The following is a 72,089-nucleotide window of genomic DNA, read 5'->3' on the forward strand; positions in this document are numbered from 1 at the left end:
ATATCTCCCCAAATCCTGGTCTTCCTCACCACATTCCCACAGTCATTTCTACCTCCCATCCACGCTCTATCACAACCTTCCGTAACCTCTCCAACCTTATACCCATTCACCCAGCCCCCGCTTCCCCAGTCCCACTAACAGGAGCTCTGTGGAACGCTCGCTCTGTCTGCAACAAGCTTTCCTACATCCATGATCTTTTTGTTACTACCAAACTTTCCTTCCTCGCCATCACCGAAACCTGGCTCACCCCTTCTGACACAGCCTCTCCTGCTGCACTTTCATATGGTGGCTTCCACCTTTCTCACACCCCCCGCCCCAGCAGCAAACATGGCGGAGGAGTTGGTTTTCTCCAGTCAGATACCTGCTCCTTCACCCCAATCCCACTGCCACCCTCTGTTACCCTCCCTTCCTTTGAGGTGCACTCTGTGCGCATCTACTCCCCCTCCAACCTCCAACTGGCTGTCATCTACCGCCCCCCAGGGCCAGCCACCACCTTCTTTGACCACTTCACCACCTGGTTACTTCATTTCCTTTCTGCGGACATCCCTACTATCATCATGGGCGACTTCAACATCCCCATTGACACTTCCCTCTCAGCTGCCACTAAACTCCTATCTCTCACTTCCTCCTTCGGCCTCACTCAATGGTCTTCTACAGCCACCCACAAAGATGGCCACACACTGGACCTCATCTTCACCCGCCTCTGCTCCCTATCTAACCTCTCTAACTCACCTCTTCCTCTCTCTGACCACAACCTTCTCACATTCTCTTCCCTCTTCACTCCATGTCTACAATCCCCACCCCACAAACTCTCACACCCTCGCAGAAATCTTAAACACCTTGACCTACACTCATTCTCTGAATCCCTTCTCCCTCTCACAGATATAAGTTCCTTACACAATGCGGATGATGCTGCCGCTCTATATAACACCACAATAGCTGTAGCTTTGGAATCCGCTGCCCCACTTACACATACCAAAGCTCGCAAAATCAACAAACAGCCCTGGCACACCAGCCTGACCAAAGAGCTGAGGCGAGCTTCCAGGGCTGCTGAGCGCAGATGGAAATGATCCCACTCCAATGAGCACTTCATCGCATTCAATCAGTCCCTCACTACTTTCAAGACCACACTCGCCACAGCTAAACAAACCTACTTCTCATCTCTCATATCCTCCCTGTCTCACAACCCTAAACAGTTATTCAACACCTTCAATTCTCTTCTCCGCCCCCCTGCACCTCCTCCCTCCCCACTCATCTCAGCTGAAGACTTTGCCTCATTTTTCAAGCAGAAGATTGATAACATCAGAGAAAGTTTTGGTCAACAACCCCCAGAACCCTTCCTCCCGACTTCCCAGCCCTCCACCTTCAAAACCAACTTCTCCACCATTACAGAAGATCAACTCTCCACTCTACTCTCAAGATCACATCTCACCACCTGTGCACTCGACCCGATCCCATCCCACTTCATACCAAACCTCACCACAGTCTTCATCCCAACCCTAACCCATCTCTTCAACCTATCACTAACAACTGGTGTTTTCCCCTCAAGCTTTAAACATGCCTCCATCACACCTATCCTCAAAAAGCCCTCTCTTGACCCATCCTCTGTATCTAGCTATCGCCCTATATCACTTCTCCCCTACGCCTCCAAGCTACTGGAACAACACGTCTACCTTGAACTGTCCTCCCATCTCTCTTCTTGCTCCCTCTTCGACCGCTTACAATCTGGCTTCCGGTCACACCACTCCACTGAAACTGCCCTTACTAAGGTCACCAATGACCTCTTAACCGCCAAGAGCAAGCGACACTACTCTGTCCTCCTCCTCCTGGACCTGTCGGCTGCCTTTGACACAGTGGACCATTCCCTATTATTACAGACCCTCTCATCCCTCGGCATCACAGACTTGGCCCTATCCTGGATCTCATCATACCTAACAGACCGGACATTCAGCGTCTCCCACTCACACACCACCTCCTCACCTCGCCCCCTATCTGTCGGAGTCCCACAAGGTTCAGTCCTTGGGCCACTGCTGTTCTCTATTTACACCTTTGGCCTGGGACAGCTCATAGAATCTCATGGCTTTCAGTATCATCTCTACGCTGATGACACACAGATCTACATCTCTGGACCAGATATCACCTCCCTACTAACCAGAATCCCTCAATGTCTGTCCACTATTTCATCCTTCTTCTCCGCTAGATTTCTGAAACTCAACATGGACAAAACAGAATTCATCATCTTTCCCCCATCTCACGTGACCCCCCCTACGAACCTATCAATTACAGTAAATGACTGCCCACTCTCCCCAGTCCCACAAGCTCGCTGCCTCGGAGTAATCCTTGATGCTAATCTCTCCCTCAAACCACATATCCAAGCCCTTTCCACTTCCTGCCGACTTCAACTCAAAAATATTTCACGAATCCGTTCATTCCTCACCCAAGAATCTGCAAAAACCCTAGTCCATGCCCTCATCATCTCTCGCCTTGACTACTGCAACCTCCTGCTCTGTGGCCTCCCCTCAAACACTCTCGCACCCCTCCAATCTATTCTAAACTCTGCTGCCCGACTAATCCACCTGTCCCCCCGCTATTCCCCAGCATCTCCCCTCTGTCAATCCCTTCACTGGCTCCCAATTGCCCAGAGACTCCATTACAAAACCCTAACCATGACATACAAAGCCATCCACAACCTGTCTCCTCCATACATCTGTGACCTCGTCTCCCGGTACTTTCCTGCACGCAACCTCCGATCCTCACAAAATCTCCTTCTCTACTCCCCTCTTATCTCCTCTTCCCACAATTGCATACAAGATTTCTCTCGCGCATCACCCCTACTCTGGAACTCTCTACCACAACATATCAGACTCTCACCTACCATCGAAACCTTCAAAAAGAGCCTGAAGACCCACCTCTTCCGACAAGCCTACAACCTGCAGTAACCACTGATCGACCAAACCGCTGCACGACCAGCTCTACCCTCGCCTACTGTATTATCACCCATCCCTTGTAGACTGTGAGCCCTCGCAGGCAGGGTCCTCTCTCCTCCTGTACCAGATATGATTTGTATTGTTTAAAATTATTGTACTTGTTTTTATGTATACCCCTCCTTACCTGTAAAGCGCCATGGAAAATGGCGCTATAACAATAAATAATAATAATAATAATAATAATGGAGGCCGCTGTGCTCTTAGGAACCTTGAATACTGCAGAAATTCTTTTGTAACCTTAGCCAGATCTGTGCCTTGCAACAATTCTGTCTCTGAGCTCCTTGGCCAGTTCCTTTGACCTCATGATTCTCATTTGGTCTGACATGCATAGTAAGCTGTGAGGTATTATATAGACTGGTGTGTGCCTTTACAAATCAAGTCTTATCACTTTTTATTATTTGTCCAGTTTCCTGATCAGGTTCACTAGTCTAATAAAATTTGTTGAAAGTCTGCAGTGCAGCCAAATAACAAGCTTTTAGATTGTGGGCACTTCCAGAGTCATCACAGCCATGCCAAGTATTTTCTGGACTTTTGTTTTCCTCACTTGAAAAAGACATTGATTCAGTGTTAAAACACATTGTGAAAAAAAAAGGAAGAGGAAGTTCCAGCTCCATAAAATATACTTTCTTTATTTCATCTTGTTAAAATCGTAGCATTTTCTCATGTGGACAAGTAACATGGCATGGTAAGGCAATGCGTTTCGATCAAACGATCTTTCTCAAGCCATATCAACATCTATGCATGGTTCATTAAATAAATTAAATGCACCAATAGAAATGTCCATAGAAATCACATGATAAATCCAAAAATCCTGTTATCAAAAAAAAAACATTAAAACAAAAGCAAACACATACACACATAAATAAAGCATTTAATAATGTAGCATGAGATCATGCCGTTTGTTTAAACCCGCTGGATAACGAATATTTAATCGATGAATCCAATATGCCTCCCCGGTAAGGAGACGCCGTTTGGAGTCTCCACCTCGTTTAGGCATAGTAACCTGTTCAATTCCTGACACCTGAAAATGTGTAACACTGCGAGCATGTTTTTCTATGAAGTGTTTAGACGCGGCAGAAACCCCCAGATTCTGACTAGTGATATCATATAAGTGTTCTCTAACTCTATTTTTAAGCTCCTGGAAGTACATCCAACATAAGTTTGCACAGCCCACAATCTATTTTATCTATGCGCCCCATGCTACATTATTAAATGTTTTATTTATGTGTGTATGTGTTTGCTTTTGTTTTAATGTTTTTTTTTTTGATAACAGGATTTTTGGATTTATCATGTGATTTCTATGGACATTTCTATTGGTGCATTTAATTTATTTAATGAACCATGCATAGATGTTGATATGGCTTGAGAAAGATCGTTTGATCGAAACGCGTTGCCTTACCATGCCATGTTACTTGTCCACATGAGAACATGCTACGATTTTAACAAGATGAAATAAAGAAAGCATATTTTATGGAGCTGGAACTTCCTCTTCCTTCTTTGAATTTTCCGGTGTCTTCACAGCTGTTCCGAGCACCTGGGCATACTCTGGTGAGCTGGCTATATTTTCATTTGGTGAATAAAAAACCCTTTCTCTCATCATTTCTGAAGAATTGATTCACGCCAGCAGCGTAGCTCTCCTATGTGTTTATCCAACTGGATCCAAAATGTTGAAAAGGTGTTAGACTGGATGACTGAGAGTACAGTAGTTCCAGTTCCTTCCCATTATCTTCCACCTGGTCCAGTACCGAAAGCATACAGTTGGCAACAAAGAACCAAGTCAGTCAAGCAGGCTAAGCACCAAGTCATAGAACAATTTCCACTGATACATATTAATGCATAACAATAGAAAAATGCATGTTCCACGGACAAAAAAAGGTCACAAAGGACACTCCAACAACTATAGATCTTACACTAGAAAAAGGAGTAATTACGTCCAAAGATTGTAAAATATCAAAAAATATTTTATTCAAATAAATATCCACATAAATGACAAATTACTGTAATATACAGACTCAGAAATACAAAGAATACTACCAAAAGCTCATGTGTGAAGGACACAAAAACACTGTTATAACAGCATGGGCACAGAAAAACAGACATCAATGGGATTTAAATATGAATGAAGAGACTGATACCCTTACAAATAAATCACAAAAAGTGCATAGTGCATATAAAGAGCTTAAGAAGGGATTTCAAGTGAAATGCTATTACCCTTTAGATGATTGTCACTCCCACATGAATTTCCATTATAAAGACTCCATTGGAGAAATCTGTGTCTTACCCATAAATTACTGCCAGTGTATGCGTCCAAATACTGCCCCGATGTGCGTTTTGCGTGGGCTTCCTCAGGGGCTCTGTCTGTGTGTGTTTGTTAAAGGAGCGTTTTATATCCATGCAGCAGCTGTTTGTAATAGTCAGCGCCATTACCGATGCATGCATGATGACTCACAGGCCCATATAATGGATCTCCTCCAGCCGCTCCCGTGACCACGGGAGGAAAAGGGAAGTCCCTCGTGACGTCAGTACCTCACCGCGTCACTGTCGGCAGCCAGGATGTGATGCATCATGGGTCCCGCCGCACCAGGCATGTGCAACGCTGAAAACGGGTGAAAATCTTGAATGTGGGCACAAATAAGGGAAAATATAATGCGGCTAAAAATATGTGTAGATAAAGTGCAAATACACTAAGTATGATACCACAAGGGTAATATAAAGTACCTAAGAGATATGACAATATTATAAAACATAATATATGAAATATTGATGATAATATTAAATTATGCAAATATATATGTGCAAAGTGAAAAAAGTATAATATTCCACAATATACAATATAATACACACTAAAAATAAAAAAGAAGAAAGAATAAATAAAAAATAAATAATATAAACAAATGTGAAAAAATGTGAAAAACAAAAATGTATAAAGATATACAAAAAGCCGCAAATAAAAGAAGTATATTCAAAACAAGATCCACCACATCCATCCGTCGTACTGCAGAAAAAGACTTTTCGGATGGTGAACCCACATTTTAAATCTTCTTTAATGCTGTATTTCATCCAGATTTTGCGGATAACAAAAATACGCTCTAAACATCAGACAATGGTGGAAAATGAAATGAGCTGAAATAGCTAATAAGAAACAAAACATAACACACAGAATTAAAATCCAAGACCAGGGAAAATACAAAGACTCCAACAAAAAAGACGCAAAACTTAATTGTTCGTTTAACCCAGATGGGCTCATGGTTCCCAATATCGTAATCCAACGACACTCTAATTGTGCCAAAATACGTTTCATGTCGCCACCTCTAATGCCGCATCTCACACGATCAATTCCAAATACTTGCAGGTCTTTTGGGTTACATTTATGGTGCAGCCTAAAATGACATGGAACAGTCTTTAAGGTAGAAATATCCTCTGCTTCATTTGCCGCCTGAATATCTCTCACGTGTTCATGGGTACATACCCGTAATTCACGTGAACTTAGTCCCACATAAAATAAATTACATGTACATTTCGCCAAAAACACCACAAAAGTAGTGCTACATGAAATGTACTTTGATACAACAAGAGAACACAGAATGACAGATTTGCAAAAATTCTCTGCAGCCAAAAATATGGCAGTGATCAGCAAGTGCTGGATAACAAACACAGGGTATTTCGTCGATACTTTTTTTGCAAAAAAAGTATCGACTAAATACCCTGTGTTTGTTATCCAGCACTTGCTGATCACTGCCATATTTTTGGCTGCAGAGAATTTTTGCAAATCTGTCATTCTGTGTTCTCTAGTTGTATCTTAGTTAATGGGTGGTGTGAGCATTGTCTGACCGACGTGTTCACATTTGTGCATGTCACATGTGTTTTTAATCCGTTTTTTCCTTGCTTAGCATGGTTTGGGACACACCACCCCTCTCCTGTGTGATGTGCACAAAAGAGCTGTCTCAGACCATAAGCCCATACTGTGGAGCGGCCTGTCTGAATCTTGTTCATATTAGACACTGTTCACATGTTCAGGTTTTAAATACATTAGATAGGGACTGCTTCAATACGAGTTACCTTGAAGTTGGTGAGGCAGCTTGGTATACATTTTTTTGCAAAAAAAGTATCGACTAAATACCCTGTTTGTTATCCAGCACTTGCTGATCACTGCCATATTTTTGGCTGCAGAGAATTTTTGCAAATCTGTCATTCTGTGTTCTCTTCTTGTATCTTACTTAATAGGTGGTGTGAGCGTTGTCTGACCGACGTGTTCACATTTGTGCATGTCACATGTGTTTTTTAGTGAAATGTACTCTGTAATTCTGAAATCTTTGAGACTGTCCGCGGAAGTGAAAGACAGAGTCCGTTCATGATTCTGGCATGCTAAGCAATCACCGCAGGGATAGAAGCCCCATTTTCCTTTTCCAGACCCAAAATGGTCTGGTGTCTTGGTCACATAATGACTTTGAACTAAGAGATCTCTAACATTCTTGCTCCTCCTAGCCGTCATAAGGGGAATATCAGAGAGGTATCTTGACAAAGTAGGCTCAGTTTTTAAAATGGACCATTGACGACTCAATATCTGTCTCATCACTTCCCATTGGTGATTGAAGGTAGAAATGAAGCGGTTTATAGAATCTTCCTTCCTGTTAATTTTCTGGTTAGTGAGCAAATCACATCTTTTAGAATTCCTGGCACGAGTATAACCCCGCTTTATGCTTCTTTTACTATTGCCACGTGCCAGGAATCTTTCCCTGAGGTTCACAGATTGTTTCTCGAATGTCTCCTACATATTACAAATCCTCCTCATCTGTAAAATTTGTCCAATCGGAATTGCTCCGATTGTAGAGTTAGTATGGGATGATGAGGCATGGAGGAGCGCATTCACGGAGGTTTCCTTTCTGAATACATCAGTATGTACGGAACCATCACTTTGGACCAGCAATTTGATGTCAAGAAAAGGAATTGTTTGGTGCTGGTAATTGTATGTTAGCCTAATGTTGAGGCTGTTATGATTCAAACCCTGCATGAATTCATAAAGATGTTCAACTAAACCCTGCCAAATAAACAAAATGTCATCAATATATCGATACCACCCCAGAATCTGGGGAGCGGCCTGCGCACCATCCTGGAAAAGACCCCTCTCCCAAAATCCTAGGAAGAGGTTAGCATAAGACGGTGCACAGGCCGCCCCCATGGTAGTCCCATGACTCTGGAGGTAGTATTGATCTGTAAACTTAAAAAAATTATGTGTAAGGATGAATCGCAAGAGCCTCAACACCAGGCCCCTAATTTCCACATCAATATTGCTGGAAACCAAAAAGAAGGCAACAGCCTTCAATCCATCATCATGGCGGAAGGAGGTATACAGTGCCTCAACATCCGCCGTGACTAGGAGCATATCTGCTTCCAAAATTAAACCATCCAAACGCCTCAGAACGTCCGTAGTGTCTCTGACATAGGAGGGCAACGTCTCAGCCTGTGACCTAAGATAGTAATCAATGAATTTGCATACATTTTGGTAGTATGCTTTGTATTTCTGAGTCTGTATATTACAATAATTTGTCATTTATGTGGATATTTATTTGAATAAAATATTTTTTGATATTTTTACATTCTTTGGACGTAATTACTCCTTTTTCTAGTGTAAGATCTAAGCACCAAGTCATGCGGCAGTTTCTTTTGCTTTTGGTGACTCTGCTGGCTCGGGTTTCATGACTTAACCTGTCCCTGCTCCCGAAGTGGAAACAATTGAGTGCACTGATGTTTAGTGGACAACCGCAGCACATAGTAGATGAAGACTAAATGCAGTGTGCAGACCGCTAAGGAGGGCAGGGTTATGGGGTCCGTGGAAGATGATGCGGCACATGCTGAGGTCCTAGATCCCACATGGAGTGGAGGCTATCCTAGTAATGTGTGAAGTTCGGAGAAAGAAAATGTGGCCATGCTGCCACTAGAACACAGCAAAAGAGGGAGCAGAGTGCAAAGGCACAGCAAGTAGCCCCAAGCCAGTTCATGTGTAAAGGGAGACAAGGAGTATAGTCGTGGCCAGAAACACTGAAGCATCTGTGTCCAGTCCTTCCCTCACAGAAAACTGCAATACACTATTCAGTGTACCTGCGTCTCCAGGCTCGGGTCCCCCTGGGCACTTCCCAAGCGGCAATGACCCTTCTTCGAAGTGATTCCCAGTGATTGAGACACAATCCAGAGTAAATTGAATGGCTTCTTTACTGATAACTTCACACAATATATCCACAGTTTGCACATCATAGGTTACACATAAATCTTTACTTGCTTCCTCAGCTCTCCCTACTTTGCTGATGCTTCTATACGACACATGTCCTGATCGGACCGTCCTAGACTGCTTCCCAGCTTCTTCCTGGCCTAACCTTGCCATGATGGCAAATCCTTCTGCCTGTTTTGCACCAGACTTGAAATCATCCGCCACCCGGTTTCGCTGCCTCTGGAAAAGCATCCGACCCATCTGTACTGCTTCCTGCAAAGCTCCTGCATTTTTCTGTTCCTCACTCCATCCGATTCCCAACCTAAATGCATCTGCCCTGGCTATGAGATGCCACATCTTCTCTCTACTGTACTGGCCCAACTTATTGATGTCTAGTGGCTGTGGATAATTTGGGCAGTCACTGCTTAACGTTGCGTGGCTGCCGAGCCGTCCTGGGCCTATAGCTCATGTGGACACTTTGGGCACCCTGGCCCCATCTGAACTATCTTCCCTTCTACTCTAACCTTAACTCCTGGCAGCCCCTCCTACACTTAACCCTATCCCCACTAACTGTTCTGTCTACTAGAGTGCCCCCCTCCAGTGTCCAACCAAGACCATTATGCTTTCCCTATACTATCAATGACAAATATGAAATGCAGTAAACGTTATCACAACTATGTGCAAGTAAACGCAATAATACAGTAAACGTAAAGACAAAACGATGGTAATACCCAGAAGGGGTAGCAGTACCATTTCATATGTGCGGTAATACAAGTAAACATTTAGCAGTACCAGTTAGCAAAGAGTAACTAATACAACAAGGAACATTTTTACCTAACCCCTTTACACTCGCACACCACTCCACTGATATAAGCGCACCAAAGACAGCTCAAAAGAGCTCCCTCTTGGAATTTCTTTAGGGAATGTGCTGCCGTTAAGCGACAGGTGGTTTGCACTCTGTGACGTCAGACCCTGAAGCAAGGCAAAAATGTTCTGATCCTGAGCACTGTCTGTATGACGAATCACGAGGTGCAGAGGCGCACACACCTTAAAATGCCTGACAGATCAGAGCCCCCTCCTGCTCGCTCTTCTGCTGCGGTCTCAGCCTCTTCCTGCAGCTGATGATCAACAGAGCAACCTGCCTCCTTGCAAAGAGAGGATGTGACAGCATCACAACCACCACCAGTGTCACTGAGTATCTCCACTCACCCATGGAAGTGTTTAGCTTTCCATTCCCCAAACCCTCAATAGAAAGCGGAAATGCCAACTTAGCCACATTCCTGAATGTCAGCATTTCCAAATTACTGTCCTTTGAAATGCTAACATTACGGCTGGTGGAGACAGACAGTTTTAAAAAACTGATGTCAGTGGCTGTTCCACAGTTCATTGTTCCCAGCCGCCACTACTTTTCCCGGCTGGCCATCCCTGCCCTACACAAGCATGTTGCAGACCAAATCAAGAGTGCACTGCACAGTACCATAAGTGGCAAGGTCCAAAACCACCCATATGGCCAAGGACATTACATCTACTTAACTGCCCACTGGGTTAATGTAGTGGTGGCTGGGGCAAAGGCGGAAAGCGTTCTAGCAAATGTTCTACCACCACCTAGTATTTATGGATGTTTGTCCAGGTTGCCTCCTCCTCCTAATCTTCTTCCTCCATCACCTCCTCACAGGAAGATCTGCACCACCAACTTGAGCACAGTCAAAGGGAAATGATAGAAGGCTGTTCTTAAACTTCTCAGTTTGAGGGACAAATTTCACAATTTGCAGGACCTGTGGTATGGGATCAAACAGCAGGCAGATAAGCGGTTGGTGGCGTTGATCTTCAAGCTCGGTCTGGTGGTGTGCGATAACAGGCAAAAACTCATAGCAGCTCTTTGCCTAGAAGGCTTAATAAACATCCCTTGCCTGGCACATGTGCTAAAACTTGGTGGTGCAGAGTTTCCTGAAAAACTACCCACTCATGTTGGAGCTGTAGCTGAAAGTGCAGGCACTATGTGCACACTTTCGATGTTCTCACCCTGCTGCTGTTCGTCTCTCTGCACTGCAGCATCACTTCTGCCTTCCCACTCACCAGCTGAAACTCAACTTAACTACAAGGTGGATCTCCACCCTGCGTATGCTGGAGAAACTGTGCGAGCAGGAGCAGGAAAAAGTGGAGTTTCAGCTGCAGCACACACAGCTGAGTCACACTGCAGAACACCAATTCACTAAATCAAAATCAAATACCAACGAAAGCTCAGAAATCAATTGTAAAATTTGGGAGGAGACTTACTTATACAAATATACAGATTATTAGATACAACCTTTATTCAAAGAAGCTATAAACAAGACAAGCACACAGTGTGTGGTTGTCTCACTTTTAGCTTCTCTGAATAAAGGTTGTATCTAATAATCTGTATATTTGTATAATTAAGTCTCCTCCCAAATTTTAGAACACCACTTTACGACCAAGGACTGGGCGTGTGTACTATGTTGCGCTGCTTTGAATATTCCACCAATATGGCACTGATGATGCCATGATCAGTGTTACTATACCACTTACATGCCTGCTTAAAGAAACAATTAAGGCCATGATGGATGAGGGAGTGGCACAGGAGTAAGAGGAGCTGAGCCAATTCACACCATTACCAGGCCTGTCATCCACACGTGGCTTGGAGTGTGGGTTACTGTCCCAACATTGGCCAAGTACTTAACTGTACAGTCAGGGGACAGTTTGGGAGGATGATGAGGAGGAGGAGGATGAGGAACAACCATGTTCACAGCTTGGTGGCACTCAGATCAGCTCACAGGTATCATTGGAGCATGGCTGGGGGATACAGAGTACCTAGACAATATACCTCCCACTGAGGACAACTTCTCGTTGTCTCTGGAAAGCCTGACACACATAAGCCAACACATGTTGCATTGTATGTGGAATGAGTAGCACGAGTTACCCGTATTGTTACCAGTGCAGGTTACTGTGTGGCCACCCTGATGGGACAGCGTATCAACATTACTTCTGTCAGGAACACCGCACTGTGCTTGCTCACTGAGCCAGTGCGCATGTCCTGAGTGTCAGGATCCTGTCAGCGCCGGCGTGCAGCCTCCGCTGAGCAGGGACTTACCCGCACTGTAGGGGTATCGGGGTCAGGTACAGCCAGAAAGTACCGATGCACAGGACCAGTGGATGCTGAAGTTTAGCAAGCAGACACGGGACCTACGGTCATGTGACTGCAAGGGGGCGGGGCTTAGTGTCCTGCTTAGTGAGATGGAAAGACACTATACAGAATTACTCAGAGTCAGGCAAAACGGGGTTCATACACAGAGATAGCCGTAACGTACCAAGGATGAGACAGAGCGGATAGTCAGGGCCAAGCAGCAGTCAAAACCAAACAGACATAGAAGGTACCAAGCAGAATCCAAAGCAATATCAAGAGAACAGACCGAGTCGTACACAGAGAATCAAGCAACCAGAACACAGCAAAAACACACTTAGGGGTCACCACACTATGCCAAGGGCAAGAGTATAACTGACAGGGATGGGAGCATCCTGAGGCTATAAGAAGCCTCTCCCAGAACCAGGGAGAGGCCACAATCATAGCCCCAGGTGTGCAGGTAAACCTGCACAGGGATCACAACTTTTAACCCCAGAAATGCCAGTCATCAGCACTGGTTCCAGACATTAACCCCACGTGTGCGAGTCAAACCCGCACTGAGATCATGACAACTTCCATCAATGGAATGCAATTCCAAAATGCATGAATACAAGTACAAGCTGGTAGAAAAACTACTAGTGTCTTTCCTACCTGACAGCGGGGGCTCAGTGGAACAACAAGGTGGAGGAGGAAGTCATCGACACAGCTGGGGCACCGCCAGCCTTTCGGAAGGCAGAATTAGCATGGCTGAAATGTGGCAAAATGTTATGAGCCTGCCACAACATATGACACCACCTTCTGATATGGTCCTTATTAGCAGAAGTCAGCATTACAATAACATTATGGTAGAGCATGTGTCCACACATCTCCACATGCTAACAATTGGATCTGTCCCATTTAACTTCTTGGTCTCCAAATTGAACACATGGGCTGAGTTTTCCCTTTATCCCTTGGAGGTGCTGACCTGCTCTGCGGAAGTGTGCTGTCGGAACGTGTGTTTAGCATGCCAGGGGGTGTCATAACAGACAGGTGCATCCGTCTGTCCAAATCTAATGTGGGGAATCTAACATTTCTTAAAATGAACCAGGCGTCTATCCCACAGGACTTGACCATACCCTTGGATGACTAGACAACTATAACAGCCACACCCAGCCAGTCTTCATTTGAGGGCCTCCTCCCCAAATAAAAAAAAATGAAAAAAAACATGCTGGCTGCCTCTTCCTCCACCTCTTCCACCTATACTGCCGTCTCCACCTCCTCCTCCACTTGGACCTTTTCCTCCTGGCTCTAGATTTTTATTTTTTATTTCTACTCTGCTTAGCATAAGGACAGGACGCAGCAGTAGTGAGGCACATTATTGGGTTTTGGGTTTGCGCAGTTTTACAAAAACACTCTATGTGTACTCTGCACCCGTGCCTGTGATAGTACCATGCGTAACCAAAAATTTTTATTATCTTCAACTGGGTCAGTGGGAGTGATGTGTCTGTAAATACAATTTTCTACTCTTAGGCAACCATGTCTGTGATAGTACTGTGCCAAAATCCACTTAGTGTATTCTTTAACCAATATCTCTGATAGTACTGTGACAAAATCCTCTGTGTATATTCCTTATCCCATATCTCTGGGTGTACTTTGCCAAAAGCCTCTGTGTGTATACTTTAATCCATATCTTTTGGAGTGCTTTGCCAAAAGCTGCTATGTGTATTCTTTAACCCATATCTGTTGGAGTAATGTGCTTTCAAACTGCTGTGTGTACTCTGCAACCCTACCTGTGGGGGTACTGTGGGACTTTTTCTGTGTGTGAAATTTATTAACAGCTTCTGTTGGGGAAATGTGGCAACATACTCTGTGGGTGAAATGTTTAACTGGACTGCTGATAGCAAGCCTTGCTGTGGACCACCAGCTCCATCTAAGATCATACTACAAGCTTTTTGTTGCGGTTACAACATGGTTGAGCATACTGGTAGGCCCAGTTGTTTCTCACGTGGATTTGTGGACCCACTGTGCCACACTAGAGGGTCTACCCATGAAGTGGAGTAACTAAGTTGCTGTCTTGGTGTTCAATGGCGCCTCTAGTGGTGAGGTCAGGCTTGTGAGGCAGGTTGCTACAAAGTACCACTCCTGAGCAGAACCTGATACTACAGATGCTGACCTCGGGGATCAGGTATGATGACACTGATCTGGAGCTAGTTCAGACATGACTGTCTAGGATTCAAGATCAGGGTTAGGCCACTCATGGAGCAGGGAATAGTGTTCATGCACTGGCTGCACTGGAATCAGGGGTCTTTGGGAACAGGATTGGCCGTTCTGGGACCAGGGGGCAGATTACAGGCGCTGGCCGCTCAAGGACAAGGGGACAAGGTTCTCTATAGAAATGGACCGGGTCAGTAACATCCCCAGCCATACATCTGGCAGTGCTTCTCTCAACAATCTCCCTGGTAATACATCCAACAGTGCTTCTCTCGATTCGGGGCCAGAACTACTGGAGCTGTCACCCTTGTTGCCAGGAGGGAGACTTTCTGACCGGGACAGGTCTGGACACCTGACTCCAGAGGGCGGGTCAGGGATAAAAAGCTCCGAGTGCAGGAAGACTGAGTTTTTGGCAGAAAGGCAACGTACACAGCAGGGGAAGGTTTGCTCACTTCCCACAGCACCATCCCAGAAGGCCAGGCCGTTTTGCTGCGATCCCAGATGCCAACAGAACGCGAGCAGCCTAGCATTGAGGGCCCACTCACCTCCGAGACTGAAGTGATGTCCCGTACTACACTACTGACTGTATACGGAGTGGACTGCAGGCTTGGCCAGTGGGATCACGTGGAGTCAGACAGTGTACTCCCGATCTCGCCTGTTGAACTTTGTCCATCAAAAGAGGCCCCGCAGGCTACTTCTCCATCGACACCTTGTTACGGGACTATGAAACCACGTGCAGGAGAGTCAGGATACATCGTGGCTGTCAAGAGACAGTGCCTCCCGTTTCTCCAAGACCAAGCAAGAGACTTCACGCGTCATCTGTGATGCCACTGTGGGATCTTCAAGCCTCCACCCTCTGAAAACATCAGACTGCTAAGTTTACGTTTTTGATCAATATTTACCTCTGTGTTAAATCCCAAACACCCTCTTTCACCTATCTATCTCCCTGCATGGAGTCATACCTGTATTAAATACCCGTTAACCCTTGATTTGCCTCCTGCTTGTCACTGCATCCCTCTTTTCTGCTGTTTGCTCACAGTTCAGGCACTGGCCACTCCAGGAACAGGGGACGAGGTTCAGGCACTTCCTGCTCCAGCTGAGAGGATTTAGCTTAATACGCGGGCTGTGCCTTTAATAACGGGGAAGAAAGGGCTCACGCATACCAAGCACACAGACAGCAGGAAACGGCAGGAGGGATCCACCGGGAGTCACCGTCGCAGGGCTGAGGCAGTGAGTAAGACAGAGTTCTTTGCTTGAAGGGGGAAGGGGACACCATGCAGGTGTAAGGGGGTGAGATATAATGTCTTTCTTGCCTCCCTTCCTCGGATTACAAAGGAGGAAACTTTGCAACTACAGGCAGATTTGAGTAAATTGGAGAATTGGGCTGAAAATGGCAAATGAGGTTTAACACAGATAAGTGTAAGGTTATGCACATGGGAAGGAGAAACAGATGCTATAATTACTTACTAAATGGGAAACTGCTGGGGAAATCAGACATGGAAAAAGACTTAGGCATCTTAGTCAATAAGAAGCTAAATTGGAGTGCCCAGTGTCAGGCAGCTGCCACCAAAGCAAATAGGGTCATGGAATGCATTAGAAGAGGTCTGGGGACACGTGATGAAAACATAATTCTCCCTCTGTACAAATCACTCGTCAGACCACACTTGGAGTATTGTGTGCAATTTTGGACGCCGGTGCTCAAGAAAGACATTACTGAACTTGAAAGGGTTCAAAGGCGGGCTACTAAAATGATAAATGGAGTTGGTTCACTACAATACCAAGAAAGGTTATCAAAATTAGGTCTATTTACTCTAGAAAAGAGAAGACTTAGGGGAGACATAATATATATGTACAAGTATATCAGAGGGCAATACAGAGATCTCTCCAATGAACTGTTTGTACCAAGGACTGTGACAAGAACAAGGGGGCATTCTCTTCGTTTGGAGGAAAGACAATTTCTGCACCAGCATAGAAGAGGGTTCTTCACGGTAAGAGCAGTGAGGCTCTGGAATTCTCTTCCTGAGGAAGTGGTGATGGCCAACTCACTGAATGAATTTAAGAAAGGAATGGATGCTTTTCTTGTGAGTAACAGTAGAGAAGGTTACGAATAACAGAATATTATAGGTAGATGGTTGACCCAGCTTAAGGGAAGGAATTTTTTTCCCTATGGAGAAAATTGGCTTCTACTCTGTGGGTTTTTTGCCTTCCCCAGGATCAACAATGCAGAACAGCTGCACTAAAAATAGGCTGAACTAGATGGACATAAGGTCTTCCTTCAGCCTTCAAAACTATGTTACTATGTTACCCTTCGAATGTTAATATGTACATACTGTCTATGAAAAATGCCTGCGGTAATGCTACATAGAAATATGTATTATCGCTCCTCTTTTATGATATTGCCACAAGTGTATCTGTGTTACCATTCTGTAGAGGACTGTTTTATATTGCCTTGTGTTCTTTTAAGATAATATTGTATAATATGTGTGACCAATGTTCATGTGCAGTTATGATAAGCCAGTGCATCCTTTTTGGGGGACATTAGAGGAGGGCACTTTAGTATATAGTTTCTATAGGTATGGGTAAGTGTAGTTCTGTTGCGGGCCACTAGATCGGGGGCATACTAGTAGTGGGCATAGGTATAGCTGATAGGATGTTTATAGAGGGTTAATTGTAGGAGGGGCTGCGGGGTAGTAAAGGGGGTTTTACACTAAGCGATATAGCTAGCAATATCGCTAAAACGTCACTGGTTTTGTGACGTTATAGCGATATTGCTAGCGATATCGATATGTGTGATACTTACCAGCGACCGGCTCCCCCGCTGTCCATCGCTGATCGCGCGAGAATGTCCGGCTCCATTTCTCGTCGGGCGCTTCCTGCTGAGACTTCCTGCTGTGACGTCCAGCGACGCGTGGAGGCGGGCGGGAGGACGCAGGATCGCTGTGTGTGAATGGTAAGTATCGTGCGCTGCGTCGCTGCTGAATCGCTGTGAGATCTTTCTGTATGAAAGCTCACTAGCGATCATTTAGCGATGCACCAGCGATCCTGACCGGTTCGGATCGCTGGTTGGATCGCTGGTGCATCGCTAAATGTAAAAGGGCCTTAAGGGTGAAGCTTTTAGGAAGTTAGGTCAGATGGGGCCAGTGTGCCCTAGTGTCCACATGAGCTATAGGCCCGGACAGTTTGGCAGCCACGCAACTTTCAAGCGCTGCAGTCCACGTTACCCACGACCACTGCATGTCATAGTAGTGGGCCAGTACAGAAACGGAAAGATGTGGTGACTTGTCGCCTGGGCCGATGCTTTTAGGGCAGGAGTCAGCTGGACATCTGAAGTGAAGGAAGTTGGGGCTTCGATGAGTTCGGTACAGACAGGCCGGATGCTTTGCCAGAGGCAACCAAACCTGGTGACTGATAATTTCGAGTCTGGCGCAAAACAGGCAAAAATAATGGCAAGGTTAGGCCAGGAAGGAATAAGGGAGCAGTCTAGGATCGTCCGATTCGGGCGTGTACTGCACAGAAGTGACAGCCAGAAAGGGAAAGATGAGGAAACAAGCAAATGTCACAATGTACCAACTGTGGATGCAAAGTGTGAAATACTCAGTAAAGAAAGTGTTAAAGTTGACTCAGACTGTTTCTCCATTGCTGGGGGTCGCCTGGAAGAAGGACTGTTATAGCCTGGGAAGTACCCAGAGGAAGCTGATTCTGGAGATGCAGGTATGCAGAAGAGAAGAGTACATTTTTCTGTAGGGGAAGGACTGGACATGGATATGGCAATTATTCAGGTCACGAGCGACTACAGTCCTGTCACTCCCTTACATTTGTCATAGTCGGCAGGATGCGACTACCTCGCAATGGGAAGAACCCACAAAAAGAAGTGATGAAGATGTGTGTGCAACTGCTGTGCCCCTGGAAGATGACCGGGAGAAAGAGCCGGCAGCTGTTATCATTGAAGAAATTGTGCAAGAAACCTTGGATTTGCCTAACACCAACTGTTAGGAACGGCAGAATGCACTAAATAAAAATAATAATAAAGTTTGTTCGCCGCTCGGGGTCCACCGTGCAGTAGATGATATGACTGCTGCTAAGTGGTGGCAGGCAAGCAATATGGCGGAAATGCGCACGTGGGTTAAACGTCACCCAGGTGCACAGAGCAATCTCTGTTAAGTCACAGAGGTGCCAACAAAGACAAATACAATAAGGCTGAGCCTGTTGGAGTCACAGTACTCAGAGTAAATGCACACACGGTATCTGGTCACAGGAGCAGAGCCAAAGACAGTGGAACTGCGTCCATCTAGACCTACCGTGCGTGCGACGTCGCAACTGCGGACGCCAAGGAGGGCTGCAACTGCAGCGCGGCGTAGGACACTGCCGCTAGACAACAAAGCTAGTACGCAAGCGCAATGTCTGACGCTAGCAACTGTGGATGATGTAGTAGTGGCGCGCTGGCGCTGACTCTAAGCTTAGTCCCTGTCCACATAAGTAATATCAGAGGGAAGGGGTTTCAAATGAGTCATTCACCAGAATCATATGCGGCGCCCCTGATGTTTCAGTCGCCACAGAGGTACTGCACCTCCTCCTGGGGTGTGGTGCCCCACCATCCTGGTAAGGTGGAGACACCTGACCACACTCCAACACCTGCACGCCACACCACAAAGTAGTGTAGCAAAGCACCTTCGGCGGCTCCCTGCTTGGAGTGTAGCATAGCACCTCTTGGTGGCTCCCTGCTTGGAACACGAAATGTGCTGGGAGGTGGGTGGAGTTTAGTTCAAATAAAAGAGCGGGAAGAGTTGAGTCAGTCAGTCAGTCATGCATTCAGTCAGTGAGTGAGGATGTAGTAGGACAGAGTGTGAGACAGAGAAGATCCACGGAAGAGGGATGGAAGAGGGAAGTTCTGCAGCAGGCCACAGTGATCTGGGTCCGCTGGCACAGGAAAGAGACAGAGAAAGGAAGCTTGATTCTCCATTGGGAAGAAGGATTAGCAAGGAACGTGAGGAGAATAAGAGAACAAGGATCAGGGTTGGAGGAGAACCCTTTTCAAGTTCTAATCGCAAGGCCGGGGCCCGGTCCCCGAGGTTGTATGGATACTAATGGTCCTGCAGCAGGCACCGGAGGAATAAAAGTAGTTACCACTTTATTCCCACACAAGACTTGGGGGCACAACAGCAACATAATAGTGAGCCAGGAATTAGTAGCAAGGAGTCCCCGAAGCAGGCTACAGTTGTCTGCCGTACAAGTAGAGTTCATAGGAACATATGACAGGAGGAACTTCAGTGTAACTCAGTACTAGAAGTACTTCATTCAAAGGCGCTATAAGAGGAGACGTTCAGAAAAGGCACATATGTTGGCGGAGTGTTGGAAAGTAGTACTTCATCTTGCCTGGAAGTTGGCTGAGCTCCTGACCCGGAGAACATGGCACGGATGCGGGCACCTGTACCTGCAACACATACATCAATCATCATTCACACAGTAGCAACTAGAGACTATACTAGGGCATGGCGGAACGGCCATGCGCGCTTTTTATTGCAGCCGGGACCTTCCCGAAGCTTACAGATCTCCAAGATGGACCAATGACATCCGGAGCAGGACCTGAGCACATGACTCCCGATCTCCTATGGGAAATCGTCTCATGAGCATGCTCAGTAGGAGGACAGAGGGACTTAGCCCCTGGAGAGATTTGCTGCAAGGCAATCTCCTCTGTGGTAGATAAACAGCAAGAGACCACAGAATGTAAGGGTCTGGATTCCTGCAGAGCAGACGCAGAAACCTGACGCCTAACACCAACTTTGTGACAATACCGGACTTGATATTGGATTGAACTTGACTGACTGGAGAAAAAAAACTAACAGCTCTACTGTAACCAAGATGGTGGCGGTAGAAATGGCAGGAGATGGTAAAGAAGCAAATAACAGCAAAAACCTTGTCCTTCATGGGCGTTGCTGTCACCTCTTGGTGCCAAAACCTGCCTGTCAGTATGCCCTGATCCATTCCTGGTGGATGCAGATGAAGAAGAGAAAGCCTCGCCCCTGCCACTGACCAACAACGGAGGGGAGGAGCAACTGGAGGCAGACCTACCTGGTGATGGGTGTGACCCAAAATAAAACTCCAAGTGCAACTGAAACAGCCTAGGCCGCATGGAAAGGAGATGATGACAGACGGAAGCCGAAAGAACCCAGCCCACAAGACAGTGGGAAGAAATCGCAGAGCTCCCCACTTACCGGCATTTGGAGAGTTCGTCAGCACAGAGTCGGCGGCTGCCAAAGACAGCGGCGTCCAGAGGACCGGAGCCCTTGAGTGTGGAGCCGGTGCCTCGACATCCTCTGCAGCGGGAACAATCAGCGGAGCCATTGTCTAAACGTTCTTTGGAGGCGGAACCATCGGCACAATGTCAGGCAGGGGAAGCCTGTAGACTGGAACCTTTGTTGTTAGTTCAGCGGAGATCGGAAATGGCGTCCACCCTGGAGGAACCATTGCCGGAGACCGAGAACGAGCCGGAGCTCTATCTACCAGCCGACTGCACAGGCGTCCCCTCCGAAGGATCCAGCATCCAGGGATGGCCGTGGCTGGCGTACATTCCTGCATCTGAGCGGGTGGGTGCACCTCTGCCCTTATCTACTTCTCAGGCCTCCACCACAGCTGCTACTCCATGGCAGCCTGTGACCTCTGCGGCTGCAGAGCCATCCCCAGTCCCAAAAACCGTGTCGGAGATCCTTCCACTACTGGAGCAGCACGAGACGCGTGCCGCCGAAAAAAAAGTTTGCTGCTTGAACATTTTGTTGTGCCGTAGCACCTAAAAGAAATTTAAAAAAAGGGACTGTTCGGCGTCCCTATGGGCAGAGGAGCCCTAGAGCACCCCCAGAGTCGGGTGTAATGAGGCTAGATGGCCTGAAGTGAACTATGGATTTGTTTTGTTTTGTCGAGCCAGTTGCGCTCTCCCTGCTCTATAGCAGGACTTGACTTTTCTTAAACAGAGAGTCCATGGACGGTTGGACTGTGTGCGGGCTGCTTCAGCATAGGCAATCTGCATGCCAGCAAGGACAGTGCTCCCCACAAGGAAAGGGGGATCTCACCCCCAGAACTGCTGTCCGACATGTGGGAAATGTAAATATGCTCTTATTCATTGAGAGGAACTGCTAAATGTAATGTCTGAAGTGGACACGCTTTGTGAGACGGCTTTATATGTGCATGGCCCACATGAGAGGGGTGGGAACCTCCCAAAAACTTGCAAATGCAAGAAACCAATTAAATTTCTCTGTGTTTTAGTCTCTGACTTACTGACTTATTCACAATGTGCATGGCCCATGCATTTGTATTTGTGTTCAATTGGTTTCTTGCTTTTGCAAGTTTTTGGGAGGTTCCCATCCCTCTCATGTGGGCCATGCACATATAAAGCCGTCTTGCACAGCTTGTCCACTTCAGACATTACCTTTCTGAATCCTGCTCATATAGGTACTGTTCACATGGTCAACTAAATACCCTGTTTTGTTATCATCTTTTTACTAGCACTTGCTGTTTATTGTTATATATTTTTTTACAGCAGAGTGTTTTTTTCACGTTTGTTGTACTGTGTTTCAGGGCTGAAGTTTTTCTATAGGGTGCACATAATACTTTATGGATGACTAATTAAATCCTGAAAAAATGTTCAACTCTTTTTTTGTAGAGTTATGTATCACTGCAATGTAATAAGAACCATGCTACAGTGTATGGATTGTTATGCTGTGAGGCTGCAAACCTCCGGAAGCTGAGCCCTCAGGACCGCGACGACGAACCTCCCCTCGGCGAGCTGACCAGGTAGACCACCCCCTATACAGGGAGTGTTAGGGACAGACCCAAGGGAGACTATCGCCGTGGAAGCTGATACCCGGGGACAACCGGAGGATGACGTAGGCAGGGGAAGGACTGGAGAACCGATGGGGAATGAAGACGACCACAGGGGAGACTGCTGTTGCCGCGAGGATGGAGGTGACCACCAGGAGGGATGCTGGAACAGGTAGCAGGACAGGAACGGAGCAGACCTGGAAAGGAACACGAGAGGGTAACTAATAGGCAGACTAGCGGGAAGTCAGGAGGACTGCAAGGCACAGAGACGGACAGAGCGCTAGGAAGCGTGGACCCGATATCAGAGCGCGAAGCACAATTGATAATCAGGCAGAGAACCTTGGGAGAGGCTGCCTGATATAGGGCACGCAGGTGGACTTCTGGGTTAGGGAGAGACGGAGAGCCGGGTTAGGGAGAGGCGGAGCCTAGGATCCGAGGGATAGGACGCCTGGACTGGGGGGCGTGCGCCTGCGTACCTGGGGAGGTGCAGAGGAGGCGGGACGAGGTGACCGGAACTGCTTGGTCAGTGTGGAGCCACGGGGGAGAGCGGAGACCGCCGGCGCCATGGGGACAGGGGACGCAGCAGAGGCAGGCGGCGTGGCGGTGGCAGGAGCAAGGTCAGGACGCGCTGTGGCGGCAGTGGTCCGAGCGGCGGCTACAGAAGCCGCAGGACGTGCCGGAGCCGGGGAGGTGAGCGTGACAGTACCCCCCTCCTTACGCCCCCTCCTCTTAAGGCCAGAAAGGAATCGGGCTAGGATACGAGGAGCCTGAATATTCTCGCGGGGCTCCCAAGATCTCTCCTCGGGGCCGAATCCCTTCCAGTCAATTAAGAAGAGGGTCCTACCTCTGGATCTTTTCATCGCAAGAATGTCTTTAACTTCAAAGACATCCTGTGCGGACACAGGCAGGGGTGAGCGGCCAGTGGAAGGGTGAAAACGGTTCAAAATAACAGGATTCAAGAGAGAAGCATGGAACGAATTAGGAATTCTCAGTGAGGCGGGAAGTTTTAACTTGTAGGCCACATCATTGATACGAGTCAAGACTTCAAACGAACCTATATACCGAGGACCCAGTTTGTACGAGGGTTGTTTTAGACGGACAAATTTTGAAGACAGCCATACTTTATCTCCGGGTTGGTACAGTGGAGAATCCAGGCGTCTTTTATCCGCATGTTTCTTGATCCTACCCTGAGCCTGATCAAGCGCGGTTTTGGTCTCCTGCAAGACCCTGGAGAACTCCTCAGTCAGAAGATCGGCCGCCGGCACACCCGAGACAGGAGGTACCGGCAGAGGAACACCTGGATGTTGTCCATAGACAATGAAGAAGGGTGATTTGGAGGAGGATTCACTGGTATGGTTGTTGTAGGTGAATTCAGCCCAAGGGAGTAGGTTGGACCAATCATTCTGGTGGGCGTTGGAAAAATGCCGGAGATAAGATACAAGGATTTGATTCGTGAGTTCAGCCTGGCCATTGGTCTGGGGATGGTAGGAAGAGGAGAAGTCCAACGTTACCTCCATCATGCTGCACAGGGCCCTCCAAAACCGTGAAGTGAACTGAACCCCTCTGTCGGAAACGATATGTTTGGGGAAGCCGTGAATCCGGAACACATGGGTGATGAAAATCTTCGCCAATTCAGGGGCAGAGGGTAAGCCGGGCAGAGCAATAAAATGAGCCATCTTAGAAAACCGATCCACCACGACCAAGATGACGGTGTGACCAGAAGACCGGAGCAGATTAGTAATAAAGTCCATTGCGACGTGCTGCCAGGGGGCCGAAGGAATCGGAAGCGGGTGTAAGAGTCCGGAGAGTAGGTGCCGTGGAACTTTGTTTTTGGCACACGATGGGCACGAGGCGATAAAGTTTAGGACATCTTGACGAAGAGATGGCCACCAATAAAAACGAGAAATGAGAAGGAGTGTTTTCTTGAGGCCTACATGGCCGGCTAGTTTGGAGGCATGGCCCCAATGTAGTACTCGTCTCCTCTCGCTTTCCTGCACGAAGGTCTTACTCGACGGTAATGAAGTCAAGCTAACGGGTGCAACCGTGATGACCTTACTGGGATCCATGATGTGCGATGGTTCCTCTTCATGATCCGAGACCAGAAAGGACCTGGATAAGGCATCTGCTTTGAGATTCTTGTCCCCAGGACGTAAATGCAGTTCAAAGTCGAAGCGGGCAAAGAATAGTGACCACCTGGCTTGCCGGGGATTAAGTCTTTGTGCTGACTGGATGTATGCCAGATTCTTGTGGTCGGTGTAGATTTTGAACGGATGCACAGGTCCCTCCAAAAGGTACCGCCACTCCTCCAGGGCCAATTTGATGGCAAGCAACTCTCTGTCACCAATGGCGTAGTTTCTCTCCGTGGTGGAGAACATCTTCGAGAAAAAACTGCAGGTGAGCAGACGACCGGAGGGAGATCTCTGGGAAAGAACCGCCCCTGCTCCGATGGCTGATGCGTCTACTTCGAGAATAAAAGGTTTGTTGACCTCAGGATGATGGAGGATGGGAGCCGTAGCCAAGGCTTGTCTCCAGGCCTGAAAAGCATCCTCAGCTTCCGAGGACCAGAGGTGAGGATTGGCTCCCTTTCGGGTCAGGGCGGAGATTGGAGTGGTCAAGGTAGAAAAGTGTGGAATAAACTGCCGATAATAATTGGCAAAACCAAGGAAACGTTGGATCGCCTTGATTCCCTGGGGACGCGGCCATTTGAGCACGGCGGACCCTTTTCCCGGGTCCATACGTAGGCCTGAGTCCGAAATGATATAACCCAGGAACGGCAGAGAAGATTGCTCAAAGGTGCATTTCTCGAGTTTGGCGTAGAGACGATGCTCTCTTAATCGTAGTAAGACTTGACGGACGTCTTTTCGGTGGACAGCCAGGTCCGGGGAAAATACAAGGATATCGTCCAAATACACCACCACACAAGAGTAGAGAAGGTCTCGAAACACGTCGTTGACGAACTCCTGAAACACTGCGGGAGCATTGCACAGGCCAAAAGGCATAACCAAATACTCGTAGTGGCCGTCTCGGGTATTGAAAGCGGTCTTCCACTCGTCTCCGGAGCGAATGCGAACTAGATTATAGGCCCCTCGGAGATCCAATTTCGTGAAGACTCGTGCTCCCCGTAGACGGTCAAATAGCTCTGGAATGAGAGGCAGCGGGTATTTGTTTTTGATGGTGATATTATTGAGACCCCGATAATCAATGCAGGGACGAAGAGATCCATCCTTTTTCTTGACGAAAAAGAACCCTGCTACTGCAGGTGACGGCGACTTGCGAATAAAGCCTCTGGCCAAGTTTTCCTGGATATATTCGGTCATGGCCAGTGTCTCGGGAGGGGATAAAGGATAGATCCGACCTCGAGGTGGAGTCGACCCAGGGACCAGATCGATTGGGCAATCGTAGGGTCGATGCGGGGGCAGAACCTCCGCCTCCTTCTTATCGAAGACGTCCGAAAAAGCCCAATAGGCCAATGGAAGATCAGAGGAGGCTACAGTAAGAGGCGTGAAGTTCTTCGGTAGAACGGCAGACAGACATCTATCTTGACAAGACTGTCCCCAGTGCAGGATGTCCCCGGAGCGCCAGTTCAAGGTAGGCTCGTGAGTTCTCAACCAGGGTAGGCCCAAGAGGATGGTATGGGATAGCGCGGGCAGTACATAAAAGACAATCTTCTCCCGGTGTAAGGCTCCAATCTGAAGTTCCACTTCTTCGGTGACCTGAGTAACGGACATCCGCAAGGGTCGGCCGTCGATCGAAGCAATCTGCCGAGGAGTCTCCAAGGATCGCACAGGGATCCAAAGTCTCTTAACCGCCTCGAACTGAATAAAGTTGCCCGCTGCGCCTGAATCAAGGTAAGCCCACTCAGAGAAACGTTTGGAGCCTATGTGCAGAAGGACGGAGAGAATCAAAGGTAGAAAGGAATCATGATCACCTAGGGAGGCCTCTCTTACCTGTCCTAGGCGGAGGCGTTTCCCGGGCGAATAGGACAGGAACGGAGGAAGTGGGAAGCACTCCCACAATAGAAGCAGAGCCTCTGTTCGATCCTCTCCGACGCTCCTCCACAGGTTTTAGACGATCGACTTGCATGGGCTCCGGTGCAGAAACCGCAGAAGACGACGCAGGACGGGAGCGGGGAGGGCTACAAGCGACCGGAAGGACGCGAGGTCTTCTCTCTCTAGCGGCCTCGCGGGATCGCTCCTGAAATCGTAGGTCGATGCGGGTGGCCAGGGAGATCAAGTCCTCCAGGGAGGCTGGAGTATCACGTTCTGCTAACTCGTCTTTAATTCGGGCAGAGAGTCCCCGCCAAAAGGCTCCCACCAAGGCCTCATTGTTCCAACCCAACTCAGAGGATAGGGTACGGAACTGAATGGCGTACTGACCTACCGAGAGTGCCCCCTGGTGGAGATTAAACAGCACGTCGGTAGTGGAGACTAAACGACCTGGTTAATCGAACACCTTCCGAAAGGTGTCCAGAAAAATAGACAGCTGGGAGACAATGGGATCATCTCGTTCCCAGAGCGGGTTTACCCAAGCCAGGGCCTCCCCCTCCAAGTGGGACATGACAAAAGCAACCTTGGCCCGGTCAGTGGGATACTGCAGAGGGGACAGCTCAAAGTGTAGCTGACATTGATTTAGGAACCCTCTGCATAATTTGGGATCGCCATTATAGCGTGGGGGCTTTGCTAGACGGGGTGGTGGGTGGGAAGCTGCTGCCTGGGGTGGCGCGGAGGCTGCGGACTGGAGAGCCAGAAGACGGTTATCCACTGAGGCCATGTAGTTTAAAATGTGGGCCTGAGTGTCACGCTGCTGTGCGAGCTCCTGCTGAAGACCCGCCATCTGAGGGGCGCAAGTGGGATCAGAGGTCTGTATGGATGACAGACGGGACTCCATGGACTTGAGGAAGGACATTATCCTCGCCTGGTTTTCTCATAGGAACAGGAGCTCCTTTTGAGTCGGGGTCGGGGTACCAGCGGGGTCCATGGCCTGATTATACTGTTATGCTGTGAGGCTGCAAACCTCCGGAAGCTGAACCCTCAGGACCGCGATGACGAACCTCCCCTAGGTGAGCTGACCAGGTGGACCACCCCCTATACAGGGAGTGTTAGGGGCAGACCCAAGGGAGACTATCGCCGCGGAAGCTGATACCCGGAGACAACCGGAGGATGACGTAGGCAGGGGAAGGACTGGAGAACCGATGGGGAATGAAGACGACCACAGGGGAGACTGCTGTTGCCGCGAGGATGTAGGTGACCACCAGGAGGGATGCTGGAACAGGTAGCAGGACAGGAACGGAGCAGACCTGGAAAGGAACACAAGAGGGTAACTAATAGGCAGACTAGCGGGAAGTCAGGAGGAGTGCAAGGCACAGAGACGGACAGAGCACTAGGAAGCGTGGACCCGATATCAGAGCGTGAAGCACAACTGATAATCAGGCAGGGAACCTAGGGAGAGGCTGCCTGATATAGGGCACGCAGGTGGACTTCCGGGTTAGGGAGAGGCGGAGAGCCGGGTTAGGGAGAGGCGGAGCCTAGGATCCAAGGGATAGGACGCCTGGACTGGGGGGGCGTGCGCCTGCGTACCTGGGGAGGTGCAGAGGAGGTGGGACGAGGTGACCGGAACTGCTTGGTCAGCGTGGAGCCACGGGGGAGAGCGGAGACCGCCGGCGTCATGGCGACAGGGGACGCAGCAGAGGCGGGTGGCGTGGCGGTGGCAGGAGCAAGGTCAGGACGCGCTGTGGCGGCAGCGGTCCGAGCGGCGGCTACAGAAGCCGCAGGACGCGCCGGAGCCGGGGAGGTGAGCGTGACATGGATGATTCACTGAAAAAAGTTTTGGAAGTGTATTTTCAACCGTACCACCGTTATGTAACAAGAATCGAATGACGGTGTATGGATGAATCAATGAACTTATAAAAAGTTTGGGAAGTTTTTTTTATTTTATAAACCACCATAATGTAATATAACATATGGATGACTCATTGCATCCTTAAAAAATAGTGAAAACTGGCCAAGCTGAGACACGTTTTCTCCTCAGGGGAATTGCAAAAAATATGAAGGTGCTAAGATGCAGCGGCACATCAATGGGCATGTGGCTCACATCAATTAAAAGTTAAGAATATCTGCGAGGGCTGTAGAGACACACTTCGATCCATGTTGTCCTCATAAGAAAGATAATGATGGTTTGCTTGCTTAATGTGAACATGTACCAGAAGAAATTTACTTCCACGTGTATTCTGTGTCATGCCTGCTATCTCATGTATATATGTTTCACCAGTTCATTTAGTAAAGAAAAGTTTATTTTTGCACTCTAGTCTCCCTTATTCATCTCTACTTCATCGAATCTTGGCCTGCAATGTCAAGCGGCAGCATGCGGTCTGCAGCGGTTTTTCTTAAAGGTAATAACATACACTCCAAGCCAACGAACCCCTTTTTCTGCAATGTTCAGCGGCATGGAAGCAACCCTTGGCCAGGAAGTCCACTGGTATTACAAATGCACCAGATGTTCTTCTCAAAAAGTTTGTTTATTGGTTACATTATATAAAAAAAATGCAACATTTCTGCCACATGCTGTCTTTTTCAAACCAAATATACTGGAAAAAAGCAGACATCTTGAGAACACCTGCTGTTATCGACATCTTTTATCTTACATCACTTGCATTTTGGTGGAAAGTTGCAACACGATAGCACGGAGGGTGGACTCTACTATTTTGACCTTGGGTAACATACGTCGTGCAGTCATGAAGTGCACTGTGATGTTAGACACCTACTCGGCGCCAGAAGCCTTGACGCAAATTGAAAGTGCCAAATTGGACGTCATGCACTGGAAAAAAAGAGGAAAGATGAGCTTGGACATGGACAAAGTAGAGGATGGTGGGCTGAGTGGAGATGTAAGTAATAATTAAATTTTTTTTTACAAGTTTGTTATACTGTGGGGTTTTGAACTTAATAAAGAATATTTGATTTGGACAGATGCAAACTGAATTTCCCTGCCAAATACGAGCGATCTGCTGAATTTGAATTTCATCAGATTTGCTCCTCTCTATGAGATGATCAATGACCTTTTGGTCTTTGGGTTCGGTTTAGAGGTGAGACAAGCTGCCAACAACTTTTTGTGATTATGTTGGTAAATGCCTTACTATCTGATCTTCCTCAGGGTACACGGGATCTAGGAACCTATTCCATGAATTCAAATTTATAACTAATGTAACCTAATACTTAGAACTTTTAGTATAACAGACCTATATTACATTTGCTGCAAAAATCACACAGTTTTTTTTTCAAACACCAGTATTACTTTATTCATAGGTTAATCAGGAATTTCAGACCATTTACTAAATGAGATCATCCTGCCTGTAATGGATACAATTTGTGTGATGATCAGTATTCAGTTCCTGTCCTTCTACAGCTGTCAGTTTGTGAACTGCCATGTGGAGATAGAAGTGGATGGCCGACAACCAATAGTAAAAGAGGTTTTGTCATGGTGTCATTGGCATTACAAAAGACCAGAAGGAGCAATCCTGTCACCTATCATAAAGCAGAGGCACAAAAGACAGTAACTCCAGCATTGCCCAGATGCCAACCAATTAATAAACATTCCCAGTAGACAATGTGGACCTTTAAACTGCTTTTGGCAATTGGCTATTGATACCAGGTTACAGCAAATGCATCTGCTAGTGGGCAGCTGACAAGCTACACATTTGCTAATCTTGTGTATCTATAACATTTTCTATACAAAGAAGTATAGATCTTTTTACATCACATGTACTGTATTGTGCCCGGATCAGGCATAACCATTCAGACACAAATATGAATGATCTTTCACTAAATTACGAAAGTTTTGCAGGATATTACCAATGTTGCCACCATAAAATGCTGCAAAAAATATAGATCCCCTTTAATTCCTTTATGGTTTTTTAGGGGAAAAAAACATTTGATTTCCTTAAAGAGGTGAAATAAATTTTCATTCTAAATCCCTATTTATTTAGTACTATAGTCAAAACTATTTTCTAATATACTTGAATTAAAAACTCCCTAACTACACTAAATGCTTTTCTATTTTTTTCCCTAATTCCTCTTTGATGATGCTTCATTTGAGAATTCCAGTGCATGCTGGGATAATGAAAGGAAATTTCATCAGGGGGCTGAGACTGATGTTACTTTCACAGCCCCTGCCCTCTCTCTGAAATGAAGCATCATCAGTGATGCTCATTTGAGGTGTAAGACTACTCCCTGTGTGCTGTGCACTGTGCGATGTGCACATTGAAAGCTCGCTCTCAGTTGTCGGCTCAGATCAACACTAATGAGCTGACAACAAAGCGGCATCCGAATACCTGGCATGCAGAGACCAGCAAGAGACATCACATTCTCTGCATGCCTAGTATTCTGACATGGCTCTGTTTTAGGCTCCTACTACTGATCTGAGATGGTAAGAGAGTGCACTGTCATTGTGCACATCACACATTGCAGTGAATAGCCCAGTACCTGACCGAGCATTACTGATGACAATTCATTTCAATAAAGTGACCGCAGCCTCTGCCCCCTGATGACGCTTCATTTGAGTATCACAGCATCCACTGGGATTCTCAAATGAAGTGCATCATAAAGAAAGTGGAAAAAAATAGAACAGCAGCTAGATAGTGAAGTTAGGGAAGGATAGGGAATTCTTAATGCGTTTATTATAAAATAGTTTAGATTATGGCAAAAAATAGATAAGTATTTAGAATGAAAATTACTTTGACATTGGACCACCCCTTTAAACCCTGAAGCATACGGACAATTTTTGCTTTATTTTTTGCATTATTCCAATAAACATACCTTATATACTTGTGCTTAAGCCGAGATTTTCAGCACATTTCTTTGTGCTGAGAACATCCCCTCGGCTGATACACCAGTCATTGTCCAGAAAGTTAGCGAGGGAGGGGTGCGGCAAAGCAGTGGCAGGAGCCGGCAGCTGTGACATCATACTCACCCTCCTCGCACCCTCGCTAAATGGCTCTTCCTGTGCTGAGTGGTCATGTGGTACTGCTTATTAAGGTAATGAATATGCACGCATCTCCACTTCCATAGGCGTGGAGTGCATATTCATTACATTAATGAGAGGTACTATGTGATCGTTGAGCACAGGAAGAGCTACCCCGCCGGGACAACGGAGATGCAGGGGCATGCAGCAACAGTGCAAGGAGGGTGAGGAGGACAGAGGAGGATGGGGGAGCCGAGTGGAGCCATGCACACAAGGATGGGATGGGCGAACTCAGCCATGCATACAAGATGGGATGGGGGACCGGGGGAGTCATACATACAACAGGGGGAGACATGCATACAACAAGGGGAGCCACACAGAGGAGGACAGGGGGAGCCACACAGAGCAGGACAGGGGGAGTCACACATAGCAGGACAGGGATGAGGGGACAATGCATACCCGGCTTATATTCGAGTCTATAAGCTTACCCAGTTTCCAAGGCAAAACTGGCTTATACTCGGGTCGGCTTACACTGGAGTATATATGATAACTTTTTTTTAAAAAAAATTCCATCGACATAAGCTTATGAAGCTTGTTTTTTTAGCATGGGTTAAATGTTCTGAAAAATGTGGAAAAGTGGTGGAAAAAAAACAAAGCTCCAGCATTGTTTTTTTGAGGTTTTGTTTGTTTTTTAATTTCAGAACTATAGTTTTTAATATTTGCTGGTTACATATAATGTCTTGATCATTTTTTGTTGCATTTTGGGGAAGGTGCCGCAAACCAAAAAAATTGAGCAATTTTCTTGTTTAAATTTTTTCTTTATGTTTATCAAATTTAAAGGAAATCTGTCCCTGGTTTTTTGCTATTCCATGTGAAAGCAGCATGATGCAGAGGCAGACACCCTGATTCTAGAGATGAATCACTTAGTTTACAAGATGCAGCAATTGTAATAAAATCACTAGCTTCTCTGCATTACTCTGAATGATGAGCGCTTTATATCACTACCCACACCAATGATGGCAGTTTTCCATCAATGTATGGCGTATACAGAAATCTATGACAAAGTGGGTGGAGATGAGGTCATTGCAACCCCCACTTGTCAAGTTCATGATGAGCCATTTCTTATCTTATTCTACAGTATTCCATGACTCCACCCTCCAATTTTACCTGCTGCAATATACTGTACCAGGGATGGGAAACCTTGGATCCGCTAGCCATTTACGGACTGCAATGCTTTTCTCTTTGCTGGTGGAGTCGTCACAAGGAGGCTTTCTCAAACATTTCCAACTGTCATAGCGGTGTAAGGGTCTGTAGATTCCACAGAGTCAGACTCTCCTCCTTGTGACTCCATAGATAGCTATTGTCAGCTCAGTGTGACTCTTGCGTCAACTTCTAGAGCTACAACTCTTAGGCAGTTAAAAAGGAGTTGAATCTTTGCTGGACTGAGCTTGTCGATTGCTTGCAGTCATATGCTGCACTGCAGGAGAACCAGTCATGTCTGCTCTTTCCCTATTTAAGCTCGCTTCACTGTAAGTAATGCCAGCAATAGTTCTCTATCCTGGTCTGGAGAATTGAACATGTCATTGTTATTTGTGGTAATTTCTAAAGTTGTTGCTAGAGCTGTACACTTGTGATTATACGTTCTAATTACAAGATTTGTATTATTATTATTATTATTATTTATTTATATAGCACCATTAATTCCATGGTGCTGTACATGAGACGGTGTTACATCAAAATACAAATGTCACTTGCAGTAAACAAACTAAAAATGACAGACTGATACAGAGGGAAGAGGACCCTGCCCTTGCGGGCTTACATTCTACAGGATTATGGGGAAGGAGACAGTAGGTTGAGGGTTGCAGTAGTTCCGATGGTGTTGAGGTGGCTGCGTGGTCATTACAGGTTGTAAGCTTTTTGAAGAGATTGGTTTTCAGGTCCCATCTGAAGGATCCAAATGTGGTGGATAACCAGACGTGTTGAGGCACAGAATTCCTGAGCATGGGGAATATTCGGGAGAAATCTTGGAGGCGATTGGGTGAGGAGCAAATAAGTGTGGATGAGAGAAGGAGGTCTTGGGAGGACTGTAGAATATGTGAGAGAAGATATTGAGAGACTAGTTCGGAAATATATGGAGGAGAAAGGTTATCAATGGCTTTATAGGTCAGTGTTAGTAGTTTAAACTGGATACGCTGGGAAATTGGGAGCCAGTGAAGGGATTTGCAAAGAGGGGAAGCAGGAGTGTAGCGAGGAGAGAGATTAATTAGTTGGGTAGCAGAATTAAGGATGGACTGGAGGGGTGCGAGAGTGTTAGAAGGTAGGCCACAGAGGAGGATGTTGCAGTTGTCAAGGTGGGAGATGATTAGGGCATGGACAAGCATTTTGTTAGAGTGAGGGTTGAGGAAAGGAGGGATTCTGGAAATATTTAGGAGCTGAAGGTGACAGGAGGTGGCAAGAGCTTGGATGTGCGGTTTGAAGGACAGGGCAGAGTCAAGGGCTACTCCGAGGCAGCGGATTTTCTGGGACAGAGGAAAGTGTGATTTCATTTATTGTGATAGATAGATCAGGTAGTGAAGGTATGCGAGATGGAGGAAAGATAATAAGTTCAGATTTGTCCACATTGAGCTTGAGGAAGCTGATAGACACTCTGGGATTCTGGACAGCAGAGAGGTAACATCTAGGCCAGAGAAGTAAATCTGAGTGTCATCAGCATATAGATGGTACTGGAAGCCATAGGACTTTATGAGTTGTCCTAGACATAGGGTATAGATTAAGAAGAGAAAGGGTCCAAGGACAGAGCCTTGAGGGACACCAATAGAGAGAGGGCGAGATAAGGAAGTAGTGTGGGAGTAGGAAATGCTAAATGTGCAGTTGGTAAGGTATGGGGAGATCCAGGATAGGGCAAGGTCTTTGACACCAAAGGAAGAGAGGATTTGTAGTAGGAGGCAGTGGTCAACTGTGTCGAAGGCAGAGGACAGGTCTAGAAGGAGGAGTATAGAGAATTGTCTGTTAGCTTTGGCTGTGAATAAGTCATTAGTAAGTTTGGTCTGGGCAGTCTCAGTGGAATGATAGGGATGGAAGCAAGATTGTAGGTTGTTGAAGAGCGAGTTTGATGGAAAGTGAGAGGAAAGTTCAACATAGACGTGCTGCTGAAGGAGTTTGGAAGCAAATGGGAGCACAGATATGGGGCGAAAGGTGGACACAGCGCATGGTCAAGGCATGGTCTTTTGAGGATAGGTGTGTTTGTGGCATGTTAGAAAGCAGAGGGGAAGGTACCTGAAGTTAGTGATAGATTGAAAAGATGGGTTAGGGATGGGATAAGTTTAGTGGTGAGGTTGGGGAGGAAGTGGGATGGGATGGGGTCAAGTGCACAAGTGGTGAGATGTGATTTGGAGAGAAGATGAGAAAGCTCTCCTTCAGTGACTTTGGAGAAGGAAGTTATGAGGTTTGGGGCATTGGTCTGGTATACAAAAGGGTTGTGGTTGTTGGACAACAAAGACTTGCCTTGTTTGGTCTATCTAATTTTTGAAGTGTGTGGCAAAGTCCTCTGCTAAAATTAGGGGCATCGGAGGGAGCAGTGGTGGGTGGAGGAGGGAGTTAAAAGTGTTGAACAACTGTTTGGGGTTGTGGGATAAGGAAGATACAAGGGATGAAACGTAAGCCTGTTTAGCAGAGGTGAGAGCTGATTTGAATGCGAGTGTTGCTTGTTTGAATGAGGTGAAGTCGTCTTGTGAGTGCGTTTTCTTCCAACGCCGCTCAGAAATTCTGGATACTTGCCAAAGCTTTTCAGTGAAGTTATTGTGCCAGGGTTGTCTATTGATTTGTTGCACTCTGCTATGCATGACAGGGGCGACCACCGAGTCGATGCATGATGCATTAAAGAAACTAGTGGCAGTGTCTGTGTCTTGGAGTGAAACTATGGATGGAGGACTGTGGTAGAATAGAATCAGAGAGTGTGTGATTGTCTAGATGTGCGAGGTTTCTGTGGGGGTGCACAAGTTGATGGACATGGGTGACAGGTGAGGAGGACAGGGATGAGAAAGAGAGCAGATAGAGGGAGAGGGGAGGTTGTGAAGTTAGATAGAGAGCAGAGACGGGTGAAGACTAGGTCTAATGTATGTCTGTCTGTGTTGGTGGCTGAGGAGGACCATTGAGTATGTCCAAAAGATGAAGTGAGTGACAGGAGTTTGGAGGCTGTTGACTGGTGGGTGTCAATGGGGATGTTGAAGTCACCCATGATGATGGTATGAATGTCAGCAGAGAGAAAGTGAAGAAGCCAGTGGAAAACTGATCAATAAAGGCAGTGGTTGGGCACGGAGGTCGATATATGATGGCCAAAAGAGGGGAGGATAAGAGAGAGAAGAGGTGGGATTGGGTTAAAGGTACAGTTGGAAGAAAGGAGAAGGCCCACTCCTCCACCATGTCTGTTACCAGAGCGAGGAGTGTGGGTGAAATGGAGTCCGCCGTAACATAGCGCAGCAGGGAAGGTTGTGTCCGAGGGTGTCAGCCATGTTTCGGTGAGACCCGGGAAGGAAAAATTATGAGAGGTAAAGAGGTTGTGAGTCACACAAAGTTTATTGCAGATGGAGCTGGCATTCCAGAGTGATCCAGAGAGAGGGAGTAGGGTGGTGGGCGTCAAGGGTATGGATTTGAAGTGGGCATGATTTCAGGTGTCTATATTGGGTTGGGAGTGATAGATAGGGAGATATGTCGCCAGCAGTGAGGAGAAGCAGAGAGAGGGAGAGCAGATGGGAGTAAGAGAGTGACCGGCTTGTTTTATGTTTTAGTAGGAGAGATGTGATGTTGAGGAGGTCAGCAGAGGAGGTCAGGTGGGGAGGCAAGAGGGAAGGAGAGATTATTATTTGGTTAGAGGGTGCTGGGGTTTGTGGATAGTGAAGGAAAGTGAAGAGTAATGGAAACAAAACTGTTAGAGCGTATGTCAACATGATGAGAGCAAGTGTGGAGGAAGGAGAAATAAAGTTAGTACATTTAATAACAGTGGTTAGTCGTACCTTCTGTTCACTTCTGGCTCATTTCTGGCATAATTCTATTGCATCCTTTTAGAGACATCTTTATAGAGGAAGTCTGACTTCTATACCAGGAAAGATCTTTGAACAAATTATTAAACAACATGAATGTAAGTACATGGATAAGAATGAAGCTATTAAACAGAGCCAGCATGGGTTTATAACTAATAAGTCATGTCAGACTAACTTAATTTCCTTCTATGACAGAATCACTTATCAGGGAAATGCTGTAGATATAGTATATCTTGACTTCAGCAAAGCATTTGACAAAGTATCTCACACCATCCTTATTGAAAAAATGACTAAGTATGGAATGGACAAGGCAACTGTTAGGTGGATTCATAAGTGATCAGACCCAAAGAGTGTTCGTAAATGGCTGCACATCCTGTTGGAAGAATGTCTCAAGTGGGGTACCACAGGGCTCTGTCCTGGGCCCTGTATTGTTCAACATATTTATCAATGATTTAGATGATTTAGATGAAGGAATTGAGGGTAAACTGATTAAATTAGCTGATAACACAAAGCTAGGAGGGATAGCTAATACTAGAGAAGAGAGAGAAAGGATTCAAAAAGATATAAATAAACTGGAGACGTGGGCAGCAACTAACAGAATGGCTTTTAACAGGAAAAAATGCAAAGTACTACATCTGGGCAATAAAAATGAAAAAAGCATATACAGAATGGGAGGAATAGGGCTAAGCAACAGTACATGTGAAAAAGACTTGGGTATACTAATAGATCACAGACAGAATATGAGTCAACAGTGTGATGCAGCAGCAAAAAAGGCAAATGCAATTCTAGGATGTATTAACAGAAGCATACAGTCTAGATCACATGAAGTCATTATTGCCCTCTACTTCTCTTTGGTCAGACCTCATCTGGAAAACTGTGTCCAGTTTTGGGAACCACATTTTAAAAAAGACATCAACAAACTGAAGCAAGTTCAGAAAAGACGACCAGAATGGTAACCGGTCTGCAAACCCTGTCTTATGAGGAAAGGTTGCAGAATTTGGGAATGTTTAGCTTGCAAAAGACAAGACTGAGAGGAGACTTATTAGTTGTCTACAAATATCTCAAGGGCTGTCACATTGTAGGAGGATCATTTTTATTCTCATTTGAAGCAATGGGATGAAACTGAATGGGAGGAGACAGATTAGATATTAGAAAAAACTTTTTGACAGTTAGGGTGATCAATGAGTGGAACAGGCTGCCACCACAAGAGGTGGTGAGCTCTCCTTCAATAGAAGTCTTCAAACAGAGGCTGGACAGACATCTGTCTGGAATGATTTAGTGAATCCTGCTTTGAGCCGGGGGTTGGACCAGATGGCCCAGGAGGTCCCTTCCAACTCTACGATTCTATGATTCTATGAGACAGACCACAGTCAAAACAGACCTGACAGTGAATTTATAACAAGCTTAAAATGCACATCAAATAGGCCAGGTGTGATCAGGAGAGAGGGTCAGCAGGGAGACTGATCACAGACACAGGAGGAGAAAATTAGAAGCCAGAAAGGAAATGCAAAAGGAAATAGTCAGATCCAAATGGACAGATAAGGCCAACTGTTTGTTAGCATCAAAGCATTAAGCAGAGAAACATGCAGGGGAGAGAGGAAATTTGTATTTAGGTACATGCGATTTATTGCATGTAATGACAATCTATTGTTGAAAATACAGCAAAATACTATGGCTCGTAAACCCGCACCGAGGGTGAGTTTGCACAGCATTAAGTAGAAGCACAGTGGGCATGGGATTTCTAAATATACCATCCACTGTGCTTGCATTGCAAAATGCAGCATTTAGGAAGCAAAGAAATATAATGTGTCCAAAATGCTGCTATTCCTGTTTGTGGGCACGAAGCCTTATGTATTTCCCCATAAAATATACAGACTAGTGCTACTTAAGAGCATAGGAAGGAACAAGGCTCAGGCTTCTCCACCTTAAGGGGTAATTTTGGGACAGTGATAGCCAGGAACCCCTAGCCTGAGAGTCAGTACAGGTACACATCTATTATCCCACATTATTGCTGGCTGTATTTTTCCATACACTCCAATTTGTGTCTGATGATGGCTCTTGTGAGCCAATTGCAGTTTTTGACTTTACAGGTGGCTGAATTAAAGGGGGTGATTCAGCAGCTAGCTATGTCCACCACACCAGATCAATCTGCTCTGGAACCCAAACTGCCTGTTCCAGAAAGATTGTCAGGGAAGCGCAGTTGATTTATTACCTTTAGAGAGGCATGTAAGTTATACTTTCGTTTACGACCCCACTTCTCTAGACAAGTGGAACTGGGGGTGGAAATAATTATTTCTCTATTGAGTGCAGACCCGTAGTCACAGGTCTTTTCCTTGCCTCTGATTCACCAGTCTTTTGATAGTAGATATTTTTTTCTTGGCTCCTCAGCTCATCGATGATGATCCTGATAGAATATCTTTGGCCAAGTTTAGGATCCATTCTCTGCAACAGGGGGACCAGGTGGCAGATGATTATTGTGCTGAGTTTTGGTGCTGGTCCACAGATACACAGTGGAATGACTGAGCCTCAAAAGTCATTTTTTCCAGGTTTTATCTGAGAAGGTGAAGGAGGCATTGGTAATGTATGAGACCCCCTCTTTCTTTGGAGTGTGCTATGTCTTTGGTAATACATATTGACAAGCATTTTCAGCAGAGGTCTCAAGACCCTAAAACATCCTGGGAGGGTATTTCTATACCTGTTTTACCATCTGTGGCATCACCTGAGCCCAGGCATTTAGAGGGAACATTCTTTGGGAGTTAAAGCCTATTCCACTCAAGAAGGGTGAAATTTGTTTTTTTGGGTGTCAAAAGGGGACATTTTGCCAGTACCTGTCCCTCGGTACTCAAAGAGAGACAGCAGCCACAAAACTCCTAGACCGAGGTTGTTTGGCGGATGTCATCCTGCTTCTACTTATATCCATCACTATTTGATATCTGCTAGAGTTAAGATTGGGGGAGAGGATATTTCAACAGGGTGGGCTATTTATATGGATACACGTGGTTGGGCCATGTATATGGATACACCTAAATAAAATGGAAATGGTTGGTGATATCAACTTCCTGTTTGTGGCACATTAGTATATGGGAGGGGGAAAACTTTTCAAGATGGGTTGTGACCATGGCTGCCATTTTGAAGTCAGCTATATTGTGTCCAAGTTTATAAATGGCCCACACAGGTGTATCCATATAAATGGCCCACCCTGTCTTTCCATCTTGATAGTGGTACATGAGCAAATATGATTTACAATCAGTTTGCCTATTCTTCAGAGATGGATTTACAAAAATTGTCCAATTCAGTTCAGATATTTGCCATTGATTCATCATCTCTGACTCAGGTGTGGCTTTTCTAAGTGGGTACAGTGATTGGAAATCTGTATAGAGGTAATTCATGGAGTACGTATTGTAAGTGCCACTGTTTTTGAACCTGTATTTCTGCAGTTACCACAAGCCTTCCTGGTCCTCTCTCTGATTTTTGTGACATATTCTCAGAGAGAGGATGTCAGGAGGTATCACCCAATAGGCCCTATGATTGTACCATAAGGTTGATTCTAGGAGCAAAGTTGCCCAAATGCAAAATTTACAATTTATCTGATCTGGAGAGATTACCTCTCAAGGAGTATATTACTGAGAGTCTAGCTAAAGGACACATGACCGTCATACTCACCAGTAGAAGTGGTGTTCTTCTTTGTCAAAATGATGGATAATGGGTTATGAAAGTGCCTGAACTTCCACAAGTTCAACAAAATAACAGTCTGGGATCTGTACCCACTCCCACTCATTCCTGACCTATTTTTATTCAGATTGCAGGAGCTAAATGGTTTGCTAAGTGTGACCTGAGGGGGGGCCTATAATCTGATCTGGGACAAATGGGGGGTGAATGGAAAATGGCTTTTAACACACCGGAGGGGCAATTCAAAAACTTTGTGATGCTTTCAGTCTTACCAACGCACCTGCACATTCCAAAATTTTGTTAATTATGTTTTTTCTCATCTTTTAGGGAGGTTTGTTTACCTTGATGATATTCTTATATACTCATGGGATAAGCCTTCTCATTTGGAACTTGTCAGGCAGGTATTACATATTCTTAAAGAGAATACTCAAGAAATGTATATTCAGTGTACAGGAATATGCTTTTTTGGGTTATGTGATTTCTGCTGCAGGTTTTCAGATGGACCCTACTAAATTACAGGCTGTAGTAAAATGGGATCCTGGAAATCTTAAAGCACTATAACTTTTTGGGGGGTTTTGCTAATTATTACAGAAAATGTGTTAAAAACTTTTCTGCCATAGCACAACATCTTACCAATGTGACTAAAAAGGGTACAGATTTCTCAAAATGGTCTGAGTATGCCTTGGGTACATTTAACCTTCTGAAAGAATTATTTTTGTTGGTTACTGTCCCTGCCCACAAGGGCTCACAGTCTACAAGGGATGGGTGAGGATACAGTAGGTGAGGATAGAGCTGGTCGTGCAGCCGTTTGGTGGAACGAGGGTTATTGAAGGTTGTACACTTGTCAGAAGATAGATCTTCAGGTTCCTTTTGAAGGTTTCCATGGTAGGCGAGAGTCTGCTATGTTGTGGTAGAGAGATCCAGGGTAGGGTTGATGCATGCGAGAAATCTTGCATGTAATTGTGTGAAGAGGCGATAAGAGGGGAGTAGAGAAGGAGATTTTGTGAGGATCAGAGGTTGTGTACAAGTAAGTACCAGAAGATTAGATCACAGATGTGCAGTATAGAAGAGACAGGTTGTGGCTGGCTTTGCATGCCATGGTTAGCGTTTTGAACTGGAGTCTGCGTAGAAGGGAGGAACAGGCTGCTATGGCTGCTGAATCGTCAGGTCCGGAACTGCTGGAGCCTAACCTCCTGTTCCTGGGGGGAACAAGATTGCAGCCGGAGCGAGCCAGTAACCAGGGTGAAGGGGGCGTGGCCAGTCATTGTGAGGTAAAATGAATTGCACGGTAACTGAAGCGGAGTTACAATAAGTGAAACCTTTAACAAGAGACTGTTTAGTTAATCGATTTTTATTTAGTTTTACCTTTGTATTCTTTGTTTACCCTGTTATCTCCCTGTGAGGAGTTTTCCCACTGTTAATTAAATATAGTAGATCTCTGTTCTGCAGCATTTGTGTTACTGCATCCCAGTACCTACTTATTACATTTGCAGGATGTGACCGCTCAGCCGTGAATCCAGAAGACACTGAACTGATCCTGAAAACCGCTGTCTGTGAGCGGCGATAACCTCAATGACATCACCGCAGGTCACTGAAACTGTGCATTCACGCTCAGCTCAGTCGCATCATGCTACTACTTTACCATGCAATCCAGATGAAGCAGAATTGGTCTCTTCATGGAACAAATGGATTGTCATTGTACAGGTGAGGAATATGGTGTATTATTTTTTTTTATTTTACAGTAATAAATGGGTTAAAGAGTGTGGGGAGTATTTATTTGAAATCAAGGTTTTTTGTGTGTTTTGTTCAAGTAAAGGATTTTTGTGTGTGCCTTTATTTAATTTTCTCAATGGGGTTAGTAAGGGGGGTGTCTTACAGACAGCTCTCTATTACTAACCCCTGGACTTGATGTCAGTGAACATAAGACAGCTGACATCAACCCCAAAACTATGACCCCACTTGCCACCACACTAGGGCAAGTGGGAAGAGCCAAGGCTAACCCCCATCTATAAGACACCCCCTTACGGAAATTAAATAATGACACGCACATGAAAAAGTCCTTTAATAGAACAAAACATATATAAAAAATCCTTTTTTTGAAATTACCACTCCATGCCCTCTTTTACTCATGTATTACTGTAAAATGAATAATAATAAAATGCCGCAGGTCACTGGATTGTCATCAGACAGGTGAGGAATACGGTGTTTATTATTTCTAATTTTAAAGTAATAAATGGGTAAAAGAGGGTGGGGAGTGTTTATTTCAAGTAAAGGATTTTTTTATGTGTGTTTTGTTCAATTAAAAGACTTTTTCTTGTGTGTGTCTTTATTTAATTTTTGTAATGGGGGTGTCTTATAGATGGCTCTTCATTACTAACCCCTGGGCTTTATGTCAGAGGACATAAAACAGCTGTCATCAACCCAAAAAATATTACCCTACTTGCCACCACACAAGATTTGGCGCATCTAATGATTGCGTCATTTCTGGGGCGGCTGAGGTTTGGTGTATTTAGTTTGAGAGGAGGCCAGTATCCATAGCCACTTTCTATCCTATTAACACCAACCTGCAGCTGTCTGATTAGCGTTTGCTGACTAGTAATATTTTTTTTATGCTTGGTCCCTTCTCTACTAACCAGAAAAGGCTACGTAGACAGCTGTGAGCTGATATTAATAGAATGGGATGCTTCATGGATATTGGCCCCTTCATAGAATAATGACACCAGCCACCATTTGTCAGCTTTCCCTTAGCTGTTTCTCAAAATTAAGGGGGACTAGACTCCATTTTTTCATTTATTTATTAAAAAAATAGATGCACAGTAAGTTCTGGTGCAGTATGTAAGAAAAAATATATTAATAAAAAAAGACATTGGGTCTCCTCTATTCTTCATAACCAGCGAAAGTAAAGCTGACAGCTGTGGGCTGAAGGCTACAGCTGTCAGCTTTATCTTGGCTGGTTATCAAAAATAAAGGGGTCTCACTCCGTTTTTTTATATCTTTTTTAAATAATTAAAAACATGGCATGGGACCCCTTTATTTTTGACAAACAGGTATTATAAAGCTAACAGCTGGGTGCTGTAGCCCGCAGCTGTCAGCCTCCCTTGTGCTGGTTAGCAAAAATAGATGGAACCGTACGTCATTTTCTTCCACATAGTGTGCCCCAGTCAATCACAGCCATGCCAATACTTTTCAAGGCTGTGATTAAGCTGGAAGTGCCAACACTGGCAAAGTTTGTTTATTGGCTTCACTGCAGCCTTCTAAAAAACTTTGTTCAGGGTGCTGAATCCGAACAGTAGCAAAGAATTCCTGGAGATTTCCATGTCCAGGATCCGCGTATAGACACTAAATGTTAGGTACTGACCCCAAACTTTACCATTTGGGTTCTCCCATCTCTCCTGGTGATCCCCCAATGTTAATCCCCCCACAGCCCTCTAAACATTATAATGGATCCCACATAGTCCTCCATACAGTAAAAGGGGGCCCTGAATTGCCTTCTATACAGTATAATGGCCTCACATAGTGCTCCATACAGTTTAATGGCCACGAAAAGTGCTTCATATAGTATAATGGCCCCACACAGTGCTCTATACAGTACAATGACCCCACATTGTGCTCCATATGGAATAATGGCCACATAACGTGCCACATACAATTTTAATGGCCTCACATAGTGCTCCATACAGAATAATAACCCTGCATAGTGTTCAATACAGTGTAATTGCCACAAAAAGTGCTCCATACTGTATTATTATCCCCACATAGTGCTCGATACAGTATAATGACCCCACACTAAAAAAAATACTCACTTCTCAGTTTGCTTGTTGCTCTGATTTCCTCATGGTGTATTCTGATCCCCTACACATCTTGGCACAGCAGGTGAGTTGTTATGACGTCATCATGCCCTCTGCGCTGAGGCGTAAGATGTAGAGGGAGAATGATGGCTGGGGGAGCACTAGCTGACATTCTCACCTTCATCATTGCTTTCAACTGTATCATCATTCAGGATGCCAATCAGTTAAAAGTGCTATGCCTGACAAATGGGGCAGGGTTCACCCCCAGCATCGGGGGACAATATACTCACCCTGTGGGCCAGATTTTGCCTGCTGTCTTGAGTTTGACATATGTGGATTTTAGGGTGAAAACTAGAGAGCTTCTTAAACTCTGCTAAAGCCTGGCCACAGAAGGTCATTTTGAGCTGAGAATTTTATTACAATTTTATTATACACAGCAGAGAGAAGACACTTACTTAGTCTGAAGTTACGCTTCAAAGCAGCAATGAATGGCCAGGTTCACAGTCTAGGGTCTGCTGAACTCCATCCTTGAAGATATTTCTGGCAAGCATGACACTTAGAGATGAGTGGATCTTTTGAAATTCAAATTTGCCCACTTCGTCACATTTTCCCCCCAAATTTGATCTGCAGCAAATTAATGTGTGCAAATCTCAATACTGTAAAGCTTGTAACTGCTTAGAAAATACATGAGGGAGAGGAATAGAGATAATCTTACTGACCATAAGAGCTAGCTTACATTCTACAGAAGTTAGAGGACCCCCTGAGTATAAAAACTTACACTCTGCAGGAGAGAGAGGACTCTGCTGAATATAAGAGCTTACGTTCTACAGGAGAGAGAGAGGACCCTGCTGATCATAAGAGCTTACTCTCTACAGAAAAGAGTGTGAGTGAGAGGACCCTAATGACCATATGAACTTACACTCTACAGGAGAGAGAGGACTCAGCTCACCATAAGAGCTTACACTCTACAGGAGAGAGAAAGGACCCCAATGACTATAAGAGCTTACACTCTACAGGAGAGAGAGAGGACCTTGCTGACAATAAGAGCTTACACTCTACAGGAGAGAGAGGAACCTACTGATCATAAGAGCTTACACACTACAGAAGAGAGAGAGAGGACTCCGCTGACCATAAGAGCTTATACTCTACAGGAGAGAGAGGACCCTGCTGACTATAAGACCTTACACTCTACAGGAGAGAGAGAGGACCTCTCTGACAATAAGAGCTTACACGCTACAGGAGAGAGAGAGGAACATGCTGATCATAAGAGCTCAAACTCTACAGAAGAGAGAGAGGACCCCGCTGACCATAAGAGATTACACTCTACAGTAGAGGGAGAGCGAGAGGATCCTGCTGACCATAAGAGCTCACACTCTACAAAAGAGAGAAATGACCTCACTGACAATAAGAGCTTCCACTCTGCAGGAGAGAGAGGACCCTGATGAACATAGGATCTTACACACTACAGGAGAGACAGATGACCTCGCTGACAATAACAGCTTACGCTCTACAGAAGAAAGAGTATGATAGAGAGTACCCTAATGACCATAAAAGGTTACACTCTAAAAGAGAGAGGACCCCGCTGACCATAAGGGTTTATACTCTACAGGAGAGAGAGAGGACCCTGCTGACCATAAGAGTTTACACTCTACAGGAGAGAGAAAGAAAAATTACCCTGCTGAACATGAGAAATTAAACTCTACATGAGAGAGAGCGGACCTCACTGACCATAAGAGCTTACACTCTACAGAAAAGAGAGAGAGAGGACCCCACTGACTGTAAGAGGTTACATGCTACACGTGACAGAAAGAAAGATGACCCCACTGTTTATTAGAGCTTATACACTACAGAAGAGAGAGGACTCGCTGACCAAAAAAGGATAGACACTGCAGAAGATAGAGAAAGGAATCCCGCTGATCATAAGAGCTTTTATCCTACAGGAATGAGAGAGAGGTCTCCGCTGATCTTAAGAGCTTACACTCTATAGGAGAGAGACTTGCTCAGTAACTCTAAAGATGGAAAACGACTCTGCCTTACAAACTGTGTTGCACTGGGAATCAATGATTTTTTATGGCCCCGGGACTGACCACCACTGTACAAGGTATGATAATCAGCTAGATGTCATAGCTGCAGGGCATTATGGGGAGGCCACACAGCAACACAAAATGACATTAGCCGGCTCGCTGATGCTTCAGCATTGTGGGAAATGGTGCCAGGCAATTTTTTTCTTTGGAAATCATAAATCGAATCTCAATCTTGGGCGGCAAGGTGGCTCAGGTCCTTGGTTCGAATCCCACCAAGGACAACATCTGCAAGGCTGCAATCCCACCAAGGACAACATCTGTTTGCGTGGGTTTCCTCCGGGTACTCCGGTTTCCTCCCACATTCTAAAGACATACTGATAGGGAATTTAGATTGTGAGCCCCATCGGGGACAGTGATGATAATGTGTGCAAACTGTAAAGCGCTGCGGAATATGTTAGCGCTATATAAAAATAAAGATTATTATTTATTATTAAAATGTTTGAATTTGGATGAAAGCTTGAATTTTAGGAAATTTGACTTGAAGTATATATCTCTTCCATATTATGTATATACTATTATTTTTAACAATAATATTATAAAAAGTTACCAATATCCAAAACAAAACTTACTTACAATAGCTGCCATGAATGCCAATATTACCTTTCCTTCCATTTCTATACAGTACACATTATATAAAATATTGGATTCCTAGACTGGAGTAGCTCTGAACATGGTAATATGTTCTTTGAATGGAATTATTTCACACTTCGCTTTCCAAACTCCACAGACCAAAATGTGATCTCATGTCGTCTGAACATGCCAAATTCCAGTAACCTCCAGGTTAACAGAGGTTTCCAGTAAAACAGAACTTTTGGCAGTGGAAACAAATTGGACTTGATTTTATAGCTTCAGTCCACCCTCCTTCCTGAATATCATTGTCCTCATCCCACACAAAAGAGTCAAAACCGTACAGATAACAAATGTGGAAGGAATCCTATTACTCACTGAATCGTGTACAAAATGGTAGCCCGTGAGACAATGGTAGGAGTTGCGGAAATGCAGAGGCGAAACGTTAGGGAAATCCAACATTCCAGAGGGGGACTCCAAGTCAATGACTGACATCACAGTATAATTGCACTGGGATGGAGATTATCGTAATATGCTGCGAAACATCCTTGATTACAGCATGACCTCAAATGAAAAAAACATGTGCAAGACAAGGGAAAGATGCATGCCATATGGAATAAAGCCAAGGATTTAGTCCCAAAAGAGGAAACGCTATATCAATATGGTTTTCCTGAAGTGTAGGGTTCTGCAGACATGTCTGCTGAAGGAGCTGCAAATGCTGACTCAGTTCTATAAGAATCTAATAAAAGCTTCGGCAGAATAATGACATAAGCCATGTTTGGCTGCTAACTCAGTCTGCTCTCATAGTCTACTAAATTAAAAGTCTCCCTTTGTGTGTACTGCGCAGACAAATCTCAGTCACAGTATGTAACAAAGTGAGGAGAAGGGACCACAGATGCGGGGAAAGGGAGCAAGAGAATAACATCAGCAACACCTCCTGAATAATTTAATATCCTATTAACCCTAAAATCACTTATAAGATACTTTGCATTAAATGGGTTTTCAAAATAGATCTCTATTTTTCAAAAACGCTTTCATCAACCACTTTAGTATCCATAATACTTTTCTTCTATTTTGCTAGCTTTATACCTTGAATCTACGCACCCCTGATTAAGAAATACTGGAGTGTGATGAAGTTGCATTTCTGGCTGCACCATCCGACTTTTTATGGCTACTTTTTAATATTCTTGGCTCATGAATTAAAGACGCTCAGCATCTTGTCAACTAAGAGGATACAGGACTTCTTCTCAAGCGCATCCTCACCTAATGCATGTGACGACACTTTTGACATTCTAGATATTTTCACAACCAGTAGAGAAGGTCAGAAACAGTGCACCGGATGGAGCAGATGTGGTGAAACCACAAAAAGGTCACTTGACCAACACATAGATAGTATTAACGGTAAAGGCAAATTTCAAATACTGTAAGTATTTTATTTATTTTTTATTTTCCTCACTTATTTAGCACCATTAAATTCACTGCACTATCAGTATGTCTTTGGAATGTGGGAGGAAACCCACACAAACACTGGGAGAACATACAAGTTCCTTGAAGATGTTGTAATTGGTTGGATTTGAACCCAGGACCCCAGCGCTGCAAGGCTGCAGTGCTGATCACTGAGCCACCAAGCTGCCAAAATTGAGAAGAAGAGATCATAGAGGTGGGGAATGGGACATGTAAAGGGAAAGGAGCAAACAAAAAACACTAGTAATGAGTAAAACATTGTAAATAAATTAATATCATGTAAACTCTAAAATTAGCTTGAAGAAACCTTGAATTAAATAGATTTTCCAAAATGGATTTCCATTTTTCAAAACCTCTCTTTCCGCCTTTATAAACCACTTTAGTGTACTCAGTATTTTATATTCCATTTTCCCAGTTTCATACCTTCATTCAAGATACCCTTGATCGAGATATACTGGAGGGCGTTGAAGTGACATTTCAGGGCACACCAGCATCAGACCCTTTCTGGTTACCTTTTAACATTCCTTGCTCATGAATTAAGGAAGCTCAGTATCTTTTCAAGTGCACACTCAGAGAAAATAGAGCTTCATCTTTAATGCCTCCTCATCATAATTTATGTAATGTCACATTTGACATTCTAGATATTGACACATCCAGAAGAAAAAGTCAAAACAGTGCACAGGATGTGGCGAATGTGGCAAAACCAAAAAGATGAAAGGTCACAAGACCAGCACAAAGATATAGCCTATTAAAATATAAAAGGTCCTTTGCTCATACGGTGTTGGCAACTATTAGTCACAGTAAATGTCAATGTCCAAAGAAAGGAATTATAGATGTGGAGAAAAGGACAAGCAAAGGGAAAGAGACAAGAGAATAAAACATTCAATCAGTAAAACATTGTAAATAACTTGATATACTGTTAACCCTAAGATCAGTTAGAAGACACTTTGCATCTTCTAAATCACCTTGAGGTCTCCCAGGGGCGGACATGCACAGGAGCTCAAGAAATAAGAAAGCTCACAACTACCTCCAAAGTTGGTGGAATTGTCCATAATGATGAGCTCTTGGGCTACAAGGGCTCATATATTGTTCTTGGACAGAGGCCCTCTTCTTTCTGTGTCTGTCAGTGGTGTCGCCATTACTATTTTTCTGTTCTGTCATCTTCATACCTTGAATATAGATACCATTTATTGAGTTGTATTGGAGCGTGTTGAAGTTACATTTCTGGCCACAACAGCATCTGATACTTTTTGGGTTATCTTGTCAAGTGTATGCTCAGAGAAAACAGGGATTTTTCTCTAGCACATCCTCCGCATAATGTACAGTATGTGACGTTACATTTGACATTCTAGACATTGACACAGCTAGAAGAAAAGGTCAGAAACAGTGCACGGGACTTAACCGGATGTGGCAAAACCACAAAGAGGTATAGTTTCCTAAATTTACAAGGCTTCCTTTATGCATAGGGTGTAGGAAAAACTGTAAGTGTGCAGCAATGTGAGGAGAAGGGATGGCGTACAGTGGGTACAGAAGATATTCAGAACCCTTTAAATTTTTCACTCTTTGTTTCATTGCAGCCATTTGGTAAATTCAAAAAAGTTCATTTTTTTCTCATTAAAGTACACTCTGCACCCCATCTTGATGGGAAAAAAACAGGTATGTAGAAATTTTTGCAAATTTAATAAAAAAGAAAATTGAAATATCACATGGTCATAAGTATTCAGACCCTTTGCACAGTATTGAGTAGAAGCACCCTTTTGAGCTAGTACAGCCATGAGTCTTCTTGAAATTGAAGTTTTTCACACCTGGATTTGAGTATCCACTGCCATTCTTCCTTGCACATCCTCTCCAGTTCCGTCAGGCTGGATGGTGAATGTTGGTGGACAGCCATTTTCAGGTCTCTCCAGAGATGCTCTATTGGGTTTAGGTCAGTACTCTCGCTGGGCCAGTCAAGAATGGTCATAGAGTTGTTCTGAAGCCACTCCTTTGTTATTTTAGCTGTGTGCTTAGGGTCATTTTCTTGTTGGAAAGTGACCCTTCGACAAGTCTGAGGTCCAGAGAACTCTGGAAGAGGTTTTCATCAAGGATATCTCTGTACTTGGCTGCATTCATGTTTCCAGCAATGGCAACCAGTCGTCCTGTCTCCGCAGCTGAAAAACACCCCCATAGTATGATGCTGCAACCCACATGTGATTGTATTGGGCAGGTGATGAGCAGTGCCTGGTTTTCTCCACACATACCTCTTAGAATTATCACCAAAAAGATCTATCTCTGTCTAATCAGACCAGAGAATCTTATTTCTCATTGTCTGGGAGTCCTTCATGTGCTATTTAGCAAACTCTATGCGGGCTTTCATATGTCTAGCACTGAGGAGAGGCTTCAGTCAGGCCACTCTGCCATAAAGGCCCGACTGGTGAAGGGCTGCAGTGATAGTTGACTTTGTGGAACTTTCTCCCATCTCCCTACTGCATCTGTGGAGCTCAGCCACAGTGATCTTGGGGTTCTTCTTTATCTCTCTCACCAAGGCTATTCTCCCACAATTGCTCAGTTTGGCTGGACAGTCAGGTCTAAGAAGACTTCTAGTTATCCCAAAGTTCCTCCATTTAAGGATTATGGAGGCCACTGTGCTCTTAGAAACCTTGAGTACTGCAGAAATTCTTTTGTAACCTTGGCCAGATCTGTGCCTTGACACAATTCTGTCTCTGAGCTCCTTGGCAAGTTCCATTGACCTCATGATTCTCATTTGGTCTGACATGCACTGTGAGCTGTGAGGTCTTATATAGACAGGTGTGTGCCTTTACAAATCAAGTCCTATCAGTTTATAAACAGCGGGTCTCCACTCCAATTAAGGAGTAGAACCATCTCAAGGACGACCATAAGGAAATGGACAGCATGTGACTTAAATATGAGTGTCTGAGCAAAGGGTCTGAATACTTATGACCATGTGATATTTCAAATTTTTTTTTTTTAATAAATTTGCAAAAATGTCTTCATTTCTGTCATTTTTCCATCAAGATGGGGTGCAGAGTAGAGCTGAGCGACTTTGCCTTTTTTAGGGTCGAGTCGAGTTTCATGAAACCCGACTTTCTCAAAAGTCGTGTCGAACGAAATCAGCCGACTATTGGGAAAAGTCGGAGGTCCGACTGAAACACGAAACCCAATGCAAGTCAAAGGGGAAGCAAAGTCGGCAGGGAGAGGAGGACAGTAAACACACCTACAGTGCCCATTTCAATGCCAATGAAATTAATTCTTATTACTTAAGCTTGTCAACCCTAATTTACTTTATATTAATAGTTACGCATTAAAAACTGGGGGTTATTTGGCTAAAGTTGTGGGGGGGTAGGGCTGGCTCCAGGTTTTCGTGTTCCCCGGGCGAAAGAGTGTCAGTGGGCCCCTTTAACACATACCACAATTCATGATGCTCCGATACGGCAGGGAAATATTGGTATAGTGCAATGACAAATACTTCACTTCTTACATTACATGACTGATATCTATTTTAAATTCTACAGTAGCTCAAAAACCAGACAGTATATTCCTCCATACAGTATTATGGCCACCACATGGTGCGCCATACAGAATAATGATCCCCATATATTTCTCCATACAGAATAATTGGTCCCATATAATGTTCCATACAGTATATGATGAGCTCTACATAATACTACAGTATATGATGGTCCCCATATAATGTGCCATACAATATAGGACAGTCCCCATAGAGTAGACTGAGCCCCACATATTGCTCCATACCGTATAATGAGTCACATATAAAGCTCCATACAGTATATTATGGGCCCCATATATTGCTCCATACAGAATAGGCCCCATATGTGCTCCATATAATGCTCCATACCCTATCTGATGCACCATAAATAATGAACCCCATATGATGCTCCAGTATATGATGGGCACCATGGATGATGCTCCATTGTATGTTGGGCCTATATAATGCTCCATATATAATGGGCCCCATATGATGCTCTAGTATATGATGGGCCCCATATGGTGCTCCAGTATATGATGGGCCCCATGGATGATGCTCCATTGTATGATGGGCCTATATTATACTCCATATATAAAGGGCCCCATATGATGCTCTAGTATATGATGGGCCCCATGGATGATCAAGCGTGTTGATAAAAAAGGCTCAAAATAACTGCCCATTAATTGAGGAAAATCAAGTGTGAAGCTGCCAAGATGCCATTTGACACCAGTTTTGCCATATTTCAGAGCTGCAACGTTACTGCAGTATCAAAAAAGCACAAGGTGTGCCATACTCAGGGACATGACCAAGGTAAGGAAGGCTGGAAAACGACCACCTTTGAAAAAGAAACATAAGATAAAACACAAGCCTGAGTAAAGAAATATGTTAAGACAGATTTTTGTAAGATTTTATGGACTGATGAAATGAGAGTGACTCTTGATGGGCCAGATGGATGGGCCCAAGGCTGGATCAGTAAAGGCCAGAGAGCTCCACTCTGGCTCCGACACCAGCAAGGTGGAGGTGGGGTACTGGTATGGGCTGGTATCATCAAAGATGAACTTGTGGGACCTTTTCAGGTTGAGGATGGAGTGAAGCTCAACTCCCAGACCTACTGCCAGTTTCTGGAAGACACTTTCTTCAACCTGTGGTACAGGAAGAAGTTGGTATCGTTCAAGGAAAACATGATTTTCATGCAGGCCAATGCTCCATCACATGCATCCAAATACTCCACAGTAGAGTTGAGCGAAACAGGTCGAACAAATTCAAAAGTCACCGACTATCGCCAAAGTCGGGTTTCATGAAACGAAACACGACCTTAGCGTGAGGTCGGCCACGAGGTCGGTGACTTTAGCGCCAAAGTCGCGTTTCAAAAGATGCTTTAGCGCCCTTTTGCAGCCAATCAGGAAGAACGGACACTGTGGGCAACGTGATGACATAGGCAGCAGTCACCACCATCTTGGAGAATGGCATGCAAGTGATTGGCTTGCTTTGTGGGGCATCACAGGGGGTATAAAAGGGCGTGCATGCCGACCGCCATGTTACTCATGCTGATCTCTGAATAGGGAGAGCTGCTGCTGCTGCTGATTCTGTAGGGAGAGCGTTAGGGAGGCAAAAAGAAAAAAAAAACTGCTTCTTCTGATAGCGCTTTTCACTGTAGTTACTGTACAGTGTAAGGTGAAGATTTTTGCTTTTGTGCAGCAGCGCTGGTGGTGATTAGCCTGCCTTTTATAGCTAGCTGCATTGCTGTGTGCACACTGGTGTTCAAACTGCTTTTTTAAAAGCAATCCAAATTGTATTGTTTTGTCCTGGTGAGGTAGTGAGCGTTCATTATTTCACACACCATACAGCGGTGTACACTCCTCACACAGTACCATGTAATGGCTGTTATCACGGCCAAATTGAAGCTATATACGTGTGTGACTCTGGAAGGAAAAGTCGAGGAGTTTGTTCGTTCTTACAGACCTACAACTTATAATTTTGTCCGTTTTTCAAACAGTTTAGTATATTTGCTGTTTGATTACATTCAAAACTAGAGAGAGACAGCGTGCGTCAGTCCGTATACAAAAACACGGAGCTTGACAGTTTTACGTACACCGTACAGCGGTGTACGTGTACGCTCCTCTCTCAGTACCATGTGACGGCTGTTATCATGGCCAAATTGAAGCTATATACATGTGTGACTAAGGAAAAGTCGAGGAGTTTGTCCGTTCTTACAGACCTACACCTTATGGTTTTGTCCGTTTTTCAAGCAGTTTCGTATATTTGCTGTTTGATTACATTCAAAACTAGAGAGAGACAGCGTGCGTCAGTCCGTACACAAAAATACGGGGCTTGACACTTTTACATACACCATACAGCGGTGTACGTGTACGCTCCTCTCAGCACCGTGTAACAGCTGTTATCACGGCCAAATTGAAGCTATATACCTGTGTGACCCTGCAAGGAAAAGTCGAGGAGTTTGTCTGTTCTTATAGACCTACACCTTATAGTTTTGTCCGTTTTTCAAACAGTTTAGTATATTTGCTGTTTGATTACATTCAAAACTAGAGAGAGACAGCGTGCGTCAGTCCGTATACAAAAACACGGAGCTTGACAATTTTACATACACCGTACAGCGGTGTGCGTGCACGCTCCTCTTTCAGTACCGTGTAACGGCTGTTATCACGGCCAAATTGAAGCTATATACGTGTGTGACTCTGTAAGGAAAAGCCGAGGAGTTTGTCCGTTCTTACAGACCTACACTCTAGGGAGATTCCAATTCTGCCCAATTCTATATACACCTTGTAGCTTGTCATACACTAGGCAATTTCTGCCTGTCACATTGCGGTGTAATATAAACAGGGCCTGACAGTATGCAACTGTTTCCTGAAGTCTAGAGAGATTCCAATTCTCACCTGTCCTCTATACACCTTTCTAAGACCATCCAGAATCTGACTGTCACATTGCGGTGTAATATAAACAGGGCCTGACAGTATCCAACTGTGTCCTGAAGTCTAGAGAGATTCCAATTCTCACCTGTCCTCTATACACCTTTCTAAGACCATCCAGAATCTGACTGTCACATAGCGGTGGAACATAAACAGGGCCTGACAGTATCCAACTGTGTCCTGAAGTCTAGAGAGATTCCAATTCTCACCTGTCCTCTATACACCTTTCTAAGACCATCCAGAATCTGGCTGTCACATAGCGGTGTAATATAAACAGGGCCTGACAGTATCCAACTGTGTCCTGAAGTCTAGAGAGATTCCAATTCTCACCTGTCCTCTATACACCTTTCTAAGACCATCCAGAATCTGACTGTCACATTGCGGTGTAATATAAACAGGGCCTGACAGTATCCAACTGTGTCCTGAAGTCTAGAGAGATTCCAATTCTCAACAGTCCTATATACACCTTTCTAAGACGATCCAGAATCTGACTGTCACATTGCGGTGTAATATAAACAGGGCCTGACAGTATCCAACTGTGTCCTGAAGTCTACAGAGATTCCAATTCTCCCCACTACTATAAACACCTTGTACCTTGTTTTACAGGACCATAGAGTTGTTGGTTTTTTGGGGACATTTTCCCCAAAAATGAGGAAGTGTGGTGGAGGAGTCCGTGGAAGTGGGTGGGGGTTGGCAGCTGGTAATGATGGTGTTGGTGCTGGTGGTGGATCTGCTGGTAGTGGCAAAAGCAAAATAGCACCTAAAGCAGGAGGTGTTGAGCCTGCATCATCGTCTGCCTCCACAAGGCCTCGAAGGCTACCTTTTCTGGGAGTAGGTAAACCGCTTTTAAAGCCAGAGCTTCAAGAACAAGTTTTGGCTTACATTGCTGACTCAGCCTCCAGCTCTATCACCTCCTCTTCTGAAATTTAAAAAAATAAAAGCACTGAGTTGTCATTGGAGGCTCATGGTCATGAACCACAACTTTCCTTGTGTCCTTCACCCCAACTAAAATCGAAGGATGCGGCAGGCCACACTACAGATTACTCCATGCAGCTGTTTTCACATACCATGCCTGGGTTATCAAGTCAAATCATGAATTACCCATGCCAAGATGAATCTGACATGGAGTGCACTGATGCACAGCCACTGATAGATGATTCTGCTGGTACATTCACTCAGAGCACTACATTGTCCTCGCAGTGTACTGAGCCAGAATCTGACCCTGATGAAACTCAGGTGCCCCTTCCCGCATACTATACCATCGTACACGGTGACACAGAGGAAGGTGCACATGACATTGAAGAGGAGGTGATGGATTACCCAATTGTTGACCCAGATTGGCATCCACTGGGGGAAGAGGGTGCCGCTGCCAATAGCTCAGAAGAGGAGGAGGAGCATCCGCAGTGGGCATCGACATCGCAACAGCTGTTATCTGGCATGCCCGGAGCAGTCCAAAAACAGGTTACAATAACCAAAAGAGTTGCAGGACAGCTTGGCCAGACGGTCAAAATAGCACAGCGTGCAAGGCCTCAAAATGTCTTCCCTAGTAGGAAGAGTGCAGTGTGGCAATTTTTTGAACAAAATCCAAATGATCAGGCAAAGGTTATCTGTAAGAAGTGCGCAAAGACTTTTAGCCGAGGGAAAAATCTGAGAAATTTGAATACCAGTTGCATGCTAAGACATTTAATCACCATGCACTTGCAAGCATGGACGGACTACCAAAACTCACGTACCACATGTGCAACTGCTCCCAAAGAAGGTAGTCAGCAACACTACATTGTTTCCCCCACTGTAAGCCCACCGGTTAGCACACCCCATGCAGCAAATGTTGAGTTGTCGTCTCAAGGGCAAATCAGTCAGGGAATCACACTGTTATTGCAACGAAAGACTGAATCTAGGCCATCAGAAAGAACACCAACTCCATCACCATCATCAACCCTCTCTCAGTCCGCCATATCCACCGCTAGTTCCACCATATGCAGCTCTCAAGTCCAGCTCACCCTACCAGAGACCATGAGTAGGACAAGAAAGTACTCATCCTCTCATCCGCATACACTGTGTTTGAACGCCCACATTGCCAAACTAATCTCGTTAGAGATGATGCCCTATCGCTTGGCAAACTCATGGCCTACGCAGTACCACGCTATGACCTACCCAGTCACCACTTCTTCTCTCGCAAAGCCATCCCAGCCCTCCACCATCATGTGAAAGACCGCATTGTCCATGCACTCAAGCAGTCAGTGAGTGGAAAGGTGCACCTCACAACAGATGCATGGTCCAGTCGGCATGGCCAGGGCCGTTACATGTCCATCACTGCGCACTGGCTTAATGTTGTGGATGCAGGGTCCACAGGGGACAGCGGTGGTGGGACAGTGCCGCCTAGCCCACGGTATAGGAAACAGGTGGCTGTAGGCATTCAACCCTCCTCCTCCTCCTCCTCCTCCAGAAGCGAAAGCTCGTCCAACAGAGTGCAGTCGCATGAGCACTCCATCCACAGCTGCCACTGTTGCACACGAGGTGTCCCCTTATCGATCAGCTAGTGGAAAGCGTCAGCAGGCTGTGTTGAAGATGATGAGTTTGGGCGACTGACACACCGCGGAGGTACTGGCCGACTACGTTCAGCGACAAACTGAGTCATGGCTGGGCAGTCTACATCTTGAGGCAGGCAAGGTAGATAGTGATAACGGACGGAATTTTGTGGCAGCCATAGCCCTTTCAAAACTCAGACACATACTTTGCTTGGCTCACACCTTGAACCTTCTGGTGCAGTGCTTCCTCAATAATTATCCGGAGTTAACAGGCCTGCTCCATAAGGTTCGAAGACTCTGCTCGCACATCCGCCGGTCGCCCGTACACTCCAATCGTATGCAGAAGCTGCAGCGATTGCTCCACCTTCCCAAGCATCGCCTAATTATCGACGTTGCAACAAGGTGGAACTCCACCCTGCACATGGTGGAGTGGCTGTGCGAACAGAGGCAGGCTGTAATGCATTTCTGGGAGGATACACGGGCAGGCACTTTGAGGGCAGACACAGAGTTTTCAGGTGTGCAGTGGTCGAAGCTGAAAGACCTCTGTAAAGTCCTTCAGTGTTTTGAGGAATGCACATGGCTGGTAAGCGCAGACGACGCCATCATAAGCATGAGCATCCCACTTATGCGTCTGCTCATGCAAACCTTGACACACATTAAGGAGCAGGCGTCTGCAGCCAAGGATGATGAGGAAGAGGAGGTGGGAAGCCTTGATGACAGTCAGCCATTGTCAGCTCAGGTACCTCTCCTGGACGAGGTGGAGGAAGAAGAGGAAGTGGAGGAGGAGGATGATGATGGAGATGATTATTTAGGGGAGGAGGAAGCTTCTCGTGGGGCAAGAGAAAATGTTGGCGTGGCAAGGTCTGGTACAGGGTTTGTGCGTGACTGGAGGGATGTGGATTTGCCAGAAAGTGCTCCTCCACCCAGCACTCGCAGTGCATCATTGACACCGGGAACATTGGCCCACATGTCAGATTATGCCTTGCAGTTCCTAAAAAGGGACCCCCGCATTGCCAAAATGATGAACAATGACGACTACTGGTTGGCCAGCATCCTGGATCCACGCTATAAAGGCAAATTCCAAAACATCATGCCACAGGAGAACCTTGACCTAATATTGGCTAACAAACAAGCAACTCTGGTAAACCGGTTGGTTGAGGCATTCCCAGCACACAGCAGCGGTGATGGTTCTCACACGAGACGTAGGGGCCAGGGGCAACTTGGAAGAGGTGTTGGTGCTGCACACATCAGAAGTGGCATTGGAGACAGGGGTTTCATGACCATGTTGTGGACTGATTTTTCAAGTCCCGCTCACACGACTGGTAATACTGCATCGATTGAAAGTGACAGGTGACAGTACTTGTCAACTATGGTTACAAACTACTTCTCGCCCCATATCGATGTTCTCCCTCACAGGTCATTCCCATTTGACTATTGGGCCGCTAAACTGGACGCCTGGCCTGAATTGGCCCAATATGCCTTACAGGAGCTCACTTGCCCAGCTGCAAGTGTGCTATCGGAAAGAGTCTTCAGTGCTGCTGGATCAATCCTCACAGAAAAAAGGACCCGTCTCTCGACCCAAAATGTGGATGATCTAACCTTCATTAAAATGAACCATGCATGGGTTTCCAAGGATTTTGTCACACCTTACCCTGATGACACATAGGTTGCCAGAAAAATGGCTTTCTTTGGTACTCCTCTTTCTGGGACTTGACTAATTTCGTCTTTAGCAGCAGGTGAATGTCCAACATCAACATATGCCATTTTGTAAACCTCCCTAACTGGGCTGCCTTCTCCCCCCGGGGTCACCACCTAGCGTATGCAACCGTGCGAGTGCCGTTGACCTGGACAGGTGGGTGGGCCGACTCTTGGGCGCGGGCACTGGCACAGGGTCCCTCATTGCGCAATAAAGTGTCTCTGACGGTGGGGGTGCACACCCGCCGTCAGACACTCCGCCATACTATGAGGGGCCCAGTGCCAGTACCGACGCCCACGCGTGTGCCCCCTTGCTTGGGCAGAGCCCCAGCGTTTGCAATGTTTACCTCTCCCTGCTCCTCCGCTGTGTAGTCTGGGCTGTCAAATCCTTCACTGGGACTGCCACTACAAATTTGGTGAACTGATAGAAGATGATGGTTAAGACGTAGCTATGCCCTGTCCCGCTGGCCGGGATCTAGCTTCAGATGATCAACGGCTTCCATTTCTTATGGACGTCGACTCGCAATGAGATGCAGTGGTGGTTTGTCATCAGCTTTCACAGTTTTCCTACCCACAGACGTGTGACATTCCAGCGTACATTTTTAAATGTGCCCTCTCATGCCAATCCAATTGAATCGCCTACGGCCTGTGGCTTCTGTGTTTTGCACTCCAAAGTTACGTGACAGATCATGATAGGCAGTGAGCACCATGTTTACATCTCTCCCTGTGATCAAAATTGGATGGATATGAGTAACGGCGATGGGATCAACGGTACTGCGATACAGCAAGACTTTCTTCACAAACAAAGGTTTTTGCTGTTTCCACACACTAATTAATTGAGGGTCAGCATCGCCTCTGAGAATTGTGACGGACGTTTTTCCCGTGAATAGTAATTCCTAGATTTCTGCAATCACTAGACTCTATGTCAGTAATTGTATGCATCTCATTTCCTATTGCCGAGAGTCTGGACTGTCTTACTGAGACAGAAATATAAATGAAGATTAACAAATACCACCAAAAGTGTATACTGGTCTATGCTTCAAATACATTTCCTTTTTTCGACTTTTTAGATTGTTGTCTAATCCGTACTGAGATCACAGAGATTTTAAATGTTTAAACTATGCTATATATACCTGCTATCCAATGATAATGTACCCTTTCTCAACTTTGTACAAGCTGGTCAAATCTATACTGGGCCTGAGAACGTCTGAGCCTGCCTCCTGATCTATAGACATAGGGTTTTAATGTGTAAACTATGCTATACATACCTGTTATCCAGTGATACGGTACCCTTTCTCACCTTTGTCCAATCATGTCTAATCCATACTGGGCCTGAGACCATCTGAGCCTGCCTCCTGATCTATAGACATAGGTTTTTAATGTGTAAACTATGCTATACATACCTGTAATCTGGTGATGCGTTACCCTTTCTCACCTTTGTCCAATCACGTCTAATCCATACTGGACCTGAGACCATCAGAGCCTGCCTCCTGATATATAGACATAGGTTTTTAATGTGTAAACAATGCTGCATATATACGTGTTATCCAGTGAAACTGTACCCTTTATCAACTTTCTGGAATCTTGTCAAATCCATACTGGGCCTGAGAACGGCTGCCGAGCTGTTAAGCAAGCTACAGCACCTTTGTTTTGGACACATAATTTTTTCATTTTGTCAGGAATGCCTGTTAGGCCTAATTCCGCAATTGCGGTTGACCTGCACTTACTGGGAAATCATCGTTCGCGGGGAATAATTGGAATCACAGATCCCCATCACTAATGGTGTTCAGCGGGATATCAGCACCTGTAAGCGACAAAAGCTGGTCCTTTCAATGTAGCGCGCATGCAGCCCCGGACATGTAAGGCCATGATAGACCTGATATTGCTCGATCTCGCGTGCCAGAGTCTCGCGTATCCCTCTAGTAAGCTTGATGCGTACCGCGGGGGCATGCCAGAGTCTCGTTCGTTAACAGAATAAAGCTGACAAATCGCTAGCACAACTACAAACGGACATACCACACCACACACAGAATCGACATAGCTTTCAATGTGTGCATCTTTTCTTGAGGTGGTATGGTAGTGGTTTCCCGGGTGGAGTCCAATGAAGCCGCAGGCTCCACTCCTGGTGGTGCCCTTTTGGACATTCCTTTAAGGTTCAGCTTTGCAATCATACTGCCCCCGGAAAGCCAACACTTTGCCTTCATGGACGCTGTTTGGATGTTCGTGGGAATAACGCCGCCCGATCACCAGTTGGCATAATTAATTGGTGGGAAGTCCTACGGTATATGATCGTGTTCGATTTCATTTTTTTTTTTTTGGTTTGTTTTTTACATTTTTAGTCCAGCCTTTCTTGACTTCATAAGGGCATGACAAGCCTATATCTGTGTCTCCTCCACCTCTTTTCTAAATGTAGTTGCCCTTTTCCATATGTTATTTTTGTCTTCTGAGCATTTTGTCGGCTTTGGGACACCTTTTAAGGTGTTTTGTAATTGTTTTCTATGTGTTTGTATGTGTTTGTGTTTGCCTGCAATTGTTTTCAATGTGGTTCGACGAACATTCGACGAACTTGCCTCCTGTGCGACAAACCAAAACACTAGCGGGGTGGCTCAACACTACTCCTGATATATAGACGTACATTGTTAATGTTTAAACTATGCTATATATACCTGCTATCTGCTGATACTGTACACTTTGTTTCCATTTTATATTCTTGTGTAATCCATACTGAGCCTGTGAGCATCTCTGTGTGACTGATGGAATATATATGGAGATTGACAATTATCCTTTGACTGAATAGAGCTGTACGCTTCTGATACAGTGCCATTGCCATATATCTGATGTTATTTTGTGTCTATTTTGTGCTAAATTTGGAAGTTTGGTGGAAGAAGCCACGGACGTGGGCGTGGGGGTGCCAGCTGGTGCTGATGGTGGTGGTGCATCTGCTGGTAGTGGCAAAAGCACGATAGTAGCTAAGGCAGGAGGTGTTGAGCCTGCGTCATGGTCTGGCTCCGGAACGCCTGGAAGGCTACCTTTTCTGGGAGTAGGTTAACCGCTTTTAAAGCCAGAGCATGAGGAACTGGTTTGGGCTTACATTGCCGAAACAGACTTCAGCAAATATGCTCTCCTCTTCTGAAGTTTCAAAAAATGCAAGCACTGAGTCGTCAAGTGCTAGCTCCTGGTCAGGAAGAACCCCTTTCCTTGTGTCCTGCACCCCCACCCAAAGTGAATGATGCAGCAGGCCACACTTCACATTAGTCCACGTAGCTCTTTCTATCATACCATGCCTGGGTTATCAAGTCAAATCGTGAATTCCCCAGTCCAAGATGAATCTGACATGGAGTGTGGGTGGCCAGCCAGGGCAGTGGGGTTAATCGGTACCGGGCCGATGTCTCACAGGGATGTGTCACGGTGGTGGTGACCTGTTCCATGGCCCTGGGCGTCCCTGGGGTGAATTACGTTTATAGGTGAATGATACGTGATGCCACCTGTGGTTTCTGATTAGATTGACCAGCGCTGCAGTGGCGCTTCTCTGGGACAGATGTTGTGGTGCAGATAAGATGTAGAAGCACTGCACAGGTAGGGCTGTTGTCGCAGGGCAGATGAAAGAGTTGGTAGATGGTGTGCAGTGCAGGATGTAGCAGAGCCGTGTGCCAGACGCAGGAGAAAGAGGACAGACACAGTCGTGCAGTTCCTTTACCTGGACTTGGTAAATGCCGTCCAGGACCCAAAATACAGATGGAGAAGGAGTTGGTCAGCCTGGAAGCCAATTTGGAATTCTCTCTCTGCAGATAGGTCGTGTGGCCTCCGTTCTAGCGCTTATCTGAGGTACTCACAGTGCTGAGTTCAATGAAGTTCCCCCTGTTGACTCTCTCTTGGAACTTTCTCATATGGCAGGCAGCCGTAGCCTTTTCCTTCTGGCTCCCACACGTAGCTGCTGGAGCCTCCAAGCCTTAGTTGGGTACAGAGCATTTACAGCTGCTACTTCCTCCGGTTTCTGCTGCTGGAATGTCAGTGTCCCTACAAACTTGGAGACCGGAATCCGGACCATGCGTTCCAGCTAGGAGTGAGCCTTCACTCTGCTCATCCTCCAGCTCCCCTTCTCACGTCCACACACTTCCCCTTCCCTTCACAGACTGCCCAAACTTACCTCCTCCCGACCACAGAGAGCAGCTCCTCAGCTGTCAGGTTCAGAGGTCTCCCTGCTGGTCTGGAGTGGGAAATGTGTTGTGTGTTGGTTTAACTGCTAGCGAGATCCTTCGTTGCTTCCAAGCATGACATCACACTCCCTAGGAGGAAGGTTATGCCACTGTGGCGACCGTACTCCTGGGGGCGCCACAAGTGCACTGATGCCCAGCCACTGCTAGATGATTCTGCTGGTAAATTGACCCAGACCACTACATTCCCCTCGCACTCTACACAGCCAGACTCTGACCCTGATGAAACTCAGGTTATCCTTCCCATATACTGTACCACCTTACACGGTGACAAAGAGGAAGGTGCAGATGAAAGTGCAGGTTCGGCCCACCCGCCGTCAGCCACACCACCGTGCTATGAGGGGCCCTGTGCCAGTGCCATCGCCGAGTGCCCCCCCCTGCTTGCTCAGGATCACAGCACTTGCAAAGTTGAAATACTTACCTCTCTCTGCTCCACTGCCATGACGTCTTCTGCGTTTCCTGACAGTGATATTCTGATGAGAGAGCGCAATGACATCACGTCTGTGCGCCCAGACTAGTACAGGGATTCCCTATATGAGGAGACTTATTTGAGAAGACTTATTTAATTGTTTTCAATGTTGGGACAGCAATTTTTGGGGAGCACTATACTCTGGAGAATGATGTATGGGGCCCACCATACACTGGAGCATTCCAAAGGTGGACATCAGACACTGGAGCAGCATTTACAGGGCCCATTATACACTAGAGCATTAGAAATGGGGCCCATTATATATAGAGCATTATTTGGGCCCATAAGACAGTGTAGCTTCATCCATGGGGACCAACATATACTGTAGCATTATGTGGAGCTCATCATATACTGTTTCAAACATTATATGGGACCAATGATTCTGTAAGGATAAATATATGGGCCTCATTACTCTGTATAGCGCACTATGCGGTGACCATAATACTGTATGGAGCAATATACTGTCCGTTTTTGGAGCTATTGGAGAATTTAAAATGGATATCAGTCATGAGATGTAAAAAGTGAAGTATTTTTCATTGTACTATACCGCTATTTCTCTGCCGTATAGGAGCCTCATGAGTTGTGCTATGTGTTAAAGGGGCGCTCTTTGGCCCAGGGCACATGAAAACCTGGCGCCAACCCTACCCCCCCCCACAAATTTAGCCAAATAACCCCCATTTTTCAGTGCGTAACTAGTATTATGAAGTAAATTAAGGTTGAAATGCTTCAGTAATAAGAATTGATGTTTTTGGCATTCAAAAGGGCACTGTAGCTATGTTTACTGTCCTCCACTCCCTGCCGACTTTGCTTCCCCATTGACTTGCATTGGGTTTCGTGTTTCAGTCGGCCTTTGACTTTTCACAATAATCGGCCGATTTCACCGACTTTTCATGAAACCCGACTCGACCCGATAAAAGGCAAAGTCGCTCAACTCTACTCCACAGCATGGCTGCCCAGTAAAGGTCTAAAAGAAGAAAAAATAATGACATGACCCCATTGTTCACCTGACCTAAACCCCAAAGAGAACCTGTGGTCCCTCATAAAATGTGAAATCTACATGGAGTGAAAACATTACACCTCTGGGGACAGTGTCAAGGAGGCTGTGGTGGCTGCTGCACGCAATGTTGATCGTAAACAGATCAAGTAACTGACAGAATGTATAGATGGAAGGCATTTGAGTGTCATCGTAAAGAAAGGTGGCTCTGTTGGTCCCTTTTTTTTTGGTTTTGAATGTCAGAAATGTTTATTTCTACATTTTGTGTTGTTATATTGGTTTACCTGGTGAAAATAAACAAGTGAGATGGGTATTTATTTGGTTTTTATTAAGTTACCTAATAATTCAGCACAGTAATAGCTACCTGCACAAACAGATAACCTCCTAAGATAGCCAAATAAAAAAAAAACCACTCCAACTTCCAAAAATATTAAGCTTTGATATTTATGAGTCTTTTCGGTTGATTGAGAACATAGTTGTTGTTCAATAATAAAAAGAATCCTCTCAAATACAACTTGCCTAGTAATAATTATGCAAACAAGTATCAACCTAAGGCCTTGTCAGATCACTCCCCTGTTATGGCGACATTTAATTGGGAAAATGGCAGGAGAGGGGAACGGGCACCATTGTCGTTTAACGCATTCTGGTTACCTATTATTCAAGCAGATACTAGGATCCCTGACTTGCTAAAATAATTTTTTGCTATTAATGAGGGTATAGCCCCCAGGGAAAGAATATGGGATGCGTCTAAAGCTTATCTGAGAGGACTGTTGATCTTGGATGTGAATAGATTTAGAACTAAGTCTAGAGAATATGAGGTACTTTTACAGAAGGAAGCTATCTCTGCAGAAATGCAATATTTGAAAACTCAGTCGGATATACATTTTAACGCATTAAAAGGTGCTGAAAAATGATCTGCCCAACATAAGCTTTCAAAAGCTGCAGATAAACGATACTTATGGTGGCAGGTCTATTTCGGGGAGGGGGAGGGAAATGGACATCTACTAGCTACCCTGATCAAGACTCAATCTGGCCCTGCAATGGTAGCGGGTAGAATTGAGTGACTTTAGTCGGATCGGGTTTCATGAAACAAAATTTGTTTCAGATGAAACTGGTCCGACTAGGGCAAAAAAAGTCAGAGTTTCGTCTGAAACCCGACCTCAATGCAAGTCAATGGGGAATAAAAGTCGGCATTGAGTGGGGTCGGATTTCGGACGAAACTCTGACTTTTTTTGCCCTAGTCGGACCAGTTTCATCTGAAACAAATTTTGTTTCATGAAACACGATCTGACTAAAGTCGCTCAACTCTAGTAGCGGAGTTAAAAAACAAAAATGGGGAACTTGAAAGGTCTTCTGGCAACTTTTAGCGAGTTTTTTGAGACATTATATAATTCACAGGGCGGGTTCTCTGACGAGTTGCTCAGTAACTTTTTGGGGACTGCTGGTCTGCCTACTCTGTCGGAATCGGAAGCTGTTGGCCTGGAGGCACCAATTAGTCTGGATGAATTAGAGGAGGCTCTAGATTCAATGGCAGGGAATAAGACATCGGGGCCTGATGGGCTGCCTGTGGAGATATATAACCAGTACTCAAATATAATGCTTCCACTGCTGTTGAAGGTGTTTGAGGCGGCTAGGGAAGATGGGCACTTGCCCCGGTCCTTGAATGAAGCAATCATAGTGGTGATCCCCAAGGCTGATAAGGATTCTTGTCTTCCAGAGTCATACAAGCCTATCTCCCTTTTAAACGTTGATGTCAAGATTTTTTCAAAGATTCTGGCGATGCGGCTGTCAAGAGTAATATCTAGTATTAGTCATCCAGATCAAACTGGTGTTATGTCAGAGAAATCAACTGCAATTAATATTCGGAGGTTGTATCTAAATTTACAGATCCCATCAAAGGGAAAGGAACCTAGGGCTGTTGCATCTTTGGATGCTGCTAAAGCATTTGACAGCATCGAATGGCCATATCTGTGGGCTATATTAGCCAAGATGGGTTCCGGTAAAAATTTTATTGCCTGGATACAGCTGCTGTATTCGAGTCCGGAGGCCAAAAGTAGAATTAATGGGGAGATCTCAAATACAATTAACTTACACAGAGGGACCAGACAGGGGTGCCCCCTCTCTCCCCTACTGTTTGCTCTGGCAATTGAGCCCTTGGCAGTAGTAATTCGGGTGACACCTGAAATTAAGGGGTTTGGGTATGAGTCTTTGCAAGAAAAAATAGCGTGGCGGCTCACTGGAAGGGATCTTCTGCACCCACAATCACGGAAGTTACCGATGCAGTTAATAATAATATAGATATGGAAAAATATGTGTATCAAAAGAGAAGAACAACTAAGAAATGGGAAGATATGTGGGCACCTTGGTTGGACACACACGGGTTGGCGCCTCCTAGATTAACATGGATGAGAGCGTTGAGGAGGATATAACCCAAAAATTGTACCTGTGAGAGACCAAATGCATCGGAAGAGACGAGAGGTGTTTTTTCGGGTGAGGGTGGGGGGTGAGTCGGGAGGGATTTTTGTGGGGTTCTATTGTGTTTATGTAATACACTATTTAGGAAATATCCTGTATATGACTACCTATTTTTTCAATTTTTGAAAATGTTTAATAAAAAATTACCTGACATAAAAAAATTAAATATGCAAACAGTGTATAATGCTCCATATATAATGGGCCCCATTTATAATGCTCCAGTGTATGATGGGCCCCATGGATGATGCTCCAGTGTATGATGGGCCCCATTTATAATGCTCCAATGTATGATGGGCCCATATACTGCTCCATATATAATGGGCCCTATATGATGCTCCAGTGTATAATGGGCCCTATCTATGATGCTCAAGTGTAAGATGGGCCCCATATATAATTCTCCAGTGTATAATGCTCCCCATATATTGCTCCAAACATTAAAACAATGAAACACCTCTCCTCGCTGGGCACTCCTCTACTCTAGACTCCTCAGCGTTGCCATATTCCAGCTCTCTGCTCTTGGACTGTTCAGGCAGATGGAGTAGAGACGTGACGTCATCGCACTCTCTGATATGAATGTCACTGTCAGGAAACGCGGAAGAGGTCACAGCGGTGGAGCAGGGAGAGGTAAGTATTGCAAGTGCTGGTGCCTTGAGCAAGCAGGGGTGGCCCACTCGTGGGCGATGGCAGTGGCACAGGGCCCCTCATAGTATGATGGTGTCTGTGACGGCGAGTGGGCCCCCCACCGTCAGAGACTTTTGCATATAGTGAGGGGCCTTGTGCCAGTGCCATCACCCACGAGTGGGCCCCCCACCTGCTCAGGGCCCCGGCATTTGCGCGGGTCCGCCAGGTGCTGACGCCGGGGTACAGGCCAATTAGGGAGGTGGAAAAACTGGCATATGTTGAGGTGTAGGCTGAGCGTTCAGCAGCTGCAAATGGAGGAATTGCAGAAGTTGGAGGAAGAGGAGGACAAAGCGAGCCATTTTGCTGGCAACATATGTGTCATCAGGGGAAGGTGGTACAAAATCCTTTGAAACCCAGGCATGGTTCATTTTAATGAAGGTGAGATAACCAACATTTTGGGTTGACAGCTGGGTCCTTCTTTCTGTCAGGATTGATCCAGCAACACTGAAGACTCTTTCTGATAGCACACTACCAGCAGGGCAAATGAGCTCCTGTAAGACATATTGTGCCAATTCAGGCCAGGTGTCCAGTTTACAGGCCCAGTAGTCAAAGGGGAATGAACTTTGAGGGAGAACATCAATAGGGGAGGAGAAGTAATTTTGATCCATAGTTGACAATTGCTGTCTCCTGTCTGTTGCAATCAATTCAGTATCAACAGTCGTGTAAGCGGTCCTCGAGAGATCAGTCCACAACCTGGTCATGAAACCCCTGTCTCCAACGCCAGTTCGGCTGTGTGCACCACGAACATCTCTTCCATTTGGCCCAGTACGGCTCGTGGTAGAACCTGCACCACTGCTGTGTGCTGGGAATGACTCTAACAAATGGTTTACCAGAGTTGCTTGCTTGTTCACCAATATTAGCTCTAGGTACTCCTGTGACATGATGTTCTGTAATTTTCCTTTATAGCATGGATCAAGGATGCTGGCCAACCAGTAGTCGTCATCCTTCATAATTTTGACAATGCGGGGGTCCCTTTTTAGCATCCACAAGAGATAATCACACATGTTGGCCAATGTTCCAGGTGTCAATGCTGCACTGGCAGTGGTAGGTGGAGGAGCACTTTCTGCCAAATTCACATGCCTCCAGTCACGCATAAACCCTGTACCTGACCTTAGCAAGCCAACATTTTCTCTTGCCCCCCGAGAAGCATCCTCCAAAAAATAATCATCCCCCTCATCTTCCCCCACCTCGTCCAGGACAGTTCCCTGAGCAGACAATGGCTGACTGTCATCAAGGCTTCCCTCTTCCTCCTCTGCTGCAGATGCCTGATCCTTAATGTGCGTCAAAGTTTGCATGAGCAGACGCATAAGTGGTATGCTCATGCTGGCATCGTCTGCACTTACCAGCTGTGAGCATTCCTCAAAACACTGAAGGACTTTACAGAGGTCTTTCAGCTTTGAACACTGCCCACCCGACAACTCCATGTCTGCCCTCAAACTGCCTGCTCGTGTATCCTCCCACAAATGCATTACAGCCTGCCTCTCAACAATGTGCATGGTGGAGTACTGTTAGGCGTCGGATTTCTGTCACTGCACAGCGAGAATCCCAAGCCTTACTTCTGGTGGTCTCCCATTCCTCTCCAGCAACAGAGGAGCTTGCTCAGCAAACTCGTCGGTCCCGGCGCTCTGCCCAGACCAGCTCCGTGGGTTTGCTTGCTGCTGCCACCTCTGGCACAGCTATGGCAATGCATGCTGCTCAGCAGCGAGATTCTCCAGGGACTAAGTCCTCATGTCGGGCCACTGAGCATGCCCGTGGTGTGATCTCCCATTGGAGATCGAAGGTCACGTGCTCCGGTCCTGCTCGTGTTCGGATTGGTCCATCCGAGAAGCCAGGAAGGTCCTGGATGCTCACGGCTATAAAAGGTTTGCATGGCTGCTCGGCTATGCACTAGGGTAGCCAGTATTTTCTAACTATAAGGAGTGAGTGATGGATGCACGTATGAATGTCTCTGGTGACTGACTCATTATGAAACCCCTACCCTTGGTATGCATGTGTTGTGCAGCCTAGCCTGCTAGCGCCCAGGCTTAGGCGTAGGTAGGACAGAGTTGAGTCAGATATTAGTCACTATCAGTGACTCGGCATGCCTCAGAGCAAGTGCTCCGCACTTCTTAGCCAGCGTCTATAGCGGCGTTTGTGGCAACGACGCCGCGCGCTCAGTGGCCTAGAAGGACTCTAACCCCATGCCTTTGGGTGGAGTTCTGTGGCTGTTTGCTGAGGACTCTGTGGCCGGGCTCTGTGAGCTAAACAGGCTCTGGCATTCACTTTCAAGCGGCTGTGCGGTTCTGTGAAGTAACAGAATCCGCTCCTGTTCACACTGGGTGACGTCATCCACGTGTGACTGTTTTCATGCCGCTCTTCCCTTCCGCCATTATCTAGCAGCAGTGTACCACCTCTGCATGGTGGACCCCGGGCTGCGAACGCACTCTCTACTATTTTATAAGCTGGTGCGTTCCGCCAGCCCTAACATTATCCTAGCGCCAGGGTCTGGCTAGTAATGGCGGACGAACAGCGACTGCATAGATACATCCAGCAGCTGGAGGGTAGGTTGGCAGCGCTAGAGCGTTCCACACCGCGACTTTCTCCTCCAAGCTCCTGTTGATAGAGGCATTAGAATTTAATTCCTCCACTCTGATGGTGGAGGTTTGTGTGGACTCGGGGGCGGAGGGCAATTTCATGCCATCTGCCATCGCTCAACAACACGCAGTCCCCCTGGTCTTGCTACCTCAACCAGTCACCATCAGAGTGGTGAATGGGGCGACACTCCCATCCCAAATCACCCACCAGACGGCTCCACTGAGACTCTCTTTGTCTCCTTCTCATCAGGAGATGCTGTCTTTCTTTTGTTATGCCCGAAGGGATCGACCAGGTCCTCCTAGGGGTTCCCTGGTTGCGATCTCACTCTCCCCATATAGAGTGGTCTTCGGGAAAAATCCTCAGTTGGAGCAAGGCCTGCGAGGGTAGGTGTCTGAGGGACTGCGTACAGGTTGCCACTTCTGAGGTTCCTGCAGATCTCTCCTCGCTTCCCAAGCCATATCAACAGTATGCAGACGTATTCTCCAAGAAGGCGGCAGAGACACTTCCACCGCACCACCCATACGACTGTCCTATTGACCTCTTGCCCGGTGCTGAGCCTCCCCGGGGTCGAGTATATCCACTATCTCTCCCAGAGACAGAGTCTCAGCACATCAGGGAGAATCGGGCAAGAGGATTCATTAGAAAGTCGGTGTCTCCGGCGGGTGCGGGATTCTTCTTTATCCAAAAGAAGAATGGAGAATTACGTCCATGCATCGATTACAGGGGTCTTAACGCTATAACTGTTAAGAACAAGTATCCTTTGCCCCTGATATCGGAACTGTTTGATAGGCTACGGGGAGCGAGAGTGTTTGCTAAGCTCGATCTGCGGGGAGCCTATAACCTGACTCGCATCCATGAGGGGGACGAATGGAAGATTGCTTTTAACACCAGATACGGGCACTATGAATACCTAGTGATGCCCTTCGGGCTATGTAATGCGCCAGCCATCCTCCAAGACTTTGTGAACGACATCTTCCGGGATATTCTTACCACCTCGGTAGTAGTCTATCTGGATTATATTCTCATTTACTCTCCAGATATTGACTCCCACCAGAGAGATGTTCGCAAAGTTTTCGATCTTCTGCTGGCCAACTCTATTTACGCCAAATTGGAGAAATGTGTGTTTGAGCAGGAGTCCTTGGCTTTCCTGGGCTACATCATCTCAGCCCAGGGTTTGGCCATGGATCCTGCCAAGCTACGGGCAGTGAAGGATTGGCAGGAACCCCATTCTCTTAAAGCGGTGCGGCACTTTATGGGGTTCATAAATTACTATCGCCAATTCATTCCCCATTTCTCAACTTTGGTCGCATCCTTGGTTGCCCTCACCAAGAAGGGTGCAAATCCCAAACTGTGGTCGGAGACTGTCTCCAAGGCCTTCGCCTCCATTAAGTCCCACTTCGCTAGCGCTCCCATTCTACATCGTCCTGATGTAGATAAGCCCTTCATCCTGGAGGTGGATGCCTCTTCTGTCGGTGCTGGAGCTGTCCTTTTTCAGAAGGACTCGCAAGGTCGGAAGCACCCATGCTTCTTCTTCTCTAAGACCTTCACACCGGCGGAGAGGAATTATTCCATCGGGGACAGGGAGTTGCTAGCAATTAAGCTGGCCTTCTCAGAGTGGAGACACCTCCAGGAGGGGGCTCGCCATCCATTCCAGGTGTTCACCGACCACAAAAATTTGGTCTATTTACAGAAAGCCCAGTGGCTGAATTCTCGCCAGGCCAGATGGTCCTTGATCTCCCGATTCCATTTCACGCTGCATTTTCTCTCCGGGGAGAAGAACGTCCGGGCCAATTCTCTTTCCCGCTCCGTGGTGTCATCGAAGGAGGAGGAGCCTCGATTGATAGTCCCATCAGAGAGCCTGAGGATCGTGGCTCCGGTTGCTCTCGAGTCTGTACCTCCGGGCAAGACTTTAGTTCCTGCCCATCTGTGACCGGAGGTCCTCTCTTGGCCCCATTCGTCCAGGGTTGGTGGCCATTTTGGGATCAAACGGACCTATGAACTCCTGGCGAGGACGTACTGGTGGCCGCATATGGCCCGTCAGGGACTATATTCAGGCGTGCGTCTCTTGTTCCCAGAATCGGTCCTCTTGGCAGCGGCCCGCTGGGTTACTCTATCCTCTGCCGGTTGCGGACAGGCCCTGGGAGATGGT

Source organism: Dendrobates tinctorius, unplaced genomic scaffold (genome assembly GCF_039654945.1).
Source record: "Dendrobates tinctorius isolate UK_male_01 unplaced genomic scaffold, ASM3965494v1 ptg000034l, whole genome shotgun sequence".
NCBI classification, from domain to species: Eukaryota; Metazoa; Chordata; class Amphibia; order Anura; family Dendrobatidae; genus Dendrobates; species Dendrobates tinctorius.